The sequence below is a fragment of the Lactuca virosa genome, chromosome 5, assembly GCF_052849685.1.
Source record: "Lactuca virosa cultivar CGN04683 chromosome 5, Lactuca_virosa_CGN04683_v6, whole genome shotgun sequence".
NCBI lineage: Eukaryota > Viridiplantae > Streptophyta > Magnoliopsida > Asterales > Asteraceae > Lactuca > Lactuca virosa.
The window spans coordinates 299,355,103-299,427,191 of NC_136430.1; the positions used below are offsets into that span (position 1 = coordinate 299,355,103).

The 72,089-nt window shown below is 35.8% G+C and overlaps 2 protein-coding genes across 3 annotated transcripts; one reads left to right on the plus strand and one right to left on the minus strand.

Moving 5' to 3' along the window:
* Window positions 1-16,407: 16,407 nt before the first annotated feature.
* On the plus strand, window positions 16,408-19,973 carry LOC145112865 (tudor domain protein (DUF1767)). Its single transcript, XM_079048984.1, has 5 exons — window positions 16,408-16,687; window positions 16,825-16,992; window positions 18,723-18,969; window positions 19,102-19,242; window positions 19,413-19,973. Exons 1-5 carry the CDS (start codon window positions 16,436-16,438, stop codon window positions 19,841-19,843), a joined length of 1,239 nt encoding a protein of 412 aa, XP_078905110.1. The 5' UTR covers window positions 16,408-16,435; the 3' UTR covers window positions 19,844-19,973.
* Window positions 19,974-32,152: 12,179 nt separating this feature from the next.
* On the minus strand, window positions 32,153-34,883 carry LOC145115190 (serine/threonine protein phosphatase 2A 57 kDa regulatory subunit B' kappa isoform-like). 2 transcript variants are annotated; one of them, XM_079051417.1, is made up of 3 exons: window positions 34,661-34,883; window positions 32,966-34,164; window positions 32,153-32,809 (listed from the first exon to the last, which is right to left on the minus strand). In XM_079051417.1, the coding sequence occupies exons 1-3, from the start codon at window positions 34,686-34,688 to the stop codon at window positions 32,429-32,431; spliced, it is 1,608 nt and encodes a 535-aa protein (XP_078907543.1). In that variant the 5' UTR covers window positions 34,689-34,883; the 3' UTR covers window positions 32,153-32,428. The 2 variants fall into 2 exon arrangements, with proteins under 2 accessions (XP_078907543.1, XP_078907544.1); XM_079051418.1 differs by lacking the exon at window positions 34,661-34,883 and adding an exon at window positions 34,358-34,627.
* Window positions 34,884-72,089: the final 37,206 nt, after the last annotated feature.

Consider the following 72,089-nt stretch of genomic DNA (forward strand, 5'->3'; position numbering starts at 1 on the left):
ATAGTTCAAATTACACCCTTATGATTTTATTAAATTAATTAAGTGTTTAATTAAAAGAGGAATTAATAAATCCATAATGTAATGGTTTAAATTTTAATTAAATTAAAAGTATATTTTATTAATAGATTAAACCACCTAGTATTTTAAATATATAAAATACACCCTTATACTATATAAAATTAAAAGTCTAATATATTATATATGTATAAGTTAAAAGTCAGTCTTACCGTTAGTAGGCCTCATTCACGAAGTTGGTCTATAAGGGGTGTTTAAGGAAGCGGCCTGTAAAATGACCGCCATTGGGTATCCACTCTTACCCACCGCACCCTTGACCAGTGGAGGGTCATTAGCCGAACGGGTAAGATAGGACACAAACTTTCATTAATAAGTATAATGAAATACAAGCAACTAAATGTTTTATAAATTCCCAAATCTTAGTTACTTAGGAAAAATGTGAATTCGGTTCTAATCCATGAAATTGCACATTGCACCTTATTGGTCGTTAGTGGAGCGTATGTGGTTAACCGGGACACTAATCTGGGACTAATGTAGGATGGAAATGGGTAGTTTGGAGATTATCATAGATCAATGGGGCATGTGTGGTTAACCGGCACATTGATTAGGTGATAAATGTCTTCGAGAGTACCAAGCTAATTTGCATGGTTATTCACACCTTGTTTGTGATCCTCGGTATCTTAGTCACAAACTTGAATGGCATAATCGAAATTAAACATGTCATTGAAAAGTTCAATGAATCTCAAAGAATCTAGGAATTTCAATTCATTTAAAACTTAATGTTCACTTTCGTTTTTCATGGTGGAAATTGGTAAATCGTCTTTTACCTACCTTCAAATATTTTGCAATTGGATTACGGAATCCCTCTTCCGAATTGTAAAATATTGTGTTGGGTCCTAGACTTAATATTTCATTTGGGTGTTATATTAAGGACTTAAATCAATTAACTTGAATTTCTCCCTTGTAGATGTCTAATTCTGACAACTATGGTCTTCCCGAATCTTTTGAAAATAACTTCCCTCATGAAGATGATGTTGCACGCTTCGATCATGAAAATAGAAATCATTCTTCACTTCCTCCACCTCCTCCAATTATTCTCCCTGACCCACATGTTCGTCGACTTGAAAAGTTCAAGATCACTCAAGCCCTATTGGCTAACAAACATGAAGATGGAAAGTATGTATGTGCTCATGTCTTGGACATAAAGATGTATATTGACAGGCTGGGAATGTTGGGTGTCATGTTCCCAAGGAAGCTGGCTGTTGACTTGGTTCTTTATTTACTTCCTAAGTTATATAGTGAGTTTGTTAAAGACTACTATGTGGCTGTTGATTTGGTTCTTTATTCACTTTCTAAGTCATAGAAAAGCTTTCTCTTCCCAATGGAAAGGGATTGGCCAAGGTCAAACCGTTTGACCAAATGGTAAAGAGAAAGGCTAAGTTTATGATTGTCCCGTGTACCATTCCGAGAGAGTATGTTTGTTTCTATTGCCAAGAGAAGGGGCATTGGTTGCCAAGCTTCCCTGACTACCTGAGAGATCTAAGAGATGGTAAATCAAATTGTATGGTTTTACTTCAGGTAAGTTCACTATCTAACTCTATTAAGTTCCTACTTATAGAGTCTTAATACATGATGTGATAAGATTGCATTTTGATGTTTTGTAGGATCAAAGAAGAGAAAGGAAGCTTGAAAGAAGAGTAAGCTGATTCTGATCGCGAAGAGATGGATTTTGATCGCATGGTTCGATGATCAGATTTTTTTTGAGCTGTTGCTTAGGAGTTATGATAGATTGCTTAGGAATAGATAGCAACATAGTTTTCATTTGTATTTGCATTGTAAGGACAAGTTTTTATGCACTTTTATAAATAAAGAAATTCTGATTTTATTTTATATTTCATTGCAATGGCATTTGTGAAAATTGTTGTTTATATGTTTCTATTAATAGCAATATTGAAAATGGTTTGATTCTTAGTTATATCAATTGTGGTAGTGTCGTAATTTTCTAAGTAAGGAAAGATTCTCATCGCCCAAGTTTCAATTGGATAGAAACCTGGAATCATATGATGTATGAAAATCTTGGTACTTGGGAAATTAAGACTAATTCTTTGTTTACATATGTATATAAGTCAAGTGAAAGATGAAAGGATCTAGTACACATTGATGAGTAATGGTCAGGTCCACCACAAAGGACAATAAAGTATATTCGTCATGATTTATTGAAAGTTCAGTAACTACGGTTATGCTTACAAGTTTAAGTGTAATTCGAATACCTTGAAAAGCTTCAATGTATAGCAGAACGAATAAGAAGAATCAATTAGGCAGATAGATAAAAGTTTCTCCAATCTGAAAGGAAAGGAAAGAACTTTAGTATCGTTTTTTATGATCATCCTAATGATTATGGAACCATATCTCAGTTGATCCTCTAAGGACACCTTAGTGCACTTGCATGACTAAGAAGAGGAATCAAGAATTGTTGAAATGGTTAAATCAAAAAGGTGAGTCATACTTCGTTCTAAAATCGAGTATTAGAGTCATACTCCAAGATTATGCCTTGAGTGACATAATCTTAAGTAGGTTTATAACACATCATGAAATGTGAAAGGTGTCTTACTCTTGCACATTTGAAATTGGTAATTGTGATGTCTTGGATAAGACAAAGACCAAATAATACCAATTATGTGAAGTGTTTTTCTTGATAAGAACTCACACTAATTCTTGAATATTTGATTGTCAAGAAATGTTCCTTGACGGAGAATCTTATATGTCAAGAGGCCAGTGGGAGTCTTGATGGTCCTGAATAGGTTCAGGAACTAATCAAGAATAAACCTATTGTTTATCACTGGCACACGACTTAAGCTTTATAACCTATCGTGTTGACATATTCTTGTTTCTGTGCCTATTCCAGTTAGTTTGACTATGCATGTGAGTTCTATGAGTTCTCATTTGATTGCATAAGGCAGAGCACCTTGATCAATGGAAAGTACATTGATTTGTATAGGTGAGCTGCTTAACAACTTGGAAGCAATGGTAGTACCCTTGTGCTACTAGATGGCAGGAAATTAAGATTGAACTAGTTCAGTCCATATGAGTTTGGATTTGTCACAAACCTTGTCTTGTGATTATGGTTTTGACAAATTCACATGGATAGGAACACATACACCATTAAATCTAAGTGGTAAAGGTTTCTCTCCGCTTCATGAAAAGGATTGTGCGGAAACTCTTTCACTAAGTAGATTTTAAAGAGATTACAGTTGTGTTAATTGCATTCTCAGATCCGATTATGATTACGGCATCCCTCTTCATAGTTCGAATTGTGAGAAATGGCAAAAAGTTTGAACATTCGAGACTTACTGTTGTAAGTTCTAAAATTGTTTAGACACACATGTGAGCTTTCTAATGAGAGGTGTATAAGCTTGTGAAGTCTAAATAAAAGACTTTTCAAAGCACCAAGTATCAGAAATCTAAACTTTGGAAAGAAAGTCAATAAGTATTAATTTCTAGAAGTCCAACTGATTTCTGGGTACATGTCAAAGCTAGTGGGATCATAAGTGTTGTGCTTATAAGAATGTAATTATTATGCTAGTGGGAGCACAATTATTACGTTAAGTATTGCGAGTTAGCAATGCTAATTATAGAAAACAAAAGTTTGCAAAGTTGCACTGTTTGAAATAATTGTTTTGCTATAATTAAGGGAGAGGAACTCATACTTCATTTCAAATCTAAAAGCTTAGATTAAGATTTTAATAGAATTTAGTCATGAACATATATGAATGTTATGATGAAATGATTCAACATAAGGAAATTCTATATATGGAAAAGTTATAGCGAGAGACTGGTAAAGTATCATGTCTTTATGTAAGACATTATAAATCATGTCCCATATGCTTCGGGTATAGGATCGATTGCATATGCTATAATTTTTGTGTGTTATGAATTTTCCAAATGCCTAGGGCATTAAGAAGGAAAATGGACCAGAACCGTATATCACCAAAGTTGTTAAACAACTATTAAGGACAATCCAAGGTTCGCCAAAGAGTGGTTGCTTATGGGCAGTTGGAAGTATAGTAATGGATGGACCATATTTACATGATTATGAATAGATAGGAATGTCACATGGAAAATATGGAAATGTTTCTATAACGGGAGTTGGATATTAAGAATCTATGTGTACGTTAGAAACTTTCATGCAAGAAGGATGTTCAAAGGAATGTACTTTGAATATGAGACTTCGTATCTGTGGAATTGTCGTGTAACAATCTCCAGTGGAGTAATTTGTAATATCATTGTCCAAGTCTCTGTGACTTTGGTGCATTGACATTACAAAAGGATCATTGCATGATAGTTTAGAATCTAACACATTCTAATAGTGACAAAAATTTCGTATTCTTACACTTACAATAAGGATTTGGAATTATGAAATGAGTGTCATTGGAAATGTTTACAATTGATCTATTTCACAAAGTAAGGACCATAGGTAAACATAGTGTACATGCTTGGAGCATGGGATAACTATTGTTTTAATTCAAGTATTAAGTTGATTAGTCGAAACATTATACATTGAATAATGTGTAATCAATATGGTGATTAAATAAAAAGTATTTTTATTTATATCCAAAAGTTTTGAGACCATATTGGATTCGATTATTCTTGTGTTTCACTTCGCATGTTTTACTTCCCGAATAACTAGGTTATTCAAACATCCACAATCAATCATACTTTGGAAGTAAGTAATGAGGTAACACTGTCATGAATCTGACTGTAGATTGTCTAAGTGCTTAGACATAGCACAAGTTTACTACAGTGTTCATGAGTACTTCTGTAATAAGATTTGAGTATTGGATTAAATCCACGCTCATCTGAATCACTTCATGGATTTTATCACGAGTGATTATGAGACGATAATATCTTATATTCTTGAAGCAGAGACATATGAGTTGTAGTTTACGAGTTGGTTGCACATTGACGATGCGTAAATGCACCAGTAACTTGGTGTTATAAAACGTATTGTTGTGTGTGATTTGAGGAATAAATTGAGCAAGCATATGAGTCGAATTTTATCCGTTATTTTTACCCTAATAAGGATAAAAGCGATATATGTGGTCCCCTCGATGATTTAGTGATGACACCCAAAGCGCTTGGCCAGGCCTGGACTGATTTGATTTGTTCAATTAGTCGGTCATCATAAATTAGAAATCGGGAAACAACACATGAACATATAGAATGATTATAATCCATGTCTCAGTTCATACGATATCTTGTCGAATGGTGGCATATATGATCCCTTATCTAAAGGACGCGTTATTGATCAGAGTTGACAGCGGCTTTTGAGAGCTATGATTTCTAGTCGGTTTTTTGAAGTCGTACTTGCAATAATAGTTATTAGACTTATCCAAGTGGGAGACTGTTGGATTAGGTGTCTAAGCCCATAACTATAATTGGTATGTACTTGACCCGATGGTAGCATGGTCCTTTTGGGTTGCCTTCACCGGAGCAATTTGATAGGATGGATATTTGAGAAAGAGGTTATTTGTGATTTATTAATATATTATAAGAATAATATATTAATTGAGAAATCATATTATTTAATTGGTATTGGTCAAGAATTAATTTGGAATTAATTTAGTGATCAAAAGAGACTGATTAAATTAATGGGGACTGATTAAGTAAATCAGTAATACATATAGTTTGGGCTAATGATCCATGTTGATTAGGATGGACTAATTTTATGTGGGAGTCCATGAAGAGTTAGTCCAAAGGTCTTATCATATGGATTATTGCACTAAAGGCCCAAGGAAGTGAATTAGAGTTTACAAGTGAAACCCTAGGAATTCCACACTATAAATGTAACCTCTAACATCACCAAAAAGGCCCCTAAGAGTTCCAAGATGAACCCTAGCCATTTTTGGTGCCTCCTAGCCTATCTCTCATTGTCATCCATTTGCTTATGGTATTTGTGACACATTAGAGGCATCACATTTGAGTTGCTAAGCTCTTGAAAGGTCAAGTTCTACAAGATACAACAAAGAGGTATTCATCTAACTAGTTTTTATGTTTCAAATATCAAAGTTGTATGCTAGTTGTAGGTTTTATGCTTTGGATAATTTTATTGCATGTATAACTAGAGAAAACTTAGATCCAAAGCATTAGGGTTGTATGTTTACCATAGGAGTGTTATAGTACCTAAACCCCAACAGGTTTTTCCCCGAATTTGCAGATAATGGAGTAACACGACGAGTTGAAGGACAACTCGGCGTGTTGGGTCAACTCGGCGTGTTGGGTCAACTCGGACTGTTAAGCTTGACTTTTGACCCTGTCTTTGACCAAGTTGTTCTAAGGGGGTACTTGATGTAATCAGAATTGTAACTAAGGGAATTATGGGCTTTAGGATAAGGCCTATATGGGGTTGGGCCCAATTTCCAGTAGTGGGCCTTTGTGGATCTTTTGGATTTAGGCTTCAGTTTTGATGCATGTTAGGTCAAGGGTAAAATGGTTATTTTAACCCAAGTATGGATGGTGGGCCTTAGAATGGAACCCAATTGCTAATTGGGTGTTATTTTGATCTGATAGCTCGGAGGTGTCGTCAGGACAGCAGCTAGGGATTTCTTTTAGTAAGCTTCAACATTCGAGGTGATTCTTCTCACTATATCCATTGGTCGAAGGCACCAATGACGGACCATTACGTGTTATGTGGTATGCTAGTTGTCTCTGTGATACTTTCATGGAAGACCCCGGGGGGAGCCCATGACATTTGGATATCAGGCCATGGGGGAAAGCCCATGACATTCCAGGTAAAGACCATGGGGGGAGCCCATGACATACTATATAAAGACCATGGGGGGAGCCCATGGAAATTATATGTATGTTGCATGATAATCTGTGTTTGTATGTTGTAGGGTATTTTGGGGAACCTACTAAGCTTTGTGCTTACGATTTTCAGTTTATGTTTCAGGTGCTCCGATTTTCAAATGGAAGAGCTTGGGATGATTATAGAGCACACACCACACGTTTCTGCATTTTGTGAAATACTCTGGTTTAATGATGTTTTGCTAAATATTTGTTACTTTGGTTTTAAGGAAACAATCTGTATTAATGATTATTAATCTAAAACAATTTTTTTCTGTCCTGATTTTCAGGATGTTACAGGTTGGTATCAGAGCCTTGGTTTTAGGGATTTGGACATACTCTCGGTGTGTCTGAACTGAAACTGAGGATTGGTAAAGTTTTCAAAAAGAAAAGTATTTTCAAGAAAAAAGTTTTCTAAGATAAAAGAAGGGTGTGGTGCATGCAATCATCTAAGCTCAAGTAAGTTTTCCCAGAATACTCATACATGCTATGTGTTATGATTTGATTTATGAACCTATGAATTGCATGCTAGTTAGGGCTAAGGATCTACTCAGTTCTTGCATGATATAATGCTAGGAGAGATGCCTTTGTATGTGTATTGTATGAGCTAGTAGACTTGCATGCTAGTGTTGATTAGTTAGTGGTAGTTTGATCTGATATGTGATACCTTGTTGCATTGGGTGTATTGGATGCTATGATGGGATGAGAATATCTATTGGCATCAGTAATTTCTAAGTGTGTGCTTTAAAAATTGTATACGGTATAGCCCTAGAATAATTGATTTGGAATTATTTCTTGTTCCTTGTCTGGTTGTGGTTCTAGGGTAGAGTCTGTTATTCGACAGTCTATTTGATCCTGTTCTGTGTATAAATTACATGCATAAGGAAACCGACAATAAGGGTGGAATTTCTAGCTGAAGTAATAACGTGTGGGTTGAATGTTCTATGATAGTTTTATGGATAGGAGTGTTACTGCACGAATGCTGCTTGATTTGTGCTTTGTGGAACTCTTGATGAAGGGAGCCAACTACTAAGTGAATATGAAAGTATTCATGAGGTAGATGACTGGCATTATAAAGAGCTCTTCAGCAGCTGATGGTAGAGTGAGGTCGGGAACCTAGGGAAGCCTAGGATATGCTTCAGTGGGTTAGTGGTGCGGTTTAGTGAGCTTTGGCACATTCGTTTGAGGAAGTGACTTAGAGGATTTGGGAGGATTGTTGAGGAAAGTATGGATAGGTGTGGAAGGTAGTATTGGGCCCGTACTACTGAAAGCACAGGATCCATACTCGAATCGGTGAGAGTCTTGGAGAATCTAAGAAGCTTATGGGAGGATGATTGTTGGGCATGTTTTGATTGTTGGCTTGTTGTATTTCAGTTTGGAGATGAGCACTCAGGGAGGTGGTTCAGGTTCTGGTTCTGGTTCAGGTTCCGGCTTAGGTGCAGGTGATGAGCCAATTAGCGAGCATTTGCATGAGTTCATTTCATCGGAGATTTCTCGCAGTATTTCAGAGATCTTGGATAAGAGCTTAGGCGCGTTCCGTGCTGGGATTATGGTTGTTGTTGGAGCTCGCACTCTTTCTTTCCGGGAGTTCCGTGCTTTTGGAGCTCCTGTGTTCCATGGGGAAAGGGACCCCACTGTCAGTAGGAGATGGTTAGCAGATATGGCTAACGCATTCAGGACGAGTTTCTACCCCGAGGAGGCGAAGGTCAAATATGCTTCCTGCGTGTTGAAGGATAGGGCACGAGATTGGTGGGAAGAGGTCGGTAGTGAGTTGGGTGATGATGTCGTTGATGCTATGTCATGGGATGACTTCTCGACCAGGTTCCGAGCTGAGTTTGCACCAGCGATTGAGGTGCAGCAGTTGGAACGAGAGTTTCTAGATCTCCGCCAGACTACTGAGACTGTGGTAGAGATCACTGCTAAGTTCCAGGAGAGGGTTTTGATGGTACTGCAATATGTAGTAGATGAGGAAATGAAAAAGGTGAGATATGATGATATGTTGCGGGATGACATCAATGAGTTTGTGAGTATTTCAAGATGCGAGACCCTAAATGATATGGTTTCTAGAGACCAAGAACGGGAGATCGATTTGGAGCACCTCGGGAAGAGGGGATCAGACCAGGTGCATGTAGTGGAGGGTCCCCGGAAGAGACCCAAAACTTCTGATCAACATTTGAGAGGCCAGCAGGGTCGGGGTCAGTGCAGCACGTGCGGGAAACTACACGAGGGAGTTTGTCATTCTAGGGGTTTGGGCTGCTACAAGTGTGGCAGGGTTGGTCACATCAGCAGGGATTGTCCTCAGGAGGCAAGCCCGTTATGTTTTCACTACGATTAGGTGGGCCACAAGAAGGCCGACTGTCCGATGATGAGGGGAAGAGCAGTGAGTGTACTTGCTCCGGCTACTTTGAGGATCACCGATGGACGAGAGGGTAGGTCAGGAGCCCTAACAGAGAGGAGTCGGGCTTTACAATGTCAGGCAGGGTAGGTCAGGAGCCCCAATAAAGAAACTAGATAACCACCTGGATTTGAAATATTAATATTATATGTTCAAATCAGGGCTTCTAAGGTTTTCTAAGCAGGTATAAATAGGACCCTTGGGTCACCTATTTTCAACCACTCTTTGATCCAGAAGGATAGCCAAAATTTGCTTCTCCCTCCTTTCTCGTCAATGGTCTTCTAGTTCTAGGATTTAGGTACAAGCCATTAAAGGCATCATCCTTTTGGTGCTAAGTTTTCCAAGACCATCAACTATAAGGGATAGAAGTGATTTGTTACTACAACAAATCAAAGGTACGTAACCTTAATTCCATGATTTCGATTATATTAGGGTTCATCTAGTTTTGTTGTTCGTTGTATATTGCCTTCAAACTATTATAACATAGATCCTTATAGGTTGCATGTGCCCTTTAAATGTTAAATGATTTTTTTCACATTAGACATGTATTTATAACCTATAAAACCCATCAATAATATATATATATATATATATATATATATATATATATATATATATATATAATTTTCAGATATAAGACTAATTTAAAATATTATTGATATAAATATACATATAATCTTATGGTTTCCGATACTTCAATCAAATTATATATATATATATATATATATATATATATATATATATATATATATATATATATATATATATATAAAAAGACAAAATAGGATTATCATATACACACTAGAAGTTTTATGCATTGATATATTCAGAACTTTAAATTATTCTTAATATATATATATATATATATATATATATATATATATATATAACACCCGTCAGATATTTAACATCATTTTTGTGTTTTGGAAGCAAAAAATCATCCAATTGACCTCTAAATTTAACACAATTTTTGTTTAAAATCTCCCTTCTCTCCTCAATGGTCTTTTAGTTTTAGGGTTTGGGTACAAACCATTAAAGGCATCATCCTTTTGGTGCTAAGCTTTCCAAGATCATCCACTACAAGAGATAGAAGTGATTTGTTTACTACAACAAATCAAATGTATGTAACTTTAATTCCATGATTTCGATTATATTAGGGTTCATCTACTTTTGTTCTTAATTGTATATTGGCTTCAAACTGTTATGACATAGATCCTTATATGCTGCATGTGCCTTTTAAATGTTAAATGATTTTTTTTTTCAAAATTGACATGTATTTATAACCTATAAAACTCATTAATAATATCTATTATATATAGTGACATTTTATTTTCAGATATATGACTAATTTAAAATATTATTGATATAAATATATGTATAATCTTTTAGTTATGGTTTTCATTATTTTATATATATATATATATATATATATATATATATATATATATATATATATATATATATATAAAAAGACAAAATAGGATTATCATATACACCAGAATTTGATGATGCATTGATATATGTATATTCAGAACTTTAAATTGTTATATATATATATATATATATATATATATATATATATATATATATATATATATATATATATATATATATATATATATAACAATTTTTGTGTTTTGGAAGCAAAGAATGAGACCTTTAAATTTAACAACATTTTTGTTTAAAATCTATTTTAACACAAAATATGAAGGGTCATATGTGGAAGCTTCTAAAAACACTATTTTAAAGGTTGGTTGTAGTTGAATCATCATTTTGATGTTAAACAATCACCATTTTGATGTTTTGAATCATCATTTTGATGTTAAACAATCACCATTTTGATGTTTTGATGTTACGTTGTTGAAAAAACTCTAAATGATGACTATAAATGTTGAGGATATTTTAAAATTTGGACAGACATAAAAATAGTTACTTATGCTACTATTTGGATAATAACTTCTTGGGTAAATTGCATGTTACGCACCAAACTCTAAATGATGACTATAAATGTTGAGGATATTTTAAAATTTGGACAGGCATAAAAATAGTTACTTATGCTACTATTTGGATAATAACTTCTTGGGTAAATTGCATGTTAAGCAACTAAGTGATACATGTTTACAGTTGGAGAAGTTAGTATATTTTCAATTTATTAAACATTACATGTTAGTATGTAGTAAATGACTAGTGGTATCTTTATTAAACATTACATGTTAGTTTGTAGTGAATGACTAGTGTCGTTATTTCAATCCTATCGAACTTTTTAATCATTAACTTTTTTATTTTAATAAAGCTAATATATATTATTTGTAAAACTATTTTAATATTAAAATCAAATTTCTAAATTATATAAATCATATTATTATTATCTATTTATCTTTATTTTTCCGAACTGTAAATATTTTAAAAATTTTAACGTTGTGATCGAATATTTTTCATTTAATATTGTTTTTTTTGACGTTTTGTACCTTGACATTATACAAACGTTGACGTATTGATCAAATACACAAGTTAAGCTAAAAACACAGATATTTATCATTCATCCAATGCAGTTATTTAATGTCCAATATAATTATTTAATGTTGTTTTTTAACATTTTTTTCGTTTACATATATTCGTTTATGATAAAAGCATGAAAAAACGTAATTAAAAATTATATAAAAATTAAGAAAGCTCAACATGTTTTAAAAATACATATATATATATATATATATATATATATATATATATATATATATAAAGTAGAATTGTGTAAGTAAAAAAGGTTTAAAGAGCAAGTGGTAAAAAGGTTTAAAGAGTAATTTTGAGACGTCAAAAATTGGAAAAAAAAATTAATCTACTAATTACAACAAATATTAAGTTTATATATATATATATATATATATATATATATATATATATATATATATAGAGAGAGAGAGAGAGAGAGAGAGAGAGATGTTCATTTGTTCTAATTACCTATTGTATAGATGTAAGAATAATTGTGGGTCAATCATTTAAAAACCATACAAAAAGGCATTTATGTAATCTTAGCTTTTGATTATTAATGGTAAATTGTCAAATTAATTATATCCCCTAAAATAAGAAATCAGTTTTAATCTCGCCTCATGTATCTTTATTAACCCTACACGCCCAGAATCAAATAAGAAGATCAAGAGAGTCAACCAACACCATCAGTAAGCAATCATCGTCGGATTTATCCCCTTCTTCCTTTAAACACCACCCATTTAAGAATCGGGAAAAACTATGCACCCAATCGAGGTCTTTTAGATCTAGATTATTGCCCACTAGAACTCTATGTTTTACCAAAAGAAACACCATCGCCACCTCCAGAACCAGTCGTAGCTCTTCTTTCCCTAATTCTATGGCAGGTATGTGATCATCAATTCAAACATTTTATCTTTCTGTAACTTGTATGCATGAAATTTAAGGTGGATTCATTATGTTGCGGCCAAATAGTCCGGATTTGTTTGATATGTACTTTGCGGGGATTGTGTTTGTAACACCCTATTTCTAATCGTTTCATAATTCGGGGCCGTGACCCGAATATCAATTATCATAAGGCTTCGGGCCTTGAAGAATGAGAGGCTTAGACCCTTTTGGTTGTGGATAATGTAGGATGTGGGTACCGAGAGTTTTGTTTGTGCTTTGGAGCCCAAGCGTATAATAGTAAAGAACGTGCAGGCATTTCATGAATTTTGGATTTAACTTCGGAAGGTTTTAAGGCAAAGGAGAGTTGATAGGATTGTAGATTTCCTCATTATCTTCCCGTGGATATAAGGATCATCGAAATCAGAGTTAGAACGAAGAAGTTATGGCCTTCGAAAGTTAGGAGGATTATAGGTTAGTCTAGTACGTTGGGTGTATAAAGGTGTACGCGGGGCGTACTGGACTAAGTGATCACGAATGCATCATGGAGTACACTGGGCGTACTCAAGTCAGGTTCAAATCCTAATTTAGGGTCTTGGACCTTATTTAAAGGCCTTAGCTCATTTTCAAACCCTCTTATCTTCAACCTCCATCTCATTTAACCCTAAATTTGAAACCCTAGCCTCTCTTGTGTGAATTTCAAGTCTTGGTGTGATTTTGGTGTGTCTTGGAGAAGAAGGAGATATTGTAAGAAGCATTGTTGGGCTTGAAGCTTGTGGATCCAAGCTCCAATCATCTTCATCAAGTTCCAGGAGGTATAAAGCTTCTAACTCGATGACTCTATGTGTTAGATCTAGTCTAGGGCTTGTTTTGGGTTTATTATGGTCCCCTGAGTCATTATTGTGAGTATGAGCCACCCCAGGAGCTTAGAATGTTAGATCTTAGCATTTCTGAGGTTGTTGGTGCATAAAAATGTCATATTGATAGGTTTTGATGAATCATGCTTAAGTTTGTGTTCATATTATAGGTTTAGATGGATAAAAAACGGATTTTGGGTCCCATTAAGATATGCAAAGGAGTAAAGTTGGTAACTTTATGGATTAAGACCTTATTTGGAGGTTAGATCTGAGTTTGGACGTTTTGGTCTTAAGCATTAAGTGGTTAATATAAAGTGCGTGTTGTAGGCTTAGGAGGCGGACCAACCTTATGTTGAAGGCCATGAAGTGCATGTATTGTATCTATATTGTTGTGTGACTTATTTTGGAGAACTCACTAAGCTTTGACTTACAGTTATGGATTAAACATTTTACAGGTACTTCAGATGATCGTGGGAAGGCGAAAGCATAACTGTACACACATCAACAATTTTATGATTTGAGATTCCACGATATTTTCGTTATGACTGTGATTTATGGTTTTCAATATATGTACAAATGGTTTTACTTTGAATGTACCTATATAAAAATGAGTGTTTATGCTAGTTTAAAAATAAAAAAATTATTCTAAAAAATAAGACGTTATAAAGAGCTATTATGGGGGAACTAACAAGAGTAAAGATAAGATTACATATGACAGACATAAACATGTTGGAAGGTGGAGACTTGCTAGAAGATAATATCATGCTAAAATAAAATAATGACGTATTTGTAGGCTTGTCAAACCAAATATAGTTTGCTTTTGGTAGAGCATATTTTGATATTCTAATAAGACTAAACTGCACAAATGGTCCCTGTGGTATGTCGAATATTGCCACTTTGGTCCAAAAATGTTTGGACTAGCACCAGAGGTCCAAAACTTTCATTTTGTTGCGGTTTTGGTCCAATTTTTTTGATAAATATTTAAAGTGATGATTTTGCCCTTTCTTTTTTTGTTCTCTTTTATTAATTTTATTATTTTTTTTATTAAAATAAATAAGAAACAAAATGTAATAACCCCTCATCCCTTTTATCTGTGCATCACTTAACATTGATATCATCCGTCAGCAGTATAGCAACCACCGCCACCGGAAGCCGCCACAGCCGTCGGAGGAGGAGTGAAACGAAGAGACACAGACGGAATCAGGGTTTGCAAACCCTAAAGCACCTCGCACATATGAGAGAGATGGAGAACGAATTTACGGTTTGTTATGAAAGGCGCCGGCGCTAGGGTTTGCTATAACTGGCGGCTGCGACAGTTGGTTTTCAGTGCCAAAGAAGGGCTCCGACGGTGGGTTTTCAGCACCAATGAAGGGTTTCGTATCTGTCCATTACCTGAGCTCCGACGAGAATTTTTTCAGATCTGAGGGTTTATGGAGTGAAAATCTTAAATCGTTTGGGTAAAGGGTGACATATCCGGCTCTGGCGTGTGCGAAGAGGCGGCGTTTCGTCAAACAGATCCAGAGACCGACAACGTTCATGGTTTCGACATAGGGAAGAGTTTGTTTGTCTGAAAACCGACAACGACCACGAGCTAGATCTAAAGAGGGGGGGTCGTTTTCAGATCGACAATGTTTAAGGAGGTTTTTGAGGGTTTTTTTTTGTCTTCATCGGAAAATCGGAGGTTTGTCTGTCTATGCCGTAAAATCGAAGGTTTGTTTGTCTTTGCCGCCAGAAAACAATGCTTTTTGGATCGAAGGTTTTTCTAGTAGATGGTGGTGGTGTTGACTTGTGGTGGTTGAAACGGTCATCTTTTCCGGTGGTGGTGATTGCGCTCGTCTTTTCCGGTGATGGTGGTTGCGTTCATCTTTTCCGGCAATGGTGTTCAAGCTTTCCGGCGATGGTCAAGTTATCTGGAGAGAGAGAGAGAGAGAGAGAGAGAGAGAGAGAGAGAGAGAGAGAGAGAGAGAGAGAGAGAGAGAGAGAGAGAGAGAGAGAGAGAGAGGGGGGGTTAGTTTTTTTTTTAATTAAAAAAGTTTTAGAAGTAAATAAAAAAATAGAAAAAGAAAATATCAAAAGGCAAATCCGTCAATTTAATAATGTTCCAAAACTTTTGGACCAATCCAAGGGCGTTCCACTATTGGTATGTCACTAATGACAAAAGAGTTAATGTTGATTAAAAGTTAAAACTCAACCAAATTGAAGGGTAACAAATACCTTTTGAAATATCTCAATATAACAAATGTTTCTTATTTTAGTTTATCTTTACATGCATAGACAAAATTAAATTGGTTTAATATGATATGTCGTTTTTTGAGTAATGAAGGGAAAAACAGCTCGTTGATATATATATATATATATATATATATATATATATATATATATATATATATATATATATATATATATATATATTCTTTAGATTAAATTAAGGGTAAAATGACATCTAATAAGAAGTAACTTATAAAAACTGCTTATTTAAATCAATATCCAATTTTAATTTTTTCCTATTCAAACATTTATAATTGCTTATTACCGGCGACAAATTACAATAATCTAATAAGCACTTTAAAAATTGTATTTTGGAAGTATTTATGCATTAACAGAAAATATTATATGGTATGAAAGTGATTCTTCCTGTTAAAAAATTGATTAATCAATATAAGATATAATATTTTTTTAGTTATTATGCAATTCAGAAAGATATATATTTTATATGGATATTTTAATTTTTTGAATGAAAAAAATCACATTTGAAAATTGAAATGGTATATTTGGATGATAAAATACTAGTAATTAAGGTGAGTTTGTTTGTAAATCGAGAAATCATGATTGTATTTCACAAATTTGTGAATTTGTAATAGGGGTATTCGGAAGCAGGCCGCAGCCCAATTATTGGCCCAGCACTCGAACTTTTACATGATTCAAAAGATCGAACACCTGGAAGGCGTTCAATGAGATGGCTAGTTCTTCATCTTCGTCCTCCTCGGAGGTTTTGATTCAAACCCTAATTAACCGAGGATGGTGTTTTCGAGAAATCAATCAAATCAAGTCGCTAATCGAAACGAAGTTTAATGGAAGCTCTAGCACCGTTCGTTCTGTTGAGTCGGAGCTCTGTAACATGGACTTACGAGCAATCGGAGGGAAATCTTTGCCTGACATTTCCACCCTCCGAAAATGCACTCTCTTAGATGGCCTTAAAGTTCTCCAGGTAAGTATATGCTCTGTTGTTATCTTAAATGTCTTTCGGAATTCGATCTTTGTTTTCAACAAGATCAGTAGCTCACTAGAAAGAAATGCACATATGAACTGGTAAAGTAATTGCGGATACTTGGTGCTTTTATGTAGATAGCTTCTGCGAGGGATATAAGTAAAAGTACTATAGCTGAAAGTTCAGGGAGTTCAAATGGTAAACGGCTATTGAAATTGAAGCTTATTGATGGACATTCAGAAATTACTGCTATAGAGTTCACTCATATTCCCTCGATTCCTGATAACGTTGTTCCAGGCACCAAGGTACACACAAACAACCCTTCGTTGATATTTTCTAGCTAATGCATTTAGAATATCTTGAAATCTATTTCTATCAAATCATGGGTGGCATTTAGTGATTATGGAATTTCGTCACGTTCATTGGTCTACTTACTACTTAGTTCCTACTGGTTTACAAGAAAAAACTGTCATACGGTTCCAACTCATAGCTTATAAAACTATAAAAGTGATCAATTTGATCAAGCAATAACACAGTCAATCTGTCATAACTTATAAGAAGAGTGAATCAGTGAAAGAATAAAGATAGAGTGAGAACTGAGAAATATTGAATCATTCAGATGAAACATGATCAATAAAACATGTATGTATATCATAGAAGGTTAGAAATATAGAAATCAGAAAGATATAATGATAAAGGATATCACATAAAAGGTAGAAGCTAACTTAATAAATATATTGAGGGGAATATGACTTATTAAGGTAATTAACTTTTCGGCTTGTTCACATCTGGGTAACTATCTTTTTTTTGTACACATCTAGGTAATAAACTTGTTGGAGGTGTTCACATATGACCATTATGACATGCTGTAGCAGGTTACATCATAGATGTGAACACTTTTAACAAGTTCGTTACCTAGATGTGTACAAAAAAAATAGTTACCCAAATATGAACAAAACCAAAAGTAAGAGTAAATTACACGAATGATCCCTGTGGTGTGGGGGAATTTGTGTTTTTGGTCCCTAACTTATTTTTTTAACTCAGATGGTCCCTACTGTTTATTTTTGTTGCGTGTTTGGTCTCTGTCTTACCTAAAAAGTCTATTATGCCTTTATTAGTTTATTGTTTTAATTAATTTTCTTATTTATGTATTTGTTCTTTATATATTTAAAAAAAAATTAATAGACACCACATATCTGTATCTACTCACCATGTCATCTCTCATCCTCCTCAACTTTTATTTATTTTCCATCTTTAGTGATATCGACGTCTTCATCATTCCTTCTTTTTTCGGTCCTTCAACTCCGTCGAATCAACACCACAACCCACTAAAAATGAAGAGACTGTGGGTTATGGTGTTGGTTCGCCAGAGTTGAAGGACCAAAAAAAAAATGATGGTGAAGACGTCGATGTCACTAAAGATGGAAAAGAAATAGAAATTGAGGAGGATGAGAGATGGGATGGTGACTAATGAGACCGAAATTAAATTTCTCAAATGTGGTTTCAGGTTTACGGTGATGAGATACATATATGTGGGGTCTATTAATTTTTTTAAATATAGAAAAAGTAAATACGTAAATAAGAAAATTAATTAAAAAATAAATTAATAAGGGCACAATAGTCTTTTTAGGTAAGACAGTGACCAAATGCGAAACAAAAATAAACAGTAGGGACCATCTGAGTTAAAAAAATAAGTTAGGGACCAAAAACACAAATTCCCCTAAACCACAGGGACCATTCGTGTAATTTACTGTTACTTTTCGTTTTGTTCATATTTGGGTAACTATTTTTTTGTACACATCTAGGTAACGAACTTGTTAAAAGTGTTCACATCTAGGATGTAACCTGCTACAGCAGGTCATAATGGTCATATGTGAACATTTCCAACAAATTTGTTACCTAGATGTGTACAAAAAAAAGATAGTTACCTAGATGTGAACAAACCGAAAAGTTAATTACCTTAATAAATCATATTCCCATATATTGAGCATAAAAGCTAGGGATGCTAATTAAACTCTCATTTTCTGATTCACAGATCCGATTGGAAAATAAAGTTGTAATGCATAGTGGTATTTTATGCTTGAATGCAAAGGCAATAACTGTTATTGGGGGTATTGTTCCATCATTATATGAAGAGTGGGAGATGAACCAAAAGTATGCAGGCTTTACCCGATCAACCTTAAAGTTGTCACATACTGATGACACTGGTGGCCCACCACCTTTTCAGAAGTTGCAGGCTGGAGTACCTTCACGTCCCATCAATCAACAAATTAGACCTTCTGGTAAAGATAAAACAATTAATATTCTCTTAAATAAATAAATCAAAAAAAAAAAACTTTCTTTTATTTCACATTCACTAAAAGCTTTTGAAGGGCTATTTTGTAGCTGATGAATGTTGGTTTGTTTAATTGCAGATAACTTAAAGGAAACATCTAAAGCTTCTGGACCTACTGTTATTGAAAAGGGTATAAAAGGGAATGAGAATGTGAAATCTGGTTCTCTTTCTGAGAAATCCACACAAAACCAACCTTCTAATGAAGCAAGACCAAAAGAAGGTATTGTGTATATAATAGCAAGAAATAGCAATGTACTTTCATTTATATTGTATTATACTTTCAAATGTGTTCTTATTATTTAGGACACTAAACTTATACAATTTTAGCAGTGAAATAAACTTTGTATTTGGCTCACTTTCAATAATGACAGAATTCTTTCTATTTTCCAGTTGCCGAAGTTGCCCCTGTACAAAACCAAGCTGCTGCACAAAAGCTTCTCCAGAAAATGAGTAATTCCACCCGCAATGAAGGGCATTCTAGGGGGTGGAAACAAAGAGGGAGGGGTAAGGAAGAGGAGGAGGAATCTTCTGTTTTAACTCTAGATGAATGGGAGAGAAAAAGAGCTGGTGGGAGTTCTTCATCAAGACAAGAAAACCCTAATTTTAATCAAGATGAGGATCTTGCACGCCAACTTCAAAACCAATTTGATTTAGAAGATAGGAGTGGTCATGTGACAAAAGCAGATGATATCAGAATGAGCATGTTTAGTTTTGAAAGAGATGATGATGGTGGTGGTGGTTATGGTGGTGGTGGTAGGGGAGAATTTAGAGGAAGGGGAAGGGGAAGAGGAAGAGGGAGGGGACGTGGTAGAGTTGGGTGATGCTTACTTTATTAGGTAAAACTTGATTTTCAAAGTATAAGGTTCTAATATGAAAGATATTGTAAGTACAATGTTATAAATGGATAGAATTTTCAAAGTACAATGTATAATTTAGAAAAAAAATTCAAAGTAGCCATGTTGATATGAACAAAAAGGACTTGGGTTATGAGCCTTATAACAACGAGAATAATAATCCTAGAAATCGAAAACCACAGAAAAAAGAATAAGAAAAAGACCAAAAGAGACATTTAATAAAATTGGCATCAACCTTATTTCAAGTCTAGTGCTCCCCGAACGTTATATTACAATGTGTATGGCATTTTAACCTAACGTATGTGGTTCATGGGTTTAAACTCGATCTCCCACTAAAATTTGGAAAAATGAGTTGCTTTTATGACATTGTGATATAATCATATAAGTGCATATATTGTTGGATATGAGACTCGTGTATTGCATAAGTTGATTAAAAAAAGGTTAAATATTAAGGTGTAAACATTAAATATTTTTTAAAGTAAAATTTTGAAATAAATACAAACGGAATGATAGATAAGTAATTCAGTTTATACTATTAAAACAAACTATTTAGATATTTTAAAGAATTGTTCTGAATCACAATTTTCAAAGACTTCTTTAAATACAATATTAATATTAGATAACTTTTTGTTAAGGTTACTCACACTGTCTAAAATTAATATTTTTAAGTCAAAAAGGGGTAAATTAGACATATTTTCAGTTTAACTTTTTAAAATTTGTTTTTTGAATGATAATTTGATAGAATAATCTTGAGCCATTGCTCATGAAGTTGTGGATCTTATGTCACAGACAATATATAATAGTGTCCATTGACAGTTAGTAATAAAATTATAAAGTATAGGAATAAAAATAAAACTTGAGATATATATTATATATTAACTAATAAATATAGTAAGAAAAGGAATGTGTAGATAAATATAGTCATACCATTGGAAATGTTAAGTCGATTCGAAACATTGTTGAGCACAACCCACATTATCTATAACATAAAAAATATTATTTAATACAAATATGTAATACTTCTGTCAGAATAAACAAACAGAAGAAAATAAACAATATATTCATAAATTATTTCACATATCATGCTATGTATAAAAGTCAGTAACTAGTTACTTTGGTGGGCATATCATTGGATTTTTTATTATCCAAATAAAATTTTATATGTTTTTGTCTATCTTTAGAGTTGATGGATAATGGACTTTTGATATTCAAATCAAAAGTATATCGAAAACTTGTATGTTGATATCCACATGATATATTTGGATCGCCATTTTGATTGTCACCGGCAACATATATACACTTGCTTGATGAAAGTGTTTGACTGTTATTACTGAAATTAGAAAACATTGAGGAAAAAAATACAAGAGGTAGGTTATACTATGCATACAAAATATTTGTAACTTAACATATTTATTAATAAAAAAAAGACAAAATAAGCATATCTATATCATTGTAAATGACATATAACGAAAATATTATATTAAATTTGGAAATAGATTCAAAGATATAATAATCATGACTAACATTAGGTCATGAAATAATAATAATGGGTACACATTGCCAACAAACACATTTATTTGTTTGTTTTTTTTTATTTTTAATTTTAATATAATTACCGTTCAAAAAAAAAGTTTGGCGAGATTAATTTCAAAATATTGTTGAGCATGACCCACATTACCTATGATATAAAAACATAATTTAATACAAATATGTAATATTTATGTTAGAATAAACAAACAAAAAAAGTAAACAATATATTCATAAACTATTTCAAATATCATTCTATGTATAAAAGTCGATAACTAACTTGATAGATAGCATAATACCGTTTGGTGGCCATATAACTGAATCTTCTATTATTCAAATAACTTTTTTTTATGTTTCCGTCTGTCTTCAAAGTTAGTTGCAGGATAATGGACTTTTGATATTCAAATCAAAAATTGTATATTGATATCCACATTGATATATTTGAGTTGAAATTTTGATTGTCACCGACAACATATGTACACTTACTTGATGAAGGTGTTTGATTGTTATTACTGAAATTAGAAAGCAACGAGAAAAAAACACAAGATGTAAGTTATACTATGCATAGAAAATATTTGTAACTTAAACGAATTTATTAAGAAAAAAAAACAAAATAAGCATATTGATACCAATATAAATGACATATAACGAAAATATTATATAGAATTTGAAAATAGATTCAAACAATGATAATCATAAAGAACATTAGGTATGGAATAATAACAACGGATAATACAAATATGCAATTGTTTATGTCGCAAAAAAAAATACACAGTTGCCAACAAACACATTTATTTATTTGTTTATTTATTTATTTTTTTAATATTACTTCCGTTAAAAAAAAGTTTGGCGAGATTAATTTTGGAATTTAATGTTACAAATTTAGATTTCGAGAAATCAATCTTGTCATTTAATTTTAACATAACTTTGATTGTTTGACATTTGCTACATTTAATTTTACGAAATCAAATTTTGACATTCATCACATTTTAAAATGTTTGACATTTAATTCGGCATTTACTCTGCATTTAATTTTGGTAGTTTTATTTGACGAAAATAAAATTAGATTAAGATTTAGAGTAAGAAAAGAAGGAAAATATCCATTACAATTTATTATTTCATTCACTATATTTAATACATTGGATATATAAATAGAAATATTATGTGGCTTTTTAATTTTAAAATTTGAAAAATAAATCAGAAATTGACAAGTGAATATTATTTATTTAAAAAATAAGTGTTAAAACTAATGAGAAAATTACATACGACAAAATGAATCTTGATTTATTATAGTAAATATGTACTTTTTTTGGGTTAACAAAAAATAAAGTGGTTTTCACCATTTTTAATCACTGTAAAAAAATTGTAAACTGCACTATATTGGTAAGCCCTTCGAAGACCCACGTGAGAGGTCAATAATGGAAACACGCATCTTCTATGTGGATCCGTGACTTTCTATATGTATATGCGCACCTCACTACTAGGCTCCTATTGCAAGGGTAATTTTTTAATCACCGTATAATACCTATTAATGATTCATTATAACTATAAAACCTAACATTTTACGTAAATTTTTAGGAAAGTTATGGAAAAAAAAACATAATAGATCAAAATGCTCATAAAAACAATGATATTATTTTTGTGACTATTAAGACTAGTTAGTTTTATGTTTATGCTTTTTGACTGTGACTGGTAAACCTACGTGAACCGGTAACACTTTTTTGGATCCAACCAATTATATTATATGTGAATTCTAAAAAATGCCGACCTATTATATATAAATGCTTTGAAAATCATATTTTTATGTTTATTTAATCCCTTATAATATTTATGTACCGGCCAACTTTGTTCTATTTGAATCTTTTATTTGACAGTATAAAAATTTGGTCCTGTTGATTTGCATTTTACCATATTCATTTGAATTTGAAAATTCTGGAATAAGGGGTTGGATATGAAAATGTTGTTTTAATACAAAATCAAAGTAGAACGTTATAATAAACCTTTAAATGAAAGTACATTGTAATAATAAGACAAAATTGCAAAAATGGTCTCTGTGTTTGTCAAAATTCTGCGATTAAATTCCAAAAAAGTTTGGTGGTGCATCAGTGGTCCAATTTTGGATACCTCGTGTGCTTTTGGTCTTTATGGTTGACATTTTTGTGCGGTTTTGGTCAATGACCTATCTGAAATGACAAAAATACCCTTAACTGATTATTTTTTTTTTGATTTCTTTTAATTGTATTCTTACTATATAATTAAAAAATAAATATAAAATAAAATTTCATCACTCTTAAAGGCATTAAATCTCTCTCTCTCTATCTATCTCTCTCTTCATTGTGTTGAAGACTGGACCACCATCGTTATTGAACCACTACCACCTGTTAGACTTCCACCGCCACCGTCACTTACCCAAACGACCTAGTGTCCTTTCCGGAAAAACGAGATATGTAATGGAAAGTTAGAAAAATGGGATATGATGTCGTGGTAGAAGATGGTGGAGCTCGAGGAAGCTTTTGAGTTTTCAGCCGTCGTTCTTCATCTTTCAGTGATGAGGGTTTTCTGCTGCCACCACCACATTTTTCAGCTTCTGTAAATCTCCTTCCGCCGCCACCATTCTCATTTTCTAAAACCCTAACGTCGCCACCCTTGGATAAGGGTTTCGGTTCGAGGTCTGGTTAGGGTTCTCCATAGGGATGTGATGGTACCTGGTAGGGATAGTCATCGACGAAGATTTCCGACAACCTAGCGCCGCCAATCTATTCTTTAAAACTGTTGATTTGTTCGATTTAGACTGGGATGGGATGCAAACTCAAGTCTTCGTGAATGGTGAGAAGATGGTGGAGCTCGACGAATACTGGTGGTAGAGGGTCATCAGGTTAAGGAAAGAGAGGTGAGGGTGAATGTTGGGGGATGTAGGTGGTTGACGGCGAATGGTGGTGACAAACGATGTTGGGGGTGGGGTTTAATTTTTGGGTTTGAGCACCCCTTACACTAATTTGGGCACTGAGTATGTTTATGATCACTTGGTTTAGATCTAAGCAAGAAAGGGAGTTGTTAATGGTGGTTTTCAGCTTTCTTAGTGGTTTCCGGCGAGGCAGTGCGAGAAAGGACGATATGGGTGGGGTGGATTACGACAAATAGTGGTGGTGAACGATGGTATGGTGTGCCGCTGGTGAACTTTTAGTGGTTTAATGATTGAGAGATGGGGATACAAGTGATGAAAATGGAGGTGGTTGGCGACAGATGGTGGTGGTTGGCGGCGAATGGTGGTTGTTGGTGGCGAATGATGGTGGTTGGCATCCATTAGGGGTGACGTTTCTAGTGAGTGTGTGTGTATGTTTCTGTTGAGATAGACGGAAGAGAAAAAGGGTGGGTGGGTCATTTTTTATTTTTTTGTAAGTTAAAAAAATATAAATTAAATTATTTTTGTATTTCAACAATTAAAGAAAATGAAAAATAAAAATTATAAGGGCATAATCGTCTTTTTAAGTGTATAGGAACCAAAAGACAAAACTGCAAATTTGGTCTATGTGGTTTTCAAAAACCTTTGGATAGGGTCCAAAAAGTTTCCAACTTGCATGTAATGTCCAAAATCAAGGTTTTTCTGAGTTTTTGGTCTAAAAAAACTTAAAAAGACGATTATGCCATTTTATTTTCTTTTTTGTATTTTTTATAATTATTCAAATGCTGTTTTAATTAAAAAATAAAGAAAAAAGAAAAAAAGTATCCCCACCCCATCCACTGTTCTCTCTCTCTCTCTCTCTCTCGCTCGCTCTCTCTCTCTCTCTCTCTCTCTCTCTCTCTCTCTCTCTCTCTCCGTCTTCTCAAATCTCATGGACTTCATCTTTGATATCCCCAAATTGATGAACAAAAGCCAAAATCAAGCAATAGACAGAAATTGAAACCCAAACACACAGACACACGCAATCTAACGCAAAGCACCCACATCGATTGGAAACAATCTCATCAATAGGATTGAGTCCACATCGACTTGTAGGTTTGCTTAAACAAAAATGGAGATTCACAGTGAGTCTCTTGTCTCGATCGGACGAAGCAAATAAGAGGGGGAAGGCAATCACCTTCAAATCAGAGTGGTGGCTGGACAGAGAGGGTCGACGGAAGCAACATTCGGAGGTGGCGATGGTTCACAGCAGTGGCAGCAACGAGGTGGTGTTCGGTGACGGGTGGCAAGCGATAGCAGCTCCGCTGCCTCGTTCCCTTTGCGTCTGGCAGCACACGACGAGGAAGACGAGGGAGGAGGGGAGAGTTTGGTGGTGGTCAAAAACTGTGGTGGTAGGAGGGTAATGGGAAGGTGACAGGGGGTCGGAGTAGGTTAGGAGATACAAAGGAAGGGGTGTTTGGGTTGTTGTTGTCTTGGTGGTCGGAAAAACGGCTCCACCTCTGGTGGATTTTCTTGGCCGTGAATGAAGAAGAAGGAGGAGGGGTAGTATTTGTATGGTAAGATGCAAACCAGGGGGGGAAGAGATGGTGTATATATATATATATATATATATATATATATATATATAGAGAGAGAGAGAGAGAGAGAGAGAGTGTGTGTGAGAGAGAGAGAGATTTTAGTTTTTTTTTTAATTATTTAAATACCAAAATAAATAAAGAAAATAGAAAAATAAAATGAAAAGGGTAAAATCGTCTTTTCAAGTGTATCAAGGACCAAAAACCCAGAAAAACCTTGATTTTGGATTTTCGATGCAAGTTGGAAACTTTTTGGACCCCATTCAAAGGTTTTTGAAAACCACAAGGACTAAATTTGCAGTTTTGTCGAACCAAAAACAATAGAAAGTCCAAAAATTTGGACCAATGGTGCACCAACATTTTGTTTTGGACCAAATGCACATAAAATTGCAACCACAGAGACCATTTTTGCAATTTTGTCTAATAATAAAGTCTTGAATGTGAGGTCGGATATGACAACCAAAAAATGTATCAATTTGCATTTAAAAAAAGTTCTAGAATGATAGTAGGATTATTAAAAAATAATTAAACAAAAGTAGATTGATGTTTCTCTCGGTTGCCCTATTGAAATGGAAGAATGTAAGTCCCAAAATTTGTTTGTGATTTGATTATGACACTAGCTTGAAAAAGAAGAAGATGTCACAAAAGATTAAGATCCCATTTAAGAAGATGGAGAAGTCACGTAGAAGTGAACGATTTATTCTTATGAACATATTTAAAAAAAACGACTTGTATTTTCCATACCAGCTTAATCAATAATATTATTAAAGCAATGTAGGATTTTTAAAGCCATATTGACTTTGCCTGAAAATAGAATAGGGAAAAGTAACGATTAAGTCTCAATTTTTTTTAAATAGAAAACTCAAAGAAACCGACAAATTTATTCATTTTAACATTTTTTGACCTGTTCAGCTCAGCAGGTAATGTGGCAAAATCGTTAATTTCCCCAAAATAATGAAACATTTCTGCAAATTTTCTCAAAACTTGTATATAATATATAAATGTATTTTTACATGTTTACGTTTTCTTTTCAAGTTTTTTATATAGATTTTACATATTTTTTATGTATTTTAAATGTATAAATGTATTTTTTTTAAGTATTTTACTTCTTGTTTATGTATATCTATATGTATTTTTTTTACGTATTTATGTGTTTTTTACTTCAAGTGGTCTTCTAAGTATTTCTTCAAATTCAAACCTTTAAACACCATCGTCTTCACCATTTCATCCAATTCTTACAACTTCTTGGAGTATGTCTAGATGGTTTGTAACGTCCCAAAATACTAATAGTCTAGATGGTTTGTAACGCCCCGAAACACTAATAAAAATTTTCATTTTTAAAATCATTAATTTCATACATCATATGTCTCAGAAACAACCATGATACAAATGATCCAAAACATCATAGGAACATAAATCATAAATGCGGAAACATGAGGGGGGACGTCGTGCCATCACGCCGGGCCAATCCCTTTAGTAACGGAAGTACCTGAAACCATAAATATAACTGTAACCACAAAACTTAGTGAGTTTCCCAAAAATACTACATACATCAAATACATGAACAAATATAACAACACATGGCTGTGTCGGGTCCGTGTCAACCCCTGGGTCCGTATCAACCCAATGTAATAGCACGTAGCTGTGTCGGGTCTGTATCAACCCTGAGTCCATAATGACTCCGAGCCCAGATTGGCTCCATGCATATAACATACAATCATATCAGTAATAGTCACATAATCACATACATCCTACATATACAAATCAATGGTCAGACATTGGTGCCTTCGACCCACCAGTGTGGTGAGAAGACTCACCCACAAAAAATGCTCAACTGCCACTGCTCTCACTGACAGAATATCGTTGCTACGCACTACCTATTCAATCAAACCAAATAAAACTTGAGCTTTTCCTCCAAACTAGGTGCTTGACCAAAAGTCAACTCAAGACAAAAGTCAATGTTCAACGATTTTCCGCATCGCCATGCCGTGGTGACCTGATGCCACATCGTGGGCACTAAGTATTCAAAAACTTAATGGGTTAAGCTGCTTTCTTCGATCCTAAGAGCTCCAAAGCTTAGATTTGGTCCGAAACCAGATCTAGAAGGATAAAAATTCCAACTTTATCTGCTAATGAAACATCCCAAAAATCATGACAAAAAATTTCATTTTTAATTATTAAATAAAACCATAGTTATCAAATTCATCTCATCAAAACATAAGTCATAGTATCTCAAAACAACCCATATCAAAACATCTGTCAAATATATCATAGTAAACATCCCAGGCTAAATCATCATGGTGTGTGCAATGCAGTCATCCCGAGCTCTTCCCTTTGCTACCGGAAGTACCTGAAACCAAAACTGAAAACTGTAAGCACGAAACTTAGTGAATTTCCCCCAAACTACCACATACCATGCATATAACGTGCAACTAGGATTTACGGGCCCTGCCCACACTCAAGGAGATACAGGCCTCGCCCACACTCGGATAAGGGGCCCCACCCACGCTTAGTGAGATACGCCCCCCACACTCGACTGTCTAGGAGATACGGGCCTCGCCCACACTCGGCTAACTAGTGAGATTTGGGCCCGCTCACACTCAGCTAACTAAGAAACACATACACGTATCACACAGACAACAAGTATAACCAAATCTACTAATCCATTCCATATCCATAATCAAATAATGCTAAGATACGGGCCCTGCCCACACTTAGCTACTAATCAGCTCACATAACATACACGGACCGACATTGGTGCCTTCGACGCGTTCAATCCAGGAGGAAACTCACCTCAAATGTCAGATGATAGCTGAAACGTCTCTGCCCCGAAATCAGCTATGCTTAATCCCTGAACCAAACAATCCCTTAGCTGCCATTTCATACTCATAACCCATTAGGGTCAACTATGGTCAAAGTCAAACCTAGGTCAAAGTCAAAGTCAATGCTCCGAGTTGACCCAACTCGTTGAGTTTACCCTTCAACTCGTCGAGTTCCCATAAATCACAGAAGTGTGAAATTGCGATCCAACTCGTCGAGCTCTTCCATGAACTCGTCGAGTTCTTCCTTATTAATAGAATCAGGACTTTCCCAATACAACTCGTCGAGTTCCCTTGTGGACTCGTCGAGTTCCTCAGTCTGTCCATCATTCTTAATGCATTAAGCCCTTATCCTTCAAATCCAAGTCCCATCTTCCAGATCTAGATTGGAAATGTCTCTAGAAGGGTAAAGTTTCCAACTTTACCCCTTGATACATTTCCTAAATGGATTAAGCTCAAACCCTAACCCAAAAAGGCCAAGGTCTTAATCCAAACACCATAAAAACTAAAAGATGGACTATGAGATCATAGATCTGGACTCTAAGGACTAAATGATCACATAAAGTCTTAACTTTATCCGCATGCAAGGCCATAGAAGCTTTAAAAGACCAAAATGATGGTCTAAAGGTTGCATGGAACTTCCATGGCCATAAAGTTGGCACCTTTATACCACGAAAACCCCTTAAGGCCTTAAATCTGAAGTGTTCTCCACTTGGGACGTCCAAATCCCAAGAATCATATCATTTGGACCAAAATAAGCAAGGAACTTCAAAAATGGAGATCTAAATGACCATAAAGGAAGGTTCAAACTTTATACCAGCAAAATGTCGTAGATGAGGTAAGGATTCTGGATCTATATGCTCCTTCTTGTGTCTCTAAGCTCTTCCTTCTTCCAATAGCTTCAAATACACACTAAAACACTCAAAAATAGCTCACTAACACTCAAATGGCTTTAGGGTTTTCGAGATTTAGGGTTTGGGACTTGGAGGCTGGAAATAAGGCCAACATGAAAGGTTTAAGACGTTTAAATAGGGTGCAAACCCCGAAAATTAGGGTTTCACATCTGCCAGCCTACTCGTCGAGTTGAGGCCTCCTAACTCGTCGAGTAGGTTTCTCAACCTGCGGTCCTGATAATCTCTACTCGACGAGTTTAGGGCTTCCAACTCGTCGAGTTTCTCTATAAAAGCGAATAAATTATGATTTTAAATACATACCAGGAACCAGATGTTACAGCTAAGACCACCCAAGAGGTCAAAATTTCAAACCCTAGGTTCCAAATGGGCTAAATAAGGCATGGCTTTCCCCATTAAGCAGTTATTTCGAAAATCCTATAACTCATTTACTCCAAATCAGTTTCTATTATTAAAACCAACACAAAAGTTGGTGCTTTATAGACATGCATGTCCAATGCATGTCTTGAAGCCATAATGAGTCGAAATAAGGGTTTTTTCCATGGAAATATCATGCATGACTCAAAACCCAACAAGAAACCAGATCCAAACCAATAATCATGCCAAATGTCCCATAGATTCATAAAATTGCAAACTTTATGAGATCTCATCACTCAAACTCACAAAAACATGAATATTAAGGGACAAAACATAATACCTAGCAACCTATCATGATAAAAATCAAGGCTTAGTCACTTACAAAGGTCCAGAAGAGTGCTAAGACAAAGGATGAGGACTAGCTTGCTGAATTTTAGCTCATTTCTTCTTATTTCTTCCTTCTAGACTTCAAAGAACACAAAACGGGCTCAAAATAAGAAAGGGAAGGATTTTCGGTTTCTCAGGTCTCAAAGAGGATGATAGAGGCTGAGGGTGAGCAAACCCTAGCCTCCTCGTTCCTTTAAATAGGGAGAAAAATCCAAAAACAGGGTTTTCCACTTGCCAGCTGCCATGACGTGGCCTATACTACCACGCCGTGACGACTTAAATGAGATACGTAGACTGATCTTGCCTTGCCACGTCGTGGTGCCTCCCCACCACGCCGTGGTGCCTCCCCACCACGCCGTGGAGAACCTTAAAATGTCAAAATTTCAAACATAAAGTACCTCGGGATCCGGGTGTTACATGGTTTTCCTGCATACCCACATATTTTAAGCTTTTGTGATTCGCTTATCTTGAAATTAAACAACAAAATAACAAACAAATTATTTATGCACATATGAAAATTTAGGGTTCCCTTACGACCACATGAGACTAGTGAAGTTGTCAACTTTTTCTAGGACGTAAGGTGCGTCGCCCCTCATGCTTTTCGTAGAGGGGCATGAATGGGTCTAAAACAATTTCTTTTATAGTGCATTCATAACAGATTTTTTGTTTCGTAGAAAACATAAAACAACTAGAAAAACAAGAATCTAGCATAACAAATTTTTCTTCATTTACAAGATTCAATAGCTAGCTTACATTCAAACTTGAAGTAAAAAAATATATATATACATAAAAAGTATATAAATATACATAAAAATTACTTAACAAATACATATAAATACATAAAAAAATAGGTTTATACATTTAAAATACATAAAAATAAAAAATACATAAAAATCTATATAAAAAACTTTAAAAATTACATAAATACGTAAAAATACTTTTATACATTTAAAATACATAGAAATATGTAAAAATCTATATAAAAAACTTAATAAATACATGAATACGTAAAAAATATATAAAAATACGTAAAAATACATATAAATACGTAAAAAATATGTTTATACCTTATATACAAATTTAAAAAAAAATCCTATTATTTTAGGAAAAATAACGATTTGGTCCTATGATCCGCTGAACAGGTCAAAAAATGGCTAAAATGAATAATTTTGCTAGGTTTTTTGGACTTTTCTATTAAAAAAATGGGACTTAATTGTTAAATTTCCAAAATAATAAGGATGTGTTCAATTGTGGAAAACTGTTTTCATTCTCCAAAAAAATGTTTTTTGAAAATAGAGTTGAGTTTTTATTTTCAGTTTTTAATGAAAATTTTAGAAAACATGTTTCGTTGGAAACGGTAGAGTTTTCATTTTTCATCTTAAATATTTAAAAAATTGTAAAAATCACTTTCTTATTTACTTACAATTTGAAAAAATAAAAATTTTCATTTTCTTAGAAAACTTTGAAAAACTGAAAAACCCAAACACGTTTTCAAAATTTCATTTTTTCTTGACAAACGTACCATAAGACTTTTTTAAAACTTTCCCGATAGAACATGATACATAATAATATAATGCTTTAAATAGACACAAAAATTAAATGATTATCGCATGCATTTACGTATGATTTTTCTGGTTCCCATGTAACATGTACCGAAAACAATACGAACAGTTCATGTTAGGTACAGGTTTACCTAACATAAACATAAAATTAAGTCCTTTTAACCACTGATTTCCCTAGATTAGTTTTGAAATGCCTTACAGCTTCAACAGTAACTTATAGAGCTAAACAATTACATATTGAAAAGCATGTAACTTTCTTTATCATAAACAAAAGATCAAGTAATCATCTTAACTTAAATTACTTTCACTGATTATCATACATGACAACAATCACCTTAAAAACACTATAATCCTAATCAAATACTAACCAAAAGAATCGACACTAGACCATAATATACATAACACTATTGTTGCACCAACAATACCAGCCATTGGAGCTTCTTCTCATCACATTTATTGAGATCAAGATTGCTCACAAATATCCTTCCTTTCAAAATCTTAAACTCTACTTCGCTAGCAAGACACTACACATGTGGCACCACTTTTCTCCAAACCCGAAACACTCCCAACCACCGGTAACCGGAAACCGCCACCACCACCACCACCGGCAACCTCCTCAAGGTGCTCCCATGTCAACCGCCGCCGCTCAGCCACCGCTGTGGTGGCTGATTTGTCCTCCTCAAACTTCCCTTGGCATGAAATTACCAACGGCTCATCCACTTCATGAAACATTTTCATGACATTTTGTGTCAAGTTAAGCACAGTTCGATTCCAATGGTTGTTGGAGTTTCGTTGTAAAGAGGAGAACACAATTGGCATAATCACTTGTCGATTACACATTATAAGATGATGTATGTGTTCATTGTTCCATAAAAAGTGCGCTCTTTCTGCCACCTAAAACATAATTAGTGGCACGTCAGCATTTAAATGTACTTTACTATACCTAACAATATGGACAATTTACATTTGCGATTATTGATAAAAAAAAATATAAGAAATGAAACAAGATGCTAAAATACACAAATAAAATAAACTACATTGGTAAATTACCTGAAAATGGTAGCTATCAAGACAGCAACTAATCCGCCTAAATAATGGAACCATAATCTTCTCAAATTCATCGGTTCGAATCAACTCAAGCAACTCTTCCAATTCACTCAAGAACATCAATTGCTTTTGACTATTTGTCACAGGCCAATATTTCAACAACCCATTAATCACAACACTCGTAAGCTTTGGTTCTTTTTCAATAAACTGAACAACACAATACGTTAATTGATGATGATAAACACCGATTGATTTCGGTTTATGTAAAGGAATCAAAGCCTTTAACAAAAACATCTTATGTTCTTTCTTCAATGGCAATGCAAATCCACTAATCACACTCCCAAATATCTCAAGTAATTCAGCAATTCCGTTGTGTTTTTCAGTCTCAAACACGAATTTGTAGATTATATTGCTCACGCCCATTCGAATAAATGGCCTATGAACCATGAATTTGCCATAAATCCGGTGTAAAACTGATTTTAAACATTCACGTTCTCGTGGGTCCTCTGAATCGAAAAGATTTAATAGTTTTAACAAAAACGAATGATCGATGTAAAGTTTGGCAGTTTTTGGATCGAGAGATGAGTAAGAAACGAATCGAAGGAGGATTTCGTATACGAGTTGTAAATGTGTCCATGCGGGATCGAACCACAGGTCGTCGTCTTCGGATTCGCCACGTGGCGAACAACCATTGGGTTTCGGTGGGAATTCGCGGAAAAGATTGGCTCCACACATTCTACAGATTGCTGACATGGCGGGTTCGGTGAGTTTGATGGATTCCGAAACCAGGAAATCGAGGATTTCGATTAAAATCTGGCGTTTTTGATCTTTTGAGGTGATATCTTTATCTTGGTCGTTGAAATCGTAGATCTTTGAGCAAAGATTTAATTTGCTGATAAGAAGTTTTATTTTATCGGAGTTTTGGACGTCTTTGAAAGGTAGATGAGGTTGGATCATGTCGTTGTTGTTGTTACCGGATGTTGGGAAAATTGAGGATGACATTTTCTTCACGACGTTTAATCGGCTTGAAATAACGTTACAGGTGTTGGTGAAGCTGCCATTGTTGTTCACATCGGTGGTGGTGGTGGTGGAATTGTTTCCGTCTGAATATATTGGATTTGATTTCGTTGATTTCCGAGGGATTTTTGCGAGGATTTGCTTGAGCATAGTCGGGATTGTTGAATTCGCAGCCAATAATAAACCTGAATCGGAAAAATTAGAATCATCACTGATAGCTATGATCTCATGTAATCATGAAAAGTTTCAAGGACACAAACACCCATTGCTCATAAACATATGAAAATCGTATTTACAGATCTGAAACACAAAAAGAACAGAACAGAGTAGTAGTGAAATGTGTAGATCTGGAACCCAGATCAGGATCTACTAACTTACCGGAAAGAAATGTGGAGGACAAATTGGGAAGAAATCCCAGATCATAAAAAGCCCTAAACCCCAAATTTTGAAAGAAAGACTACAACTTTAACAATTATATGTCTGAAAACTGAAATACTATACATAAAATTGGTAATGCCAGTAGGGCTTTGTCAAATAGCAACGTGTCTTTAGATTAAAAGATTGAGGACGACAGTAATAATATAATAGAAAATGTCAGAGCACTGAAGAATCAGGTGGTATTCGCAGAAGATCTATACATACATAAGCATATACATATAGAGAGAGAAAGAGAGAATATACCTGGGCTTTCTGGGACAAAAATGGACATGGGTTTTTGAGAGAAGAAGGCGTGCCAATGAGAGAGAAAGTGTGTGTATGTGTGTGAGAGAGAGGGAGAGTTTTCAGGTTAAAATCTTGAGATTGAAGACATGATAATAATGGTGAAAATGGAGCCCAGTTCTCTCTTTCTGTAAGGATCCAAGAAATGGTGTTGGTTTGTGGTTTTGTGTGTTTGAAGTTTGAAGTTCTATTTTGTTATGGTTTTTGCTTTCTCTTTTTAACAATTTTTAACAAAAGAGGGGAAATTATAAAAGCAAAAAGTGAGTTAATTGATTCGATTTTTTCTAAAGCAATGCTTGCTAGCACTATGTAAAAGTATTAAATACTATCAATTAATTATGAAGTTATTTTATAAATTTATTATAAAGTAAGATATCTTTTTTCTTCCACATATATCTCAAAACTATACAGGACTCGAATCTTCAATCTAAAAAAAATAACATTTGATTTCGGTGGAATAGAAGTCCTTTAATAAGATATCTACTTACAAATAAAAATTGATTTTGATTATCCGACTATCTTATTTTGTCAACCATTCTACTATTTTAAAGAAACTATATAAAGTATAAAAACATCATCTTCAAAAGAATCTATTTAGCAGGGAGTTTTTGTAAAATACGTTAAATTAGGTATTAATGGTTAGTAGAAATCGTCAATATACGGATTAGAGCCCAAGACCTCTGATCTAAGAAGCAAAATCAATATGTAAAATAACTAGATTGATTTTTATTGAATATACATTATTTTTAACTTAACTTGTAAACAATATTACATGGATGAACATAGTACATGTTTGTTATAGAGTTCCACAAATTTTATTTAGGGAGGAAGGAGTCATTCATTTTCAACTCATTCAAGTTACTGTTACATCAATTTCATATCAGTTTTTCTCTTTCATTTCTATTTTTCTCAATCCATAACACAAAAACTTTATATTTTTCAACTCACTCAATTTTAATTTTAAAATAAACACAAACTAATAAGAATTATGCAAAACTAATTTACAAAATATTAAACATATACAAACTAATTTAAAAACATATATAAAATTATTTTGATACAAATCTTAAAACAAGAAATATAAGTAATCAATACACAAGGTTAAAATAATTTGAGCAGCTTAACTAAACCACAAATCATCCCATTTTTTCTCAACCTGTTGCAACCGATGCTCCAATGAGTCACACCTTGGAGGTACCCACGATACCTCCTTCCCACTCCACTATGATTCCCTCATCCCTTAAGAAAATCCCACTTGTAGTTATTTTTTATTTTAGTAAAAATACTTTTAACTAAATGTTTAAGCACCCATATTATAAGTTTGTATTCAAATAGGAGAGTTGGGTATGGGACGGAAACGCCCTGTTATTACCGACGTGGACCGGTCTCGACGTCGTTACCACGACTGGAACACCGTCCAAGCTGACGTTATGGTGACAACGGCTTGCAATGCGACGTTTTTCTTTTGAATGGTCAATTGACCGTTGACAAATGATATAATTAAAAAAATTACCTATTACTTTTACCTATAAATACACAACTTTATACCATATTTTACTTATACCATTCTTTTATTTTTCTCTATATTTACAAAAATCAATACCCCTTTCAACCAAAAAATGGAGCAAAACCCAAACACCCCTCCACCAAACACAAACCTACAACCAAACACAACCGCTCTGGTCGGATTCGCGCAATATGAAAATTACATAAACCTACTAAACTCTTAAGCCTCACCATAAATATTGTTCCAAGGAAGTTATTTTTAACTCACATAACTTCCAATGCAATTTCCTTCCTCACCCTACACTTAACAAAATCTTTTTCGGAAAAACCCAAATTTACAACAAAACATTTTCAATACTTTTTATTTGAGGCCACAAACAACCACTCAATCATCACCTACATAACCATCGGTAGCTACGAAAGTGGGATGTAGTAGGAAGTGGCGAGTCTAGAACAGAAACTCACATGGTTCACTATTTAAATTAAACCGATAATATGAAAGAGTAAAAAAATTATTATTAGCGGGTCGGGTCGGTAGTGAACGACGATGGCGACCATGAAGAGTTAAAGTTTTTTTTTTGCTACTTACGTCTTCGTTCGTGCGTAATGTTGAGGGCCGACGCTTGAACGATGAATCAATATTCACGATTTTGCTTTTTTTAATCTAATTTTAAGTTGTATTGAGTTATTTCTTAATAGGTAATATTCTAAGTGAACTAAATATTTGTGTTACTAGATATAAAAGATGGGCAAAAAAAGTCTTGCTTTATCTAAATATTTTTGCCAAAGTGGTTCACTCATAAAATTTAAGGTAGGTCACATATATTTTTTATATATTGTTTGTTATAAAAGAAAAGAACTTAGGTGGGTCAAGTGACCCACCTTGGGCCTATATATACTCCCCATTGGTAGTAGTAGAGGGAGCGGGAAAGGGAAAGGGAAAGGGAAAAAGTTTTCACGAAAAATGAAGAACTTCTGTAATGGTGGATACCGGAAAAGGAGTACGTTTTGGCGGCCGCGAAGTGCGGGACTTCAAAAAATCAACGTCAAGGAAATAATATGAGGAAAGCTGCTTTTTGGGAAGAGGTGCTCGCAAGATTTCACACTATTTTGAGGAAAAATCCATATCAAAATATCGTTATGCTTAATAGCAAGTGGACTCAAATGAATCGGAGGTGTACCAAAGTCAATGAGATCTACAACAAACTTCACTTGGAAAAACAAAGTAGTGCCAACGATTTTGATTTGTTTAAAGCCGCGAAAGAGAAATATCGTGTCGAAATGGGTCATGTTTTCGAGTTTGAAAAACCATGGGAGATGTTGAGAATTGATCCAAAATGGATTAAAAATCCAACATCATCAAAGTTTCAATCGAATGTCTCAAAATTCGAATCCTTTCGACATTTACGATGCATGGACTAACATCGACCTCAATGCCACCATCGATGAGATTCCAGACGATATCGAAAAGATCTCCCCGCCACGACGACCGCTAGGACACGAAACAATGAAGCACACTCAACGAAATGAGGATGAAGTTGAAAAACGGGCACAAGAGTTGGAGGAAATGAATGAGAAGTTCGAAACATACAATTTAATAGAAAAAGCAAGAATTGTTGTACAACGTGAGCACTTGGATTTCCTTCGTAGGCAAGCACGAGAGGAGAAAGAGCAACGCGAGTGAGAAAAAATGACGAACCAATTGACAGTTTTTTGGGCTAGAGAAGAAGGTTTGTCACCTCGAGATTTGGAAGTGCTACGAGCGATGAAGGAGAATATTCGGGTCACTTATTTGGGCAATTAGGACTATCTTTTATGTTTTTAGATTTATCATATTTTTTTCTTGTAATGTTTTGTTTTATATTTTAAATGTTATGTTTAATTTAAAAATTAGATTTTATTTAAATAACATGTTTTATTAAATTACATTTGTTTATATAATTATTAAAAAATAAAAAAGAAATTATGACAAGGAAATTAGTGGATGTTATAAAATGGTGACCATTTCCACAATGATGTTATAACATGAATGATGTGACATGTAAGGTGACACCAAAATGATGTTATAACATGTTATCCATAGCAGTAGTAAAGTAATACACAAAATGAAAAATACTTTTAACTCAATGTTAACCAAGTCATTTATTGGTAACCGGATCCTTGATTTGAAATAAATTTATAAAATATTTCATTACACATTAATTTTGAAAGTATGTTTTGTATAAAAAAGAAGACTAAAATATGTTTCTTTTTCATGCAATTCTTCATGTAAAGTTCAATGAGTGTTAGAAATGACCTCAAAATGAAGAGTAAAATATAAATAAGGTTAATCTCACAAATCATTTTTCAAGATTTAGCAAAAAAACCGACACTAATAGTCAGGATTTTTGCGGATCTCCACCTGCAAAAATATAAGTGGCATGTGAAATCTACAAAGTTATTTTTTGTTAGATTTTTGTAGATGAGCATATGTGAAAATCTAGGGTTAGCTTACCAACTGTGAAAATATGCAACATATGTTTTTTTTTTTGGAAAAAAGTTGTATTGTCATGTCAAATGGAATGCAAAAATCAGAACCCATATACCAAAATTTTGTATTGGGTATTGAGTGGTTGTTTTAAGTGAAATCACTTTGTTAATTTTTTTTAACCAATTCTATCTATTTGATTTGTTAGAAAATCAGCAAACTGCCGTGGAAAATCAAGTAAGAAAGGTGCATCAATTATGAAGGGGGTTCGGATAGCAGGTTAACAAAGTCAAAGTGTTTACCTAACTTGTGATTTGAAAACCTTCTCATAGTAACAAACATTGTAATTATGTTACATTATTATTTATTAGTAAAACCTATAATAGTAACACGTCATGAATTTGCGTTATGTTATTACTTATTTTCATTTCTTAAACCTAAAAGTTCATTTATTCGATTAACATAAAACACTTATTTTGAACTACGAATGATTACAAAACATTAATATATTAAAATACGTTACAAAAATTTATTAAATAAAAGACAAACAAATAACTGTTTAACCAAACAAACAATGCAATACTACACATCATTTGTAATATGTCATTAAGAAAATTCGTACATAAAACTTTTTTCTTTGCCCAACTCATGTTACTCTGTCATTAATCTCTTTCATCTTATTCCTCATTTCACGTACTTGCTTTGAAATGGATACTTATACAACACGTATTCATGGTTTAATTTTTATTATTTCCTCTTTTCATCTATTCTCCATCTCACTTTTTCCTGGATTTGAGCTTCTACATAACTCATCCCCTCCCTTGCTACATAGATATTGTGAGAGTAGTTTTCAATGTTTTTTCTTTGACTAGTATAACCTCCTTGATCTCACATAAGCCCTCCATGCTCTAAGTGTTTCAACATCATGAAGTTTAAACTTGTGAAAGATTTGAGAAACTGTTTTGGTGAAGAAGAGGAGGAAGACATACTTTGGTATGAATATGTTATCCCATTTGTGCTCTTTATAAAAAAAATTACAATCATGGTAGGTGGGGTGGTTGGACATTGATAACGTACCCCTTGGCGCGCGTCAATGAATCTGATCCAACCTCTAGCAAAACACCTTGGCGACTGCCCGGTCGCTCAAAACCCTTCCAACAACAACTGACAAGTTGTGAAGCTCTACACATGTGGGCACTCGTTCCATGCTATCGAGCCTACACAAGTTTCTTCCATCCAATAAATACTATCGCCTTGAGGCAAAAGGCAACATCTCCAGACGACAAAGTTAATGCTCAGAGCATTACCACCTGAATCGATCACAAGCTCTGGCATCGAGAAGAACACGATCACCCAATTAGTGCATCCGATCCTTGTCGGATCTGACACCCTTGTCTCCCATACAGACTGACTGCGATGCCTAACTATAAAAGGTCTCCTTTGTCCAATGGAAAAGCTAAGTTATATATATATATATATATATATATATATATATATATATATATATATATATATATATATATACTAGGCGAATCCCCGCGCGTTGTGCGAGAATATAATTATATAGTTAAAATAATAATTTTTACCAAATTATTATTTAATATTTCTACTTTGAAACAAAATGTTAGTAGTAAAGCAAACATATAGTTAACATATTAGTTTTATTAAACATTATAGTTTAATTTTTAAGTCATTGTGATATATACAATTATTTGATAATTTTATAAACCGTTTAAAATTGTGTAAATTATATATCAAATGAATGATAATATAACGGGTAACAAAACGTATAAACAAAAATATGAACTGCAACTTTTAGTAACATAAAAATAGAAAAACATCTATTATAACATTTGTATTAAAAAAGATATATATATACAACGAATAATAAAAAATATGAAAAATACACACTATAACTTTTAATAACATAAAAACACTAAAACTTTTATTATAACATTTATATTAACTCTTCATATTTGAATCACAAATCTCTTCAAATACATTAATGTTTTTAATGAGCAAAACTTTACAACCATATAAAAGAAAGGAAAATAAAAAGTTATTATTGATTACTAATTAATAATCATAAGTTAAAAACTCTTGAGTTGTAACTAATAAATATACATAAATTAGAAAATCTTGAGTTGTAGTGTGAGTTTCAAATAAATGCGTTACTTGGAAATGTATATTTATTATTATTATTATTATTATTATTATTATTATTATTATATTCGTCTAACTAATTGGTTTTGATGCATTATTTTAATCCCTTCAATTATTAAACATAAAGATATTTAATTATAAATTTATAACATATATAGGTGCATATACATGTTAAAAAAATCACATATAATATATATATTTTCGTAAATGTCATATGTAATTCTTGTCGTAGTAATATGGATAAATTACTTTCATATGAAGAACATATCATGATAAGTCTATCATAATTACATATCAAATGTTCAAAATTATGTTATCTTTTAAATATTGTCTTTTAAATATGTTGTGTAGGATAACCCAACAAAAAAATAATAGAAAATAAACATAATCAAAATAGAAAAACTACAATCAAATAAATAAGAGCATTGGATGGTTGAATATATAAATAAAGATGTTACATAAACATACATTTAAATCAAAAGAAAAAACTAACATTCGTCAACTTTGCTCAAACAAAAAAAACCTATATCCATTTTATGAATATTCTTTCTTCATTTAACACCATTCAACCATAGAAACTTGATAACAATTCTTCACTAACCTGCAATCAAAATATTTTTCTTGAAAAAGAAGAATCAGAAAGATATTCCAAGCAAAACATTGATGTTTGGAGAGTCACATTCAAGATTGAGTAATACACACAAATCACATATAAAGATTAAATGAGAAACTGAATATAAAGAAAGAATAGAAAAGCTTCATTTGTTTTGGTTGAAAGAAAAAATCATATTACAATTACCATCGATGCGACATAACCCATTTCTTCAAATCATCATATTTGGATCGTGAATGCTTCAACTATATGAAAACTTTTGAATCACAATATCTTCAAATCCTTCTTACATATAAGATTTTATATAACACAAAAGACACAAAAGATTGGCCTTTTTATAGTAAACTCTTCACTAAATGCTAATTAAACATAATATAAGTTATAAAACTTTTGAGTGTTAAATCATAATTAAGAAAACTTTTGAGTTGCATTAGTTAAAAAAGGGGTTTCAAATGAATGTGGTTTGAGGAAGTTAAAAAAAGGGGTTTCAAATGCATGAAATTCAAGAAAAAATGCTAGCTTTATAAGTATGTATGATATATATATATATATATATATATATATATATATATATATATATATATATACACACACACTATCTTATAAAAGAAATCTCACTATTTCTAAAAATAGATTCAATATAATAATATTTTTTTTAAGACGTTCAAATCTCTAAGCGTAAACTACAACTAATTATGAATAAAATAATATTAAAATTTAAATGAGATCTTTGTCTCTTAATACTCGGTCTCATATTGTTACTCAAAGCCTGATCGTACGAAAGCAGTTTTTCCTAAACGGTGATATCGCCAGGTTTGAAACTTCAATCTTTATGTCAGTCCTCCCTAGATTTTGAGCTAAAATTGTAATATCCCGACTCCCAGGTATAAAATTTAAAGCTCTATATTCATATTTTTAGACCTACTCGACGAGTTGGCTGCGCCCAACTCGTCGTGTAGAAACTGATCAGGCCGCGTGAACTTTAGGACCTACTCGACGAGTTGGAGGACCCAACTCGACGAGTTGAGGTTGTGCTTGAAAACCCTAATTTTTAGGGTTTTCACCCTATTTAAAGGACCTTAAGTCCTCCCTCCAGCCTCCCTTACCACCTTCACGTCTAGAAACAAACCCTAATCGAGCTAACCTTCTTATTTGAGTGTGTGCGAGGCTAAAGAGTGTGTGTTTGGTGCATTTCTTGAAGAGTCTTGAAGATTTAGAAGCTTGGGACGAGGAGGAGTTTGTAGATCCAACATCTACTTTGTTTTGGCATTCATTTGAAGGTAAAAATTCATTACCTTTATCATGTTCTTGTTAGATCTCTCCATTTAAGAGTTTAGGGTCATTTCTAGCTTATTCTTGATGCATCTCTGGTATTGAGCACATTTTGAAGTGAGAAGTTCAGATTTGGACTCCTCTAGGCTCTCATGGACATAAAGTTATCGGCTTTATCTAGTCAAGGCCTCTCTCCATGCCTTAAACCTCTTCCTAAGACTAGTTTTGGGTGTTTTAGCCTCTTGAGGCCTTACATGCACGTAAAGTTCGCAACTTTACGTGGTAACTACACCCTAGGAGGCTAGATCTACAGTTTGGAGTCTTGGTTTCGCTTAAAAGTGTCTGAATAAGAAAAGAGTTGAAGGAACTCGACGAGTTGCATAGCCAACTCGACGAGTTGGTTAAGGTTTTCCCGAACCTTCTGGACACTGCATGGACTCGACGAGTTGTTTGTTAACTCGACGAGTTAACTTGGGTTTTCGTGGTTTTCTAAGTTCTGAAGGAACTCAACGAGTCTGTAAGCTGCACTCGATGAGTTGGGTCAACATGGACTGTTGACCTTGACCATTGACTTTGACTTTGACAAAGGGTTGACCAAGTTTGACTTCTGAGGGTACTTTGGTAATTTTGGTCTTGATAGAATTGGTACTATGATGATTGTAGGTGGTTGAGCTTGGAGCTGTGTTTGGGATTCGATTTATTGGTTCAACACTACTTGTGAGGTGAGTTCTTCTCACTATATCAATAGGGTCTAAGGCACCAAGGCCAGCCCTTTTGGATTGTATCATGGTTATAGGATGATGTTATGTTAGTGATCTGTTAGATCTGTATCCTGGTTATAGGATGATACTATGTTAGTGATCTGTTAGATCTGTATCCTGGTTATAGGATGATGCTATGTTTAGTGATCTGTTAGATCGGTATCCTGGTATATAGGATGATGCTATGATTAATGATCTGTTAGATCTGTATGATTATCTGTATATGCTAGCTAGCGTATGATATTATGTGTTATTTGTATGATTGGAGGTGGGTTGAGGCGGTCCTGCTTTATGCTCTAGGCCAACATACCCAGGGTGGCCCAGATAGACTGCAGACCCATCAGGGCGTACTAGTTAGGCCGAAGGCCCGGAGAACGGTCCAGACAGGCTGAAGGCCCGATAGGGCGGACCAGACATATTGATGGTTCTGAGAGTGGGCCAGATAGACTGAAGGCCCGGTGAGGGAGGTCCAGTCATACTGTAGACTCTGAGAGTGAGCTAGATAGACTGAAGGCCCGGTGAGGGCGGTCCAGTCATACTGTAGACTCTATATGCATGCTGTTTGCTATGATATTGTTTTGATTATATGGCGTTGGTATTTTGGGGGAACTCACTAAGCTTCGGGCTTACAATTTTTGATTTTGTTTCAGGTACTTCAGATGATCGCGGGAAGGCGAAGGCCTGATCGTGCACCTCCTCACATTTTATGATTTTGATTTCTGGGATACTCTGATATGAACCTATAATGAAAACATTTTGTAATAAATAATGGTTTTTTAATGCTTGAAAGAGTTTTAAATTGGCTTGAATTTTATGGATGTTACATAAATCATTATAAGTTCTTTCTACCTCTCAACGACTTTCTCCTGTATCTTCAACTTCCTCCCACCCTAAAGAAGTCTCTGATGAGCTACCACTACCCTCTCCTCTACTCTTTTCCTGGTCTTTCATTTCCTCATCTCTCTAACCCTAGATGGGACATGCCACACACATATAACCTTTCCCCTCACCACCGTACTCTCCTATCACAATAACCTTTTCCGAACACTCCTCTCAAACCCTAACAGAGTGTCCGCTTTTGATTTTAGTGTTTTCTTTTTGATTAATGGTAGGTTAGACAGAATTTGGATGATGAGATGATGACCAACTCTTCTCTCCCCCACAAGTCACATTCATCAATGCCTCTTTCATTTGACTGTGATTCATAATCGCTACAAGAAGACCACCGTTTACACCCATCAATATTTCTTTTGAGTGTGATTCATCTCAGACCTCTTCACACAGATCTTCTGCCAACAATATGTCTGCTTCCTAGCAAAAGATTTCCAAGTGATCTTTAAACAATGTTTTTGCAGTAATTTTCAATTCCATTTCCGGATTCTTTAAAGGTAAGTTTGAATGCTTCTGGATTTTGTGAATTTTACAATTATTTATTTATGGTTATCACTCTTTTCTTCTTTTTTTTTTTTTTAAAAAAGCCTATAAATGCTTATATGTGGATATGGGGATATGTAAAATGATTCCATTATGTTTTGGGGTTTATGGCAAGGCTATGAAGTAGGGATGTCAACGGGACCAAACGAGAGCGGAAATAGCTGCCCTTGCCCCCGCCCCCGAATCCCCCGTTTACATAGCCCCCGATCCCTCCCCTGAATACCTTCATTACCCCTGATCCCGCCCCCGCCCCCGTTCCCCCGTTTTATAGGATGAAATTTGATTATTTTTGCTAAAAAAATTTGTTATATCTCGGGCTAAAAAACTATTTTTCATAACTTTAAAATCTTAAAATCTAGTTTTTTTAACAACTACAAAATTAATCCAACATTACAAAATGATAAATCGAACAAATTTACAAATATAAAATACAACAAATCCAACATTACAAAAAAAGTATGACATGTTTAAAAATATATGACCAATTCACTATCGTATCGTCATACGATATGAAGTGAAGGAAAGTCAAAAAAACCTAAAATTAGATTATATATATATATATATATATATATATATATATATATATATATATATATATATATATATATATATATATATATATATATATACAAACGGTGCCCCGCGGGAGTACGAGACGGAAATACCCACTCCCACCCCCGGTACCAAAAATAAAACGGGATTTAATCCCACTCCTGCCCCCACCTCCGCCCCTAAATTTTTAAAAAAATTAATTCCGTACGGAATCAGGGTCCCACGGAAGTTTTTGATATCCCTACTATGAAGAAGTGGAGTAACCAGTTGTCAAATAAGAAAAGGCATGTAATTCTCAATAAGTTCTATGATCTCTATACATCGTTATACTTTGACACTTACTCATATATATCGACAACAAAGGATTACAACCAAGAAAAAACAATACATGTTGGAGGTGTTCTTCAATCTGTCACTACAACTACCATTTTCAACACGGATTAGAAGCCAAAGGTAATATATATATATATATATATATATATATATATATATATATATATATATATATATATATATATATATATATATATAGTTAAAATAATTCTTATTATGTAGTAAAATTTAATATCATGCTCAATGGTATTATGTTTACCCCACACGGTTAGGTTGATCTGCAAGCACAATCTACAACTCATAAAATTTGTCAGAACCAGGAGGTAATGGTTTTTTGGTTAGACATGGTAGGTTGACCTTTCACAAATTAGTCATCTTTAAGGTTTAATATGCTTGCATTGAAAGTAAATTACATATATCTTCTTAAACTTTCGGTTATGCTGATGTAAGCTGGGAGGGAAAAGATGATGTAAGCTGGGAGGGAAAAGATGTCTACAAATTTGTAACTTTAATTACTGTACAATGCATGAAATGGCATACAACCCTTGATTTCTTATTTTCTTTCACAAGATCAACTTATCCTTTCAAACTCAGGCCAAGCTTGGTTACCAAAGATTATAGTAAAACATGCGATTTGTTGGGTTTTTCAAGCTTTTGAATCGGAGTTTTATTGAAACAAGGGAAGAATGAATGTTTTCATTACCAAAGATTTTACCAGCCATCCTTGTAATTTCTGACATAATTCAATTGCTATGGTAAGAAAATACTATTTTAATTATGGATTGAAATTAGTATTTGTTATTTGCTAGTGCACGGTGTCTATATATTGGAAGTGAGTGCTTTTATAGGAGAGAGACTCTATGTAGTAGAAGTTATAGCCAAGAAATAAGAATCATTCAATTGATTTTACCACACCATTTTTTTTTGAACTCACCAGGTAACACAATGAAAACTTTAATAACAATGTATTTATTTTATTTTATTTCAGTTCGTGTTAGTTGTTTATGGACTTAATGGGACCAGTAAGGCCATGTTTCTAGGTAAAGCTATAGATGAAGATGTTGAGAGCTTCAACTTGGCTTGAAAATGTGTCGAATGTATAATATTTTTACAATATCTCAACTAGAATAATTTTTTTAAGTTTTATGGGTTTCAAACTGATTTTTGACTAATAATATCTCTCTATTAATGCAGAAGTTATAACATGAATTTGGTTTAAGTGAAGAGGAAAGGGATATGATGCAGGCCTAAAGAGGGAAACTGACTGTTTATGACTTTGTGTCAATTTTTATGCTATAAAGTACACTAAAACTTTAGGGGCACCCTTAAAACCATTGTTTTTTTCTGTATTTTTTTGATATATGGGCTTGGATTTTGTTTATTTTTCTTTTTGATTTATAGGTTTATTTTACTGTTGAGAAGGAGAATATAATCGGTCACCAACATGGATTTATTTAAAGACTTAGATACCATATTGATGCTTCTACTCTAAGTATTTTTGAAAAGTGCATTCTAAAGGAATTAGGAAAAACCACTATAATTTAAGCTTTTGAGTATAAACAGTCGATTTGTTTTTTAGAACATTATATACTCTTATTTTTCATTTTTCTTATTTCAACATTTTATTTAAAAAATCCACCAACACTCTTTTTATTCTATAGCGTGTATTATGTTTATATTGTAATTAGGAAAAACCACTATAATTTAAGCTTTTGAGTATAAACAGTCGATTTGTTTTTTAGAACATTATATACTCTTATTTTTCATTTTTCTTATTTCAACATTTTATTTAAAAAATCCACCAACACTCTTTTTATTCTATAGCGTGTATTATGTTTATATTGTGAATATGGTTATTGCAGGATGAAAGCATTCATCTAGTTATATTAGCCTAGCTACTTTTATTTTGTGAGTCACCCAGTTATATTATCCCAACTGAATCGGTCAAAGTTGAATTGGTCATTCCTTTCCCAATATGTCATGAGCATATTTCGCCTGGCTGAGGAAGAGACCGTGTGGAAGCGACTTCGCCTCGAGGCCAAGGAAATAGCTCAAGCGCCCAAGATCTTTAATACAGAACTCAGCATGAAGCTTGGCAATAAAGCCAGACATAACGGAGGTGTCGGATCCAGTGAGGATAAGGTCATCCACATACACTAACAAGTAAAGAATGCAGCGATCCCGGCGAAAAACAATAAAGATGGGTCAGCCTGACTACAAGAGAATCCATTAGTAACCAGAAAAGAGCTCAACCGATGAAAAGAGCTTCAACCCATAGATAACTTTGTTGAGCTTGCAAACATGATTAGGAAACCGAGTATCAACGAACCCCGGAGGTTGCTGCATATAAACGGTATCACCCAACTTGCCATGTAAAAATGCATTATTAACATCAAGTTGACGCAGCTGCCACCTATTAATAATGGCGAGAGAAAGAACAACACAGATCATGGCAGCTTTGACAACAGGACTGAAAGTATACGAAAAATCAAGACCCGACACTTGACTAAAACCTTGGGCAACAAGACGAGCCTTGTGCCGCTCAATAGAACCATCCGCCCGGTACTTAGTACGAAAAAGCCACCTGCAACCAACAATATTAGAGTGAGGCGGACGAGGAACGAACGTCCAAGTATTATTGTGGTGCAATGCATGCTTTTCGGAGCGCATATCATTACACCATTTAGGGTCATGCAAGGTAGTGACATGAGAAACCAGATCCGGAGAAGAGAGCACAGCCGATATCAGACCACACGACCGAAGGTGCGCAAGATCAAACCGATAACGTGGCTTAAAAATCCCCGCCTTAGCAGGGGCACTTCGGGCTCGGGAGGGGCTGCATCAGACTCGTTAGTGGGATCGGTGTCCGAGTCAAGCCCAAAAGAGTTGTCGGAAGAAGAAGAGCTTGACCCGGTGAGGGCCGATTCAGCATCGACATCAGGGGCGGGATCGATGGCTGTTGAGGGAGGCTCGATGACCTTAGGTGCGACAGAAACGGGCTCCGGGCAAACTACACTTGGAGCGGTGGGCGGAGACGGGGCAACCAGCCTTGGAGGAGCCATAGGCGGGGAGGAGGGCATCGGGATACTTGAAACATCTCCAAAAAACTCATGTAAAGGCAAAGAGGCCATGGGAACCGCGCCGAAAGACCCACCAAAGGGAAAATAAGTCTCATCAAACTGGGCATGTTGAGTAATAAAGATGCGTGAGGAAACCGGGTCAAGAAATTGATAGCCTTTATATTGCGGATGATAACCAATGAAGACGCATGGTATACTCCGAGGAGAGAGTTTATGAGCTGCATAATCATGCACATAAGGATACACACGACATCCAAAAGGACGGAAATTGTCATATGAGGGCACCCGATGAAACAACACCTCAAATGGCAACTTCATGTCAAGAACCTTGGTGGGTAACCGATTAATAATAAACACGACGGAGCTAAAAGCATGCACCCAATAAGACGCAGGAATGTGCCCGTGAAACATCATAGCGAGCCCGGTTTCCACAATATGTCGATGTTTCCGTTTAACCCGCCCATTTTGTTGTGGGGTATACGGGCATGATATTTGGTGAAAAATCCCATGTTTTTGCAAAAGAATTTTAACATTTTTGTTCAAAAATTCGGTACCCCCATCACTATGAAAGGTTTTAATTTTAGTGGAAAATGCGTTTCAACAAATGTAATAAACATCTCAAACACCATATAAAAGTCTGATTTGGACTTAAGCGATAAAGCCATGTGAACCGGGAAAAATCGTCAACAAACGTCACATAATAACGATAAGAATCAACCGAAGTAACCGGAGATGGGCCCCAAAGGTCACAATGCACCAAATCTAAAACACAAGCGACACATTTATCATTATTATAAAAGGGTAAGCGATGTGATTTCGCTAATTGGCACGACGAACATACAACCGGTTTAGGTAAAATAGAAGACACCAAAACATGTCCAATTTTATTTAACAAAGAAATTGTGTCAAACGACACATGTCCCAAACGGGAACGCCATAACTTAAAAGAGGCCTTTGATCCATTCCGAGAAAAGAAAGCACGCGCCACCGGTTTATTAGGAAGAATGTAGAGCCCATGATCACATCGTCCGCGAGCTAGAGCCCGCTTCGTTTCCCGGTCCTGAATTTCACAATAATATTTGGAGAAAAGAACATCCACGTCATTATCATAAGTTAACCAGCTAATGGTGAGTAAATTTTTCGAGAGACGGGGAACCACTAACACATCCCATAACCAAAGTCCATTAGCAAGAGAAGAATGTCTAATAGATAAAATAAGAAGAGTATTACCATTACCAAATTGAACCGAGCCATCACCATTGAACGGTGCGGGTTGAGAAACCGATCCCGAGGAAGACACCATATGATCCGAGGCACCATAATCAACATACCAATCTGGGTCGGGAGTATTATTGACATTACATTTGGCTAGAAAGGCTTTCACCAAGTCGGTGTCATTAACGGGGGCCGAATAGGCAAACGGGGACAATTTCAGGCACTGATTTGCATAATGGCCATTGGTACGACATAGTTGTCAATGAGGGGAACGACGCCCACTGCCACGACCACCGCGAGAGCCGCCACCACGAGGAGCCCCACGACCTCGCCCAACAGCCGATGAGGTGCGCCCGGGAGGAGTCTTGGCAGTGAAAGCAACGGGAGGCGGCGACGAACCATGAAGCGAGGTAAAAAACATTTCATGCCCCTCGGCTTGGGCAAGCAAATCACGGAAAAGGTGAACATGATGGGACGCACGAATCGCCACAGAAAAGGATTCAAAAGAGCCACCAAGACCACATAATAACCAATGGCACTTCTCCGATTCATCAACCTCGTGACCAATGGCCGCTATTTGATCACAAATAGCCTTAAAACGACGACCATAATCCAAAACAAAAGCGGTACCTTTACAAAGGAGACGAAGTTGATCACGAAGATTCTAAACCCGCTCCATAGAAGAGTTTCCGTAGGCGGAATCAAGAGCTGTCCAAACAACACGGGCGGTGGAGAGACCCACCACCTCAGAAAATGCCTCTTCGGTGAGAGATGCTTGAAGCAAAATGAGGGCGCGTTGGTCCGTGGCATTCCACTCCGCAAACTCCGGGTCCACGGTGGTCTTGTTATCAACCGTAATAGATGATGGCGGGACATTAGAAGAGCCGTCAACATGGCCAAGAAGTTGTTGATAGGAGATGAGTTGGGTCATTTGATTCACCCATAGAAGGTAATTAGTGGAGGAGAGGCGGATTGTGATGAGGTGAAGGATGGTGTTCATGGGAAGGGTGGTATCATTGGGGTTGGATGTTGACATGATGAGGCGACGGTGGTGATGGAATTCCGGTGAGAGGAGAAGAAGAAAACCGAAAAGAAGAGAAGAGGAGAGGTGGAATCAAAAGTTTAATGAGGGAGAGGAAGGGATGGGTTGGCTCTTGATACCATGTGTAAATGAATCTCCATATCAAAATACATGGGGTTATGCTCATTATATAGTGGAGATAATTACATATAACCCTCACAAAGAATACAAAGAGACATACAATAATTACATATAACCTACACAAAGAATACAAAGAGACATACAAATAAATGTAGTCTAATATTAACTAATGTGTGTAAAACTTATAACTAATCGTATCTACAAACTAATTTCTGAAAAAAAAAATACTCGTACCCGGCGCTTGGCGCCGGTAAATGGCTAGTGTGTGTGTGTGTATATATATATATATATATATATATATATATATATATATATATATGGGAAAAGTGAATATACATTACAGCCCCACCTAAGCTTAGGTACTAAACCTCATGAAAATACGTTGTTTTACTATATAAAGATTACGATTTTGGGATTCACGATATTCACTTGAAGATGTAGTTTCATGATGTACATAATATTTTTGATAAGGAAGCAAGAACATTGATTATCTTCCTTCTTCGTGACGATGGAAAACAATATCGTTCATTAGGGTGAAGTAATAAACGATAATGGAGGAAAGAAAACAAGGATGGTAAAACGATAATGGAGGGAAGAAATGTTATTGGGGACGATATATTTACCAAGTGAAAACCAAATCGAGTATAATTACTAAGTTAAAACGATATATTTAAGAGGTTTAGTACCTAAGCTTAGGTAGGGTTGTAATGTATATTCCCTAACCCCTATATATATATATATATATATATATATATATATATATATATATATATATATATATATATATATATATATATATATATATATATATATATATACTCTCACAAGAACTTCTCTCTCAAATTACTGACTGATTGTCAGAGTGTTTTCCCGGGACCCCCTCCCGGAGAACGACTGATGACTTTTCTCTGTGATTCAAGATCAACACAATAACAATAATATAGAAGACCTCCCAGAGATTTGAGTCACATCATTTGGCGACATCCGGTGTATGAAAAATGATACTAAAAACCACATATCACAACCTCATCGAAAAATGGAGAGCGATTACACCGAAGATGGAAGCGAGACAGCGAGGAGCTTGATTCGTTCCATGTCATCATTGGAATATGTTCTTACTCCGGTAACACCATCAACATTAGCTCAAACGGCTAGAACCCCTACACATTTGACCACTGTTCAAACAATGTTTGCCACTCCGATCAACGAACTATGGATCCTAACACTATCTACGTCCACAACACCGCTTCCAAGTTTCCTAGTTCAACCACACAGAACAACACCTCTTCTGAACACCGTACCTCCCCCGATGGTTACATTGAGAAAAAACCAGTGTTTACTCCTCCCGAAAACACCACCATTTGTTCAAACCCCGTTTCTCCAACACAATCCTATCCTAATACTACAACTACAAACGTTAACACCACCAATAACCACACAAATACCGAGTTTTTCCCTCAAAAAACACCAACACTGAACACATATACCCCGATACAAACAACCTTTCTGGCGTACAACAACATGTTTACACAACACTATACACCACTATAACAACCCCAACTCAATTAGAGTTTCCAAATCCCAAATCAGGACTATATCCCCCATAGCGTTACCTCTCCGTTCACAAAAGAACTAATCGATTATGAAAGACCCAACACCGCTAAACTGCCTCTCTTAAAAACATACAAGGGACCATGGATCCAGACAGTCATATAGACACATAGGAATGGACTGTGACCTTGGTAAAGCTCGATGAGCGGTTCTAGTGCACATACTTTCCCACAACCTGCGACGGTAACGTTGGAACATGGTTCAAGATACTAAGAACAGGAAGCATTTAAAAATTTCATCAGCCGAATTATCTCTTCCTAAGAAACTTCATGCAGCTCAGAAAGTAAAAGGGAGATTCGTACTCAATCACTGGATGTAAAAAATAGGAAGGAGAGTCGGTCAAAGATTACTTCAAGCGCTTTACAGATGACACACTAGACATTCCAGGCCATAATGAGGGACTAATCGTGGGAGCTTTCACCTGGATATCTTACCAGGTCCATTATCCTCCAATTTTATGGGAAAGAAACAATAGATGCGAGCCGAGTTGAAAGAATGAGTATATCGTTATCTACTACAAGAGGAAGGAGAAGTAGAGAAAGCAACGTATCTGAGTGCCATGCAAGCCCTACATGCAAATAAATACCATCCTCCTAACGTTCACCAAGACGACCAAAGTGGAAATTTCTACCATGGACGAGGAGGCTCCCCCATGTAACATCCCAAAATTTCCAATAAATTTGAACTTTTTAAAATAACATACATCATCCATTTAATGTATTTTATTCAAAACAAATGAAATACCAAACACCAAGACCAATTCAGTTTCCAAAAATTATTAGTTATAATTCTAAAATTTATGAAAACATAACCAATTCAATATCAATTCAGAAATCCCACCTCGAGTTAGTGAGTACAATCATGCCCGACCATCTTGTGTACATCAAATAATATTTTAAGGGAAAAGGGGTAAGCATAAAGTTTAGTGAATTCCACACATATCATATACTCCTTACCCCTATACATAGATATAAATGGCATCAAACAAATAACCACACATGCATGTCAAAGAACGAATAAGTAACAAACATACTCCTACCGGGACACATTGGCTAGGCTCGATCCCCTTTGATCAGTACATCGAGCCCTTAGGACACATTGGCTAAGCTCGATCTGCCGTACCCGAACCAATTGGGACACATTGGCCATTCCCGATTCCCCTTGCTTAGTTCGTCGAGCCTTTGGGACACATTGTTTAAGCCTGATCCCCCGTACCCGAACCCATTGGGATACATTAGCCATGTCTGATCCCCCTTGCTCAGTTCGTCAAGCCTTCGGAATAAATTGGCTACACCCGATCCCTACTCGGATACGCCGAGTCCTACCATGCGTAATCCTCAATACGTGAGGGAAACCACTAAACTATACCTTACCTAGTACTACCCGTATAAACAACACATATCACACATGAGTTAACGTAAAGAGAATATAACACAACACGGTGTAGTGAGGAACTAACCTCCAAACGCAACGCAACCTCCCAAACAATCCGGAACTCACTCACACCTGATTTCCGTTCACACTTCCTAATGATAATAAATTGAGTTGAGTTTAGTTACTAAATTGCCCTAATTTAGCAAATATACTAATGAGTAAAATTCCAGATTTCTACATAAAAATTAGAGTCTGTTTGGGACCTGTTATGCCCATATTAACCTCAATATTGTTTCAAACTGTATTACACGCTGATAGATTAGGTTCTTAACTATAAAATTAGTATTTGTACACTTCTATACGAGTTGTATACGATTTATGGAGAATTTTACAAAATTGCCTCGCATAACAATTCATTCTGGACCAGTCTGGGTAAATGGTCGTTTTTATCCTACCTAGAGGTATTTTGGATTTCGGTCAAAACTAATGAAGTGTAGAAAACTCACATACGAAACTTTGTGCACTGATTTCGACAAAAAAGGTTTTCCATGACTGATATATGATCTTTTAAAGATCTGGATAGATTAAGGCATTTTCATAAATTCACAGCTTTGTCTTTTTAGGGTTAATTAGCTTCTTAACCCATTAATACCCAATCCAAAATGGCCTATTTTCTGGAAATAAGTTTTTTACGGAAGTGATAACTCATTAAGTCAAAATTACAACAAAAATTCCAATCCCAACACTCCAAAGTTCCTTGCTTTTTAGGAGAGACAAAGTAGATTTCCAAAATTAGGATTTGACAACTAGGGTTAGGGTTTAAGCCACCCAACCCATTAAGTCCCAATTTTGATTAAGACCTTCCATGTATGTACCACGTAAGCTGTAGGTATTATACGAATTTTTCAAAAAATGAGAAAGAAATCATACCTATTTTGTTGAAATTGAAAGCTTCATACAAGCCTTGCACCTAAAACGATTTCGACAACAACCCTAAAACTTATTCCATGATCGGCGACCTGTAACTCGAGCTCTAGACCTTCAATTTAAGATTCCAACGGTCAAAACTTCAACATATGTCTTGGGAAACTTCTCTCCAAATTTCGTAAAGATCCAACGGTTTAATCCCCAGGGATCGTCCGATCACTGCTTCATGGTCTTCAAAAAAGGGAATTCCGAAAATTCTCCAACTTGGAGCCGTTTCCCTTTGCCTCCTCCTTGATCAAAGTCGTTCATAGGGAAATGATAGGGTTTTTAAGTTTTATATTATTTTATGATCCACCTTGGCTTCCTTTGATCCCCATGGTTCCAAACATTTACACTTAGGTCCTCATCCTTAATTCCTTAGCAAACTTAACATATTTATATAATATTATCTCTTTCTAACCCCTCATATATACCTTGTATAAACTAATAAGAATCCTTAAAATCATATTATTACTATCAACCCGAAAATAATAACCCTTAGCATTATAAATCAATTTCTCCGATAAATAACGATTTCAAAATATAAAACAGAAAATGCGTTGTTACAACTCTCCCCTGCTTAAATCAGACTTCGTCCTCAAAATCCCTATCAATAAACAACTACGAGTGGTACCCCTACATCTCTGTCTCTGTCTCCCTGGTCCATTAAGAACCCTTCTGGTCCTACGAATTGAACTTTCACTATCCCGATCACCTTGGTATGCAAGGTCTTTGTCTTTTTCTCAATAATGACAATCGACTTTTCAACGTAGTTAGGCCGCTCATCGATCTAAATATCTTCTAGAAAAAAATCACCGATGTCTCATCCACTAAACACTTCTAAATCCGAGACGCATAGAAAGTTTTGTGCATCAATCCCAACTTATCTGCCAGCTCCAACCAATATGCCACCTTACCAACCCGGAAAAAATCTTGTAAGGGCCTATATATCAGGGTCCCAAATTTTCCCTCTTGCAGAAATGAATCACCCATTTTCGTGGTGAGACCCTTAGTAACACGTAGCTCGATCCTATAACTCTAAATCCATCGTCTCTTTTCAGGGCATCCCTTCTGGTGACTCTGTTCCGTAACCAATCTCTCTTGCACCATATGGAACAATTCATTCGTCTAAGCACTATCTTTGTGATCCCTTAGACCTGATGACCAACCTTGCTGCAACAAATAGGTGTCCTACACTTCTTGCCATACAATGGCTCAAATGGCAGGATGCCAATACTGGAATGAAAGTTGTTATTATTAGAAAACTCTGCCAATGGGAAATATTGATCCTAACTACCTCCAAAATCGATGACATAAGTTGGAAGCATATCCTCGAGTGTGTGGATCGTCCTTTCGCTCTGCCCATCAATCTGAGGATGGAAAGTTACGCTAAACCGCAAACTAAGTCCCAACACCATCTGTAACTTCTCCCAGACGCGAGATGTAAACCGAATGTCCCTAACATAGATAATAGAAATTGGCACCTCGTGCCTGGTTACGACCTCCCTAATATAAATGTCTTCTTGATACCTCCAATGTAGGAACACATATCTGACCATAATATGTCAAATAACCCCAACTGTCCTGATCAATAGTCGTATTCTCGCTTGAAACTCTCTCGCAGTTGGCATTCTCTCGTAGAAACACCACTTCCTACACCTTTTCCAACAACTCCAACAGGTGAGTAAACACAACCATTCGTAAACATACTTCCAATGTGGCTCGCTAGTCGACTTCCAACAAGAGCATCAACAACTACATTTACTTTACCGGGTTAGTAAAATATATCACCATCAAAATCCTAATCTATGTCTAGCAACATAACTCGACTCCTTTCAAAGCTCCCACAACTCTAAAATCTATGCTCTGAAATTTCCGATACCGTCTCTCTGAGGCTGACGATCATTCCTGCTAATTCATGCACAAACAGACCATTCCTTTAACAAGGAGCTCCACCACTCCCAAACAAAACAATTTCTTGATCAACATCTCCCCAACATCTTGATAGAGACAATGGTTCCGAAACCCATCCATATAACTCCTAGTACTCAAGCTATCTTCCTGGAAACCAACACTTCCAACTACAAGAACAAATCATATCATATACACTAGCTAGCGATATTCCCTCGATACGCCCAACTCACACTCTTACATTATTCCTCTTCGCACCCAAGGTCTCGTACCATGCACCGAACCATGCACCATGGTACTCTCATCAATAAGTTACCATACAATCAAACTAACTAGTATCAATTGCATACTCATATACCCTTCCTTTGTCTCACAACAACATGTCAGTCTTGCTATCATATCAATCAGTCCTGTCTGACTCATGACCAACACCTCAATCGGCCTATAGGTATAAAACAATCATCCCAATGACCTAAAGGAACCCAACCATCGTTCCACATCCTATAACAGTAGTAGCCAAGAACAAAACAAAATATCGAAACTTAGGAACCTAGATCTATCAGGTCTTCAGACTATGCCTCGAATCTCCAAGCCTTCATCAAACAAGAACGGTTAAGGGAACCCTCACCATGATCCTAAACCAGAGCCTATACAAATAACTAATACATGAATTAATGTTGATGGATCCAAACACCAGACGAATACTTACTCAAACAAGCTGCACCCGCTAAAGATGAACGAACCTACAACATTCTTAAATACATAACAGGTGGCAATAATACACCACTCTGGAATTAAATCACTAGTTTCTGAGAGTTTTCTGCACTTTCTCTTCCCTGCATGCATCACCTGAAAAGACTAAAATTTCTAGAAACCTTCAGCAGTTGTCGTAAGTCTTCCCTACTATACTGAGATTTGCACAGTCCATAGATTGTTCCTTGGATGGGTAAATCCCCCCACTTGGAATACAATGAACATTTTATGTTTCCACTTGACTGATCGAACCCCTAATTATGTTATATGGATCATATGATTCAGATTCTATGTGACTATGCATAATACAAAATTAGGTAGAACTTTCCATTCACTAAAAGAGTTGGATCTTCTTAAGGTGAACACCTGTAACTCCCATACGAACCTTACATCCTCAACTGTCTTTTTTTGTACATCATCACACATAACCATCACGAGTGCTAAATACCCGAAAACATTAAGCTGCTGGTACCTTCCGGTCCCTGTGACTAGTCATATTGTTATGCCCCTTCTACAAAATCATCTTCTACTAATTGCTCTCCCCTGCTTGGGTTTGAACTCATACAAGTTGGTGATGACAAATGAATTACGTACCAACCGTGTCCTTGAAATCTATCTCCACTGTAATACATAGTTATGCATCGCTATCAGAGCCAAGACGATCAGTTCTTTAAACTTTTGAAGGTGGTCCACAACTCTCACCACAACATCATCTTCCTGCTAAATGTAAATGGTCCTAGGAGAAACTCATTCCTAATTCGGAATTGGTTTAAGCACTCACACATAATACAAGATCAAATAGATAGTCGAAACTAATTCTAAGGCTATGCACCTTACTCGTATAACTTCCCAACTTGGCCAGGCTATAAATGTTACAAGGCTGGCTATTCATACCTGAACGTATGTAATTAGGCCAAAATAACCACACTAACATGAAGAAAACATACTAGCAACATCTCGATTAATGTGATCATAATGATGACCATTATGACATATATTCATCTCCAATATGCAGTCGTGACAAGCATGTCCTCTCTGTATGCACCTGCCGCATTTTGACTTGCAGGGCGCGAACATGTGGGTCCTCTCACCCTTACCACATATGTCGTGGTTCTTCTGACCTCCAATTCATGGCACACCAACATCAAACCTTCTTGATAGTTGTTAACAAATTCAGACCTTGTGCCCGCTTCCTCCTTCCCAGTTGTATCTCCCAACTAAGCTCTCTCTCATGAGACACCTCCACTATCTCATCAGGAGTCTAAATGGTTGCAACCCACTCCTCGAAATAGACGACCAATCTATTAGTGATTTGTCTAATTATACCAGAAAACTCTTCTAGTAAGGTCTTACGAGACCGTAACAACAATCTAATAACGCATGACCGCATTGTCCGAGTCAATCTCAGAGATCTCTACTCTATATTGCGTAACCGACATTCTGTTTAATATAAACAACATTCATCACCACATAATCAAGTGTTACTTTCACACTATTCTCTATCTACTCGCTTAATAGTATCCCAATCACTCTTCCCCATAGCATGCGTCATCACCATCGTAATCGTCTTTAGTATCTCATCGACATACAATCCAATAGTAGATCCTGAAGCACCCTTTCTCGTACACACCATTTCACAATAGAATGGGGAAACCTTAAGATTAATATAGTTTAATAATAAACATATAACCATGTAAACATTACTACACTCAAGCTCTTTAGATTCCCCTGTGACTTCTCTTGACTCGGGTGTGAATCTTATGCTTTCGATAGAAGGGGCCCTACTACTATCGTCCACACCGATTCATGCCTGCTCCAAGGTCCATCCCGAAGTAACCAATTCACTTCTCACCGAAAATTCTAATGATGTGATTTACACTAGCACATCCTAACACTCTTCATAGCTTACACCGCACCCTACTATTCTACCAGAATGAAACTCCTATTAATTTTAATTAACTACCTCGCGAATACTATTGCATGCAACTAGAATTATGTAGTCTTTTGACTGAAGATCTCACACTACAAGGGTTGGACTCAAACAAGAGTTGCGAAATAGAGCTAAACCTACAATCTAAGGTCACTTAATTCTAGGGGCATGCAACTTAACATATTCATCCGATTGCTAATTAATATTAACAAGAATTTCTAAAAGAACAAAGCAGTCCGCAATTAAGCAACTAGGGGTTGTTTGATAGACCTCTTACTGAGTCCAGTAAGAGATAACATCTGACCTGGTCAGGGTCAGTGCATTTGATAACTCATTATTGCCTCTTACTCGGTCCACAAAAGCTCTGATTCGGTCCATTGAAAAAAAAAACGTTGACTGAGATATTGCCCAGATTTGCCCTCTCGTTCTCTAAACCTTGACGTGATTTCTTTCTCTCCTTGTACCAGTCACAATTTCTCCACAACTCCTACCACCTCCGACATCTGTGTTGGTTCCTGTCACCTCCGACCAATGCCTTCGTCGCCTCACCTAAGCTTCGACCTCCTTCCAGCGGTAAGAAAAAACCCCATCTTTTTCCTCCTTTTTTGTTCCATTTTTTTCCAGGTATGTATTTATTTTTTTGATTTTCAGCCATGTATTATCTTAGATGTTGTCCTCGTCTTCATATCATCTACTTTGGAGCTGTATAAGATTTTATGTACAAGTTTGAAGCATCACAGTGTAATGTTTTGGTATGTACGTTAACTATTTGATAAAATGCCTGAACAAAATCAGATGAAAAATCTGATGAATTTCTTTGTTACTGAAATCAGATTATGTATGTATATGTGAAATAAGATTATATATGAATTTCTCTGTTTTCTCCCCATGTTTTTTCTCATGTTTTTTCTCCATGTGGGGTAGAAATCTGAATAATTTCCATGTTCTTCTCCATCTTGGTAGAAATCTTATGTATGTATGAAAGCTGATCCATGTTGGTACTTCTCTATGCTTCTCTATGTTGGTACTTCACCATGCTCATCCTTGTGACAATGTTTTTCATGCTCATGCTTCTGATTATGTTTATGTTTGGGTTTATGCTCATGTGATGGTTCTGGGATATGAGTAAGTTTTGGTGCATTTGATGGTGAAAGGGAATCCTTAAGGAGATGAACAGTTTCATCATATTCTCCTAGATCGAAGATCACTTGGCCATCAACAAGAAGTTTGTGCTCATGTGCAGGTTCTAGGATAGGAGTAGGTTTTGGTTCAATAATGCTCGTAATATCACAATTCATGTATTTACTATGGACCTTTGGGTTCAAACTTGCAAATTTGAGTTCTGCGATCAAATAAAATCTGTAATCGGTCGATTTCACTTTTTATTTTTGTTCTTGTTCATCAATGGTGCTCAATAACAGAGGATGGTAGTGGTTGAAAGATGTTCATGAAGATGAACACGATCATAGAACATGAATGAAGCCTGCATATTATAAAATATTTATAGTTTTGAGTTTATAAAACTTTACAATAATAATAATAAAAATAATAATATTAATAATAATTTAAAAACAATTAATTTATTTTACAAAAAAATCGATGGATGATGTGTCACTAACATGTGTACTAGTCATAACAGAAGGGTAAAATGGTCATTTTCAGCAATCAGCATAGTCAGTCGGATGCGTAATCAAAGAACATTGTTTCAGTCAGAGACAAATGCAATCAGAACTTCAGACCCAGTCAGGACCTAATTCAGTCAGATCTGATTCAGTCAACAACTATCAAATAACCCCTTAGTCTAATAGGCAATTCTATCACTTCGACTCAATACTAACATCTGCTATAATTTTACTAGATCCGTAGGAATCACCCTCACCCGTCTACTCTACATCTCATGGAGTCTTTACCACTCCCGACCTGTTTTCTCGTGAATGCACAATCGTATACAATGTAAAACCAAATAGTAATTCGAATAAAAGATTCTGCACCAGAACGGTTGGACTCAAATGAGAGCTGCGTACCAGGCTAAACCAGTCATTCTAAGTCTATCTAGTTCCTATTGCATACAACCTAAAGCATTCACTTAACAACCTATCAGTACTAGCATAAATTCCAAATAACACATAACAGGCATCCAACATAGCATGTGAAGCATCAGGTTATCTAGCATACATAATAAAATCTTATATCCGAGAACAATAAATAAGATTTGAACACTTTCCCTTTTTCCTCTGGCACCCGATGACTGTACACACTGCGCTTGCGTTCACCTTTTCCAAACCGTTTTATTTAGTTTCCATAAAATTTTATATTAGAAAAATAACTCTTGAGTCGTAAACTTGAGTTCAGAACTCATTAAAGTGAGTTTGATTCTCTCAAGTCGTGCTCTGATACCAACTTGTAACATCACAAAATTTCCAATAAATTTGAACTTTTTAAAATAACATAAATCATCTATTTAATGTATTTTATTCAAAACAAATGAAATACCAAACCCCAAGACCAATTCAGTTTCCAAACATTATTAGTTATAATTCTAAAATTTATGAAAACATAACCAATTCAATATCAATTCCAAAAACCCGCCTCAAGCCAATGTGTACAATCATGCCCCACCATCTTGTGTACCTAAAATAGTAAATTTAAGGGAAAATGGGTAAGCACAAAGCTTAGTGAATTCCACACATACACAATATCATATCATATAATCCTTACCCCTGTACACAGATACAAACGGTATCAAACACATAACCACACATGCATGTCAAAGAATGAATCAGTAACAGACATACTCCTAGTGGGACACATTGGTTAGGCCCAATCCCTTTTGCTCAGTACATTGAGCCCTTGGGACACATTGGATAAACCCGATCCCACATACCAGAACCCATTAAGACACATTGGCCATGCCCGAACCCCCTTGCTCAGACCGTCAAGCCTTTGGGACACATTGGCTAAGCCTGATCCCCCGTACCCGAGCCCGTTGGGACACATTGGCCATGCCTGACCCCCCTTGCTCAGTTCGTCGAGCCTTTGGGACACATAGGCTACGCCTGATCCCCACTCGAATACGCTGAGTCCTACCATGCATAATCCTCAATACGTGAGGGAAACTACTAGACTATACCCTGCCTATTACTAACCACATAAACAACACATGGCACACACGAGCTAACGTAAAGAGAATATAACACAACACGTTGTAGTGAGGAACTCACCTCCAAACGCAACGAAACATCCCAAGCAAACTGGAACTCATTCACACCTGATTTCCATTCACACTTCCTAATGATAATAAATTGAGTTGAGTTTAGTTACTAAATTTCCCTAATTTAGCAAATATACTAATGAGCAAAATTCCAGATTTCTACATAAAAATTAGGGTCTGTTCGGGACCTGTTTCCCAACCTTAACCTCCATATATTTTCAAACCGTATTACAATCAGATATATTAGGTTCTTAGCTTTAAAATTAGTATTCACACACCTCCATACGAGTTGTCTATGATTTATGGCAAATTTTACAAAACTGCCTCGCGTAACAGTTCATTCCGGACCAGTCTGGGTAAATGGTCGTTTTTACCCTACCAAGAGGCATTTTTGGATTTCAGTAAAAACTAATGAAGTGTAGAAAACTCACATACGAAACTTTGTGCACTGATTTAGACCAAAAAGGGTTTTCCATGACAGAGATATGATCTTTCAAATATCTAGACAGATTAGGGCATTTTCATAAATTCACAGCTTTGGCTTTTTAGGGTTAATTAGTTTCTTAACCCATTAAGACCCAATCCAAAATGGCATATTTTCTGGAAATAAGTTCTTTACAGAAGTTATAACTCATTAACTCAAAATTACAATAAAAATTCCACTCCCAACACTCCAAAGTTCCTTGCTTTTTAGGAGAGAAAAAGCAGATTGCCAAAATTGAGATTGAACAACTAGGGTTAGCGTTTAAGCCACCCAACCCATTAAGTCCCAAATTTGATTAAGACCTTCCATATATGTAGCACATAATATCTAGGTCATATTGGAATTTTCCAAGCAATGAGAAAGAAACCATACTTATGTTGTTGGAATTGAAAGCTTCATACAAGCCTTGCACCTAAAACGATTTCGACAACAACCCTAAAACTTATGCCATGATCGACGATCTGTAACTCGAGCTATACACCTTAAATTTAAGATTCCAATGGTCAAAACTTCAATATATGTCTTGGGAACTTTATCTCCAAATGTTGTGAAGATCCAACGGTTTAATCCCCGGGGATCGTCCGAACACTGCTGCATGGTCTTCAAAAAAGGGAATTCCGAAATTCTTCAACTTGGAGCCGTTTCCCTTTGCCTCCTCCTTGATCAAAGTCATTCACAGGAAAATGCTAGGGTTTTTAAGTTTTATATTATTTCATGATCCACCTTGACTTCCTTTGATCCCCATGGTTCCAAACCTTTACACTTAGGTCCTCATCCTTAATTCCTTAGCAAACTTAACATATTTCTATCATATTATCTCTTTATAACCCCTCATATATACCTTGTATAAACTAATATGAATCCTTAAAATCATATTATTACTATCAACCCGAAAATAATAACCCATAGCATTATAAATCAATTTCTCCGATAAATAACGATTTCAAAATATAAAACAGAAAATGGGGTGTTACACCCCATGAAACTTGTGTCCATTCCATAGGGAAGAGCGAAGGGTACGATGGTCGGTCATTTATATTGTCTCAGACTAGCCCAGTGGTAAGTATATGTCACACCCCCGAACCAAGGATAGCGGAAACGTCCGGGGGTGGAGGACTTTATGTATAGTATCACAACAATGAGTATAATAGTGCTCAAAGTAAATGCAACCATCATAAATATAATTGAAAAAGTTACACCATAGTATGTGTTTACATGTTTCAAATCAATTACACTATGATGAAAAAAATGAAAAGTTTGACGATTCAACGTCCCATCCTCAAAAGTTGTTGATTTCCTGTTTCACTAGTTTCCTGAGAATACAAGTAGTTTTGAAAAGTGTCAACAATTAAGTTGGTGAGTTCATAAGAGTTTTATTTGAGAAAGAAGCCGTTTTCCTTGTAAAAGCGATAGAGTATGATTCTAGAAAATTCAATATTTTCTTTATTAAGTGTGAAGAAAGCTCCTATGTTATGCAATAATGTACCCTAGAAAGACCCGTGGATTCCTTCTATAATCACCCAATGTATATAAGTTATATAAAATTTACGTTAAATAAACCGTCGAATATAATGGGTTTGCCCTAGGTCCACAACCAAACAAGGAACAGGAAGTAAGGCGGGCCCACCAATTCTAAGTCGATTGCGACTAAATTCATAAATAACTCTAACATGTACACTTAGCAATTATAGCTGAAGTCTAACAATTCTAGATGAAACGTAGTTTTAATATCATGAAAACCATTTTGTGTAAACCTGGTACTTTATAATGTATATTTCAAGAAAAATCCCTTATTTTCCTTATAAAAAGTTATGTAGCCTTAAATCCCAAGACCGAGAATATGTGTGTGTTTTGTACTTATAATGTTTATAATAGTAATGTGTTTCCAAAGAAAATTCAATATTTTCCTTATAAAAGTCATGTAGCCATAAATCCCAAGACCGAGAATATGTGTGTGTTTTGTACTTATAATGTTTATAATAGTAATGTGTTTCCAAAGAAAATCCAATATTTTCCTTATAAAAGTCATGTAGTCCTAAATCCCAAGACTGAGAATATGTGTGTGTTTTGTACTTATAACGTGTTTGTAGTTTTAAATAGATAAAACCCCTTTTTAAAGTAGAATTTTCCCCATAAACTTGAAAGATTGTTAACTCCCTATGTGAGTCGTTATAACCATACTACAACGAGAATTAACCTACAACAATGTTTTTCAGACGTCAAGATCTTATGACTCTTGTCACCCGTAGACCTGCAGGTCCGGCTGTAGCTAGCAGCGAGGTGTGGGGTGTCAATCCCAATATAGATCTATACACAATTATCACGCTCTCCCTACAAGAGACTCTGGTTATAACTTACAGGAATTTGAACCCGTACTCTAAGAGTACGATGGGAGAATTGTCTCACAACTTACGTTAACTAGTTTACATATAGTTTGAATATAAAACCTCTTCCGTGGTGGAAGTGAAATCACCTTTTATGTAATAAATTCGTGATATGAAATCCATAAACTATTACTATTATAGTTTATCATGTAGTATATGAAAAACCCATTTGTTTTTTAGAGTAGAACCTTTTTCATGTAGTATGCTTTTATCGAAAAATCCATAAACTATACTTATTGTAGTTTATTATATGTATTCGAAATGAATGGAAAAACCTTATCATGAATGACTAATTTCTGTTTATGATGATAAACTAACAAGAATGCATCCAACATTTAGAAACTTATTGTTATGCACTTTGCTCAACATACTACAAAGTGTTGTTAATATGGTAAGCTATGTAACTAGTTTTTAACCTTTCTGCACTGTTTTGAAAATATCATAGAAAACTCATACGAAGTCGAAAACCGAATCCGTAAACTCTGAGAGTTTAGAAAATGTGTCTAGTTTATTTATAATTTTTATTATGATTTTTAGAAGTCTCTAACTTGTGTGAAAATGTTCATATTCACAGACTGGTCCGAATTCGTTTCTGAAATGATAGGCAGTTTTGTAAAAATCACCATAAATTGTAAAAAAATCTTATGGAGATGTGAAAGTAGTCATTTAAAGGTATGAACCTTAAATATTTGCATATTAAACAGTTGTGAAAGATATTAAGTTTAAGATGGTCAAAACAGTCTGTGAATAGGATTCAACTTTTCTGATGAAAGCTGTAGTTTGAGTTTAGTTAAGTTTTTGGTGTTTTAACTTGTATCCCCCCCCCCCTAAAACTTGAAGAAAACATGAAAATGTGGGGGGTATGAACTCACCTTGAGTGATCTCTTAGGATGGATGATGAATAGAAGAAGTTTCCAAGTCAAGAAGACTTGGGAGATGCTTGAAGATTCGAAGATCTAACAACAAATATGATGATATTTGTGTAAGGAAACCATGATTTGAGTGGAGAGGTGTAAGATAATAAAGTGAGGGATGAAATTTACTTACCAAAATAGGATGAAAAGCTCAAAACCTCTGGAGATTCTCAAAATCTTGGAGAGAAATGAGAGAGAAAAAGTATATTTGCTTTTGGTGAAAGAGTGAATATCTTGGAGGAGAGACAAGGATTTCCCAATACTTGATCAAGATAACTTGCTGCAGAAGGGTGTGAGGGGACAAGGAATAGACTAGGGATGATAGGAATAGTGACATTAAGCATGAATAGTGACCTGGAGGTGTCATAAGTTGGTGAGAAAAGTCAAAGAATGCCTTAATGTGTCAAGATCTTATCCTTAACAATAGTAGGGATTTTATCTTAGAAATCTCCAAGATATGGATATGTTATGATCTTAGAGAGTTGACAATGATAAAATATGGATTTATATGAAAAATCCCGCGTTAAAATAACCAAAAACGGGCTTAAAACGTGAAAATAGTCGAAAACCGGGAAAAAGGAACGAATCTGCGAAAATCCGAGGTCAGGAGGCGAAGCTCGGTCCTTGGAGCTTAGAACCGAAGGTTGGTTCGGTCCCTGGTGCTGAGAACCGAAAGCAGGTTCGGTCCGAGAAGGGTTCGGTTGTGAGGGTAGGAACGAAGGTGGCTTGGAAGCGAAATAGACCGAGAGGCGCTTCAGGAATCGGAACCGAAGGTGAGTTCGGTCCTATAAGAGCAGTTCAGTTCTAAGAGGTTTCGGGTCTAGGATGCTTCGGTTCCTTAAGGTTTCGCCTCTTATGGTTTCGCTTCTTAGGGTTTCGCTTCTAAGAGGTTCGGTTCCTTAAGGGAGGTTCGGTTCCTAAGAGGTTTCGGTCCTTTAGGGCTGTTTTTCCGTTTATCTTTCCGTTTCGAGTTGTTTTTGACTAAATTAAGAGTCGAGATGCCCTGAGGGATTATAAAAAGTTGAGAGAGATTTTGAGAGAGATTTGGGAGAGATTTCACATACTTGGAGAGATATGGGAGAGATTTCATATTCTTGGAGAGATTTGGGAGAGATTTCATATTCTTGGAGAGATTTGGGAGAGATTTCACATACTTGGAGAGATTTGGGAGAGATTTCACATACTCGGAGAGATTTGGGAGAGATTTCACATGCTTGGAGAGATTTGGGATAAAGAGATATAGAGCGAGAGAGATTGAGAGAGACTTTTTTTGTGACCAATGCGAGTGCTTAGCTTCGAAATGCAAGTTTTGTAAACCCCGTTTTGCCTTGTTATGAGCGTTATATGCCCCCGAAGGGTATGTATTAATGTTTTATCGAGTAGTTTCACCACTTACCCTGATTAGGGTTTAGATTTACTGAACACGTGAAGAATCAAAGTGATACTTTGCATAAAGATAGTGTGTTGTACAATAGTAAACACGATGTAGACCCTAATATACAAGGGTTAAATGAGTTGACCAGTTTGACTTGTTGACTTTATTTGACTTTGACTTGACCGTAAATTGACGGTTGTCACATCATCCCCCCGTTAGAAAGAATTTCGTCCCGAAATTAGCACTTTGACCGGGACTTCGAGAGTTGGGGAAAGATGCGGGTATTTTTGTTTCATCTGGTCTTCGCGTTCCCAGGTGAACTCGGGTCCTCGTTTTACGTTCCAACGAACCTTCATAACAGGGATGAGACTTTGATTTCGTTTTTTTGATCTTTCGATCCATGGTTTCTATCGTTTTTTTCCACGAAGTGGAGACTCTCGTTGGTTTTGATTTCGTCGGGAGGTATCACAAGAGTCTCGTCGGACATACATTTCTTTAAATTTGACGCGTGGATGGTTTGTTGTACATCATTAGGTTCTTGTGGCAGTCAGAGTTTGTATGCTACTGGGCCAATCCGAGGGAGGATTTTGAATGGCCCTCTGTACCTGGGATTTAGTTTCCCATGTTTACCGAAACATATCATTCTTTTCAACGGTGAGGCCTTTAGCAGAACTCGGTCACCATCCCGTAATTCCGAGGGTTTGTGTCGCTTATCTGTGTAGCTCTTTTGTCGGTTTCGAGATGCTTTCAGCCTTCTCGAATTTGTACTAAGTCATAAGTAATAACTTCTCCTCGGAGCGCTGCATAGGGCCTGCTTTAGTGTTTCTCGTTTGATTAGATTGGTAGGGAGCACATGGGTTCGGTTTACGCGACTAGACTTATTCGGATGGTAGAACGTTCATTCGCACTCCTGGATAGCCTTGTCCCGAAGTTCATGGTAGGACTCGTACCTGGTCCATCTATCATTAACTTGCGCATATAGGTCGTATGTAATTAGGGTTGGTAAGACAGTTGGATGGGTGACTCTGCCCCAAGTCCACAACCAGACAAGGAACAGGAAATAGGGCGGAAGTGCACATCCAATGTCCGTAGAATCTTAATTATATATTATCCTCGCATATGCACTTAGTAGTGATAGACTAACCGTATTCGTCCCAAGCTTCTGTGCTTGAACCTTATCTGCTGCATGCGTGACATTCCCGAAGGGTCTTCTGGAAATACTTGTGGAAAGGTTTTAGAAGGTATAATACTCCTCTGGTGAGTGTTTTGGGGTTTCGCAGCGAGAGATAAACCGGAGGTCCGTGTCGGATTTGCGTTTATGAAAGGCGAGGGTTTCGATATTCAGTGGGTTAGGTGAAGGGTCTTTTCGTAGCCGTTTAATCGGGAAGGTGAGGACTATACCAATCGAAATCGAATGACAACAACCGATCTTTTAGGTAAAACATGTGTTAAGTTGTATTCGTAAGAGATATTCGTTAGAGTGATAGTGCATCCTGTGTTTCTTTTCAGTGTGTTTCGTTTTGATCGATGTTATTGTTATTGCAAATGGTTCATACCACAACAGCTAGCACTGGTAGTAAGTGTGTTCTGATAGCTAGTAATGATACTTTATATCATGATCCCCGACAGGTCACTCTATGATCGAGCAGTATATGCAAGTTGTATGTAATTTGGTATTGATGAAATCGTCGAGTGAGTGGCTCTACCCTAACCCCACTACTAGACATGGAATAGGAGTCAGGACAGAATTATTCGCTTTAAGTCTGTAGTATTTTGATTATAATTAACCCTGATGTATACACCAAGTCATTGCAGCTCACCGGTAATGATCCTAAGGTCATATATGAGTGTATTTGATTTGATTGAACGAGAGAGTATTTTAACTACTTTTTGAAAGACGATAATTTTTGCAAACATACCAAATTCATTACAAACATATGGTACTTAAACGTTTTTGTTGTTGGAAACATTACAAAAGTCCTAATAAGGTTCCTTGTTGCTCCTGCTGGTTTGTTTGTCACGCTCCTCCTACTCCCCCGTCATTCCTATCAGTTGGACAGTCTCTCTTGAAGTGTCCCATTTCACCACATAGGTGGCATACTGGACTTACACTAGTATTGGTGATTGAAGCGATGTGCTGGGTCTGGGTCCTGCAGAAGCGGGAAGTATGTCTGTTCTTGTTGCAGTTTTTACAGTGCGGGACCCGACAAACCCCATTGTGATGGTAGCCATACTTGTTACACTTTGGGAGTGTTCCCATATATTGTATGACCGGTGCTTGAGTGATAGACGTTGTGGCTAGTGTTGAGGCATGAGTCGGGACTGCTGTTGTAATTACAGGGGCAGCCACAAATTGTTGTATTTTAGCGAGATTTTGAGATATATTGCACTTCTTTTTGTCCTGAAACTTTCTTTTCTTGCTCTTGGGTTTGTGGTCTGAGGCGTCTTCGTTGGTAGACACCTGCTGGTGTTCTTGACTGTTACTGCGGTTAGTATTGCCGACACCGCCTTCACCTCTGCTGGCGTTGTTAGCATTGAGTTGCGCCATGACAGCTGTCACGACTGCCGTGACCGCAGCTTGAAAAGTAGCAGAGTCTATCTGCAGGATTGTTGCCTTGCTTGTTGGCTGGATACCTCCTTGTGAATACATAACTCTGTTGCATGGGGAGAAACGATTTCGTGAGTGGGGATGATTATCTCTAGTTATATCCTTACCATTTATATACACATATATAAATTTCGCACTTTACTGAACTATTCTCGATGTTTCTGCTAACATTCCTGAGACGGAGTTATGGTAGTGGGTATAAGTAGGTTTTGTACGGGCGTTAAGTTTTACCCATCCTAGGATTATGTTTGTCCAAACATGCTTAGCTGAGGAGTTTTGATGGGATCCAGGGCATTAGTGCTGGTATGACCACACCCTATAGGTCTACGAAAAGGCACCTTTCAACCATGAGGTTTAAAAAGGCGAGATGATAATGAGTCTTGAATAAGGGTTTATACGTCGGGAGTTATCCCACTAAGTTTATCTTAGTTCTGAGTGTATCGTGTTCCAATTTTTATGGTGTTCTGAAAACAATTCATATTGAGAGTCTATATGTAATAAACTTATGAATTTTTGGTAGTATTGCTCCCAATGAAATAATACGCATGCCCATTTCATTTGTATGATTCTAGTATATTTAGTTTTTAGAGAAAGGTTTTGAGCCTGATGCAGGTCTACACCACATCATTGCAAGGAAAAGTTTAGACCGCAAATAAATCTCTCGACTAGTGTAATCACTAACTCGCAGGGTCGGGTCTACACATGGAGGGGAGTAGCACCAACGCATACTCATAAACCTAATCTACAAGGTCTTGTGAGTAAAATGAACTCTGCTCACGACAATACGTCCTCAGTGGTGCTTGAAATGAAGCCGATGCGTCCTGTAGTTCTGCCAACCTATGCTCGGCTGCGACCACTCTCTCTTCGAGTGTCGAGTGTCTATCCTGATACTCCTTTGCCTTCTCCTGAGCGGCGAGAAGGTCCTTAATGAGTTGGTCTCTGAAATCGCAGTCTCTTTCTAAGTCTCGAGTTTGTGAGATGGTAGCGTCTATAGCAGCGCGCAGTTCCCTAACTCGATGTTATTGATCTGCTGGGTCATCACCGGGAGGGCTCTGTCAACCGGTCCCCCATGGTTGAGTTCATCGCAATCTCGTTGGTCTCCAAATGGCGATTGCTGTTGTTAATGGCGACTCCACCCCTCGATCAATGCTGCCCAACGGGGCACAAGTTCGATGTAGTCGAAACGGTTCGCGAGAGTCTTGGTTATGTAAGGAGAGTTGTCGACCTCTGGCTCCACTTCCGACTCTTTTCCTAATCACCCAATAACTCTTCGGGTTTAGAAAGTAGCGGTCTCCTGGTAAGTAAAATCTT

What these genes read in the sequence shown, in the direction of transcription:
- LOC145112865 (XM_079048984.1), top strand. Translation starts at nt 16,436, where the DNA reads ATGGCTAGTTCTTCATCTTCGTCCTCCTCGGAGGTTTTGATTCAAACC. An exon ending in ATGGCCTTAAAGTTCTCCAG is followed by an intron (nt 16,688 to 16,824) that starts GTAAGTATATGC and finishes GCTTTTATGTAG; the next exon opens with ATAGCTTCTGCGAGGGATAT. An exon ending in ACGTTGTTCCAGGCACCAAG is followed by an intron (nt 16,993 to 18,722) that starts GTACACACAAAC and finishes TCTGATTCACAG; the next exon opens with ATCCGATTGGAAAATAAAGT.
- LOC145115190 (XM_079051417.1), bottom strand. Translation starts at nt 34,688, where the DNA reads ATGTCCATTTTTGTCCCAGAAAGCCCAG. An exon ending in TTTTGTCCCAGAAAGCCCAG is followed by an intron (nt 34,165 to 34,660) that starts GTATATTCTCTC and finishes TTTCCGATTCAG; the next exon opens with GTTTATTATTGGCTGCGAAT. An exon ending in TTGATAGCTACCATTTTCAG is followed by an intron (nt 32,810 to 32,965) that starts GTAATTTACCAA and finishes ATTATGTTTTAG; the next exon opens with GTGGCAGAAAGAGCGCACTT.